This window comes from Mus musculus, chromosome Y, assembly GCF_000001635.26.
Source record: "Mus musculus strain C57BL/6J chromosome Y, GRCm38.p6 C57BL/6J".
Classification (NCBI taxonomy): domain Eukaryota; kingdom Metazoa; phylum Chordata; class Mammalia; order Rodentia; family Muridae; genus Mus; species Mus musculus.
The window spans coordinates 31,822,270-31,894,358 of NC_000087.7; positions in this window are offsets into that span (position 1 = coordinate 31,822,270).

Here is a 72,089-nt window from a genome sequence, read left to right on the forward strand (position 1 = left end):
GGGAATTGGAGATCCTAAAAGTATTCTTGGGGCCTGGGGATGTGAGTTGTGAGTAAACTGGGGGTCAGTTAGTGGTGGAAACAGACTAGATACTTTTATGTACTGCTGCTGCCCACCAGGAATTCAAAAAACAAACTGAAGACCAGTCTTCATTTTCCTTTACCTGGTTTTGAAAGGCCAGATTTCCAAAATTTGCATATATAGGCGCCAAAGTGCTTCCAAATCCAGAGGCTCCTCTCAACCTCAGAAGAGCTGGTACTTCAGACATGATTCAGGGAAGGCTGTGTTTATGTATGTGTTGTTTTGGTATAGGTAGGTAAGCTCTAACTCTATATTTCAGTACTATCTCAAAGCACATGTGCAGTGTTGACTGTCCTTGAAAATGATGTACTCAGCCTTACAACTTTACTGGGGCCTAAGGAAACATGTCTTCTATATTTTTTATATATACATTTTATTTTTTATTTATTTATTTTTTCATTGTTGAAGATTGAATGCAGAGCTTCTTTGTGTAGCATTAAAATATAAGTCCAGTCAGGCGAAAAGTATTTCATTAATATTTGCAAAAAAAAAAAATTATATATCTTGTTGTATTAACAACCAAGAACAGAATCTCCAGTAACTAATGATAATTAGAATGCAAATTCTAAAAAAATAATTGGATATACACTGTAATATGTTCAAATTTATTATTTCCTATTTAGTGTATTTCAATGAAAGTATAATTGATTGTATAGCAAGTAAACTATATTAATATTTTGCATATGATGTATATTCCAAACAATAATTCTGTATGATTAATCTTTAATTTTAATGGTTTTCTTGGAGGGTATAGTGGTGTGGGTCAAACTCTCATTGTCATGCCTGTAGGTCAAATGCTGAGCCATCAAACTCTAACATCTGCATTCTTACTTTTTAAAACTTTAATTTCTTTATAGATTTCCAGTACAAAATCTTCTGGGAAAATATGAAGGTACATTTTTGGTTATATAATTTTTTAAAACTATATAGAATTAGCATAATTTCTATATTAGGAAATATAAGTTAATATACTGTATGACATCATAGTGATTTATTCTTTTTTATGTAGTGTTTTGTAACTATTTTTATTTTATTTGTTTATTTATTTATTTTTTTTATTTTTACTAGATATTATCTTTCTTTACATTTCAAATATTAGTCCTTTCTTTGTTTCACCCCAGATAATCCCTATTCCATTTACCCTCTCTGTGTTTCTACGAGGGTCTTCCTCCATCCACCCATTTTACCCTCCTCACACTGGTACATGCTTTCACTGGGGAATCAAGCCTTCACAGGACCAAGAACCTCTCCTCCCACTGATGTCTGACAAGGTCATACTCTGCTATATATGCAGCTGGAACCATGGGTTGGTGCTTAGTCCCTGGGTGCTCTGGACAGTCTGGTTGGTTCATGTTGTTGTTATTCCTATAAGGTTGCAAACCCTTTCAGCTCCTTCAGTTCTTCCTGTAACCCGTCTACTGGGGACGCCATGATCAGCCTGATAGTTGTCTTTGAGCATCAGCCTCTTTTCTTGCCAAGAAATTCCTGAGCTTCTCAGGAGATAGACATATTTGGCTCCTGTCAGCAAGCACGTGTTGGTATCCACAACTGTGACTGGGTTTGGTGTCTGTATATGGGATGGATCCTCAGGTTGGGCAGACAATGGATAGTTATTTCTTCAGTCTCTGCTCTGCACTTTGTCTCCATATTTTTTCCAAGGAGTATTGTGTTCCCCATTCTAAGAGGGATTGAAACACCCACACTCTCATCTTCTTTCTGCTTGACCTTCATGTGGTCTATGAATTACATTTTGGATATTCTGAATTTTTAGAATAATATCCCTTTATCAGTGAGTGTGTGCCATGTTTGTAATTTTGGGAATGGGTTACCTCACACAGGATGATATATTTTATATCCTTCCATTTGCCTGTGTATTTAATGAAGTCATTGTCTTTTTGTCATTAGCATATATTTTTATCTCTATTGCTCTATTCTACAGCTTGAGGTCGAGGATGATTCCCCCTGAAGTTCTTTTATTGTTGAGAATAATTTTTCCATATCCTGGATTTTTTTATTCCAGATGATTTTGTAAATTGTTCTTTCTATCTTTATGAATAATGGAGTTTGAATTTTGATTGAGATTTCACTGAATGTATAGATTGCTTTTGGCAAGATGACCATTTTTACTGAATTAATCGTGCCAATCTATGAGCATGGGAGGTCTTTCCATCTTCTGAGATTTTCAATTTCTTTCTTCAGAGACTTGAAGTTCTTGTCACACAGATCTTTCACTTGCTTGGTGCGAGTAACAGAAAAGTATTTTCTACTTTAAGAAAATGTTATTAAGATTTTAAATTTTGATTTACATTTGTTGTGGAAATTCAGAAGTTTTCCACAAAGATTTAGAAATGTACTTTATGGTTTATTATGTTTAACAGTATGGAAAAGAATCAGTTACATATACAGGCAATTTGTATATTTTAATTGAATTGTTTTACACTAAGTTTTAACTGAGACATTATAGGAAAAAAAATTAGACCTTCTATTTGGTAGAACAGAATAAAACCCTACTTTGAAATACAATTAATTTTCTAGAAAAGATTATCTATGTATCTATCTATCTATCTATCTATCTATCTATCTATCTATCTATCTATCATCTATCTATCTATCTATCTATTTATCTGTCTGTAAACTTTAATTTTGAAAATCTAAAACATGAAATAAAACTTCTCTGATAATCTCTTAGGAAAAAAAATCTGTAATTACTTCCCATTTGATGATTTTTTACTGCTATTTTTCTTTTTATTGTATGAAAAGAACAATTTAATTTTTTTGAGCGTTCTTTTCCTATTTGTATAAATTTGACTGCTTTCATTACTTTACTTTACAGGGACATGATCAACAACAAATTATATGAGCAGTATAAAAATATGTTTCAGAAGTTGTATGTGGGTGTACAGAAATTCAATAAAGGGGGACTAATATCCAACATATATAAAGAACTCAAGGAGGTGGACTTCAGAAAATCAAATAACCCCATTAAAAAATGGGGCTCAGAACTGAACAAAGAATTCTCACCTGAGGAATACCGAATGGCAGAGAAACACCTGAAAAAAATGTTCAACATCCTTAATCATCAGGGAAATGCAAATCAAAACAACCCTGAGATTCCACCTCACACCAGTCAGAATGGCTAAGATCAAAAATTCAGGTGACAGCAGATGCTGGCGTGGATGTGGAGAAAGAGGAACACTCCTCCATTGTTGGTGGGAGTGCAGGCTTGTACAACCACTCTGGAAATCAGTCTGGCGGTTCCTCAGAAAATTGGACATAGTACTACCGGAGGATCCAGCAATACCTCTCCTGGGCATATATCCAGAAGATGCCCCAACTGGTAAGAAGGACACATGCTCCACTATGTTCATAGCAGCCTTATTTATAATAGCCAGAAGCTGGAAAGAACCTAATGCCCCTCAACAGAGGAATGGATACAGAAAATGTGGTACATTTACACAATGGAGTACTACTCAGCTATTAAAAAGAATGAATTTATGAAATTCCTAGCCAAATGGATGGACCTGGAGGGCATCATCCTGAGTGAGGTAACACATTCACAAAGAAACTCACACAATATGTACTCACTGATAAGTGGATATTAGCCCCAAACCTAGGATACCCAAGATATAAGATACAATTTGCTAAACACATGAAACTCAAGAAAAATGAAGACTGAAGTGTGGACACTATGCCCCTCCTTAGATTTGGGAACAAAACACCCATGGAAGGAGTTACAGAGAGAAAGTTTGGAGCTGAGATGAAAGGATGGACCATGTAGAGACTGCCATATCCAGGGATCCACCCCATAACCAGCATCCAAATGCTGACACCATTGCATACACTAGCAAGATATTATTGAAAGGACCCAGATGTAGCTGTCTCTTGTGAGACTATGCCGGGGCCTAGCAAACACAGAAGTGGATGCTCACAGTCAGCTAATGGATAGATCATAGGGCTCCCAATGGAGGAGCAATGAAAGTAGCCAAGGAGCTAAAGGGATCTGCAACCCTATAGGTGGAACAACATTATGAACTAACCAGTACCCCGGAGCTCTTGACTCTAGCTGCATATGTATCAAAAGATGGCCTAGTTGGCCATCACTGGAAAGAGAGGCCCATTGGACTTGCCAACTTTATATGCCCCAGTAAAGGGGAACACCAGGGCCAAAAAGGGAGAGTGGGTGGGCAGGGGAGTGGAGGGGGGGGGGATATGGGGGACTTTTGGTATAGCATTGGAAATGTAAATGAGCTAAATACCTAATAAAAAATGGAAAAAAAATAATAATAATAAAAATTTTTAAAGGTAAAAAAAAAGAAATTCAATAAAGAACAAGAAAAAACAGTGGTTGGTATAATAAATAACTTCATAATTAACCTCGTATACCTATGTATCAATTAGGAAGGGAGAAACCAGCCTTGTGTTTGACACATGAAACTAAATTAATTCTCATTATCTAACTATTTTTGGTTCTGTTTTAGTCCTACTGAATTGTAAATCAGAGAGGTATGATCATATACTATACCAATGAAAACCACTAAGAATTTTAATGGAGACGAGATCATAAATTTCCAAGAGGCCGACATTTGCTGAGAGATGAAGAGAGGATTACCAGCTTTTACAATATGTCAGCCTCAGGTATACTTGAAAGATAGAGAAAGATTACTTACTGTTGTCATCTGGACTCTGTCGTTTATTTTAGAAAACCAACTCAAAGTAGCAAATTAGTTTTTACAATCCTAAACTTAGTCCCTATTTATTAAAAAAAAAAAAAAGTGTATGGAAAAAACTTTCCTAACAACCATGGCAAAATACTCCTGTGGAAGAATATCACCAAACTATTTTAGATCATTTCCCCATTAATATAACAATCACTGTAGTCATCAAATGGTTTCCAAGTAAGATCTGAGGCAATTACCATATTAACAATTTTTTTTTAATTTGGTTGGTTAATTGTTTGGGGGGTATTCAATTTGAAATGAACAGGAGATCATTTTCTGCCTGCGAAATACATGGAGGGTCCTGCCATTATGAGTCAGTTCAGGAAAGAGATAGGGACTACAGATAAAAATTAAATAAATACTCCAAATGAAGGCAATTTTTAAACCTTTCATAGCATGGCAAAAAACATTGTAGTCATTTACAGACCAAAAGCTAGAACCTCTTTGTAGTGTGGGCATTGGGCTTACCAGCCTAGTCTCAGTATACTAACTTACTTGGAAATTATCATAAAAAAATACACTGAATATTTTGTCTTTAGATCTCTAAAAACCTCAGAAATACTTATCAAAATAACAGACTACAATAAATTCAACAGAACAAGTTTCATTTTATTTCAAGAAAAATTTAGGCTTTTTATAATATTAAATATTTGTTATGAGTAATTCTAGCTCATTTGGTCAAAAATATATATGTTTTGAGGAAAATAATTCTAAAAACTTAAAATTTATGTTTTGTAGTATTATGTATAACATTGGCAAATTAGATAAGACATGCTCATTCATGTTAAACTCATAAATCTACTCCTATTTACTGAATCTTTTAAACATAAGAAACCACCCTAGGCAAGATATTAAACTACTGTTCTCCTGTATGCCATGACATTTTTAGCAGATATTTAAATGTATTAACTAACCTACTAATGAGTAGAAATCTGAAAGACCAGAATCTCTGTTACCTTTCACCTAATGACTATTCAATATAAACTATGACTACAATTAGAAAAATACCGAAATCCTAAAGTCAAATCCTCACCTCTTTTATCAGTCATTGAAAATCTTTTAATAGCTATGGTCCTGTAATCTGTAATCCCAGCACTTGGCAGTTGAATGCAGGAGGATCAAGTCCTTTGACTGTCCATAGCTACATAGTGAGTATGAGTTCAGCATGAGTAATGTAGGACTGTCTCAAATAAACATGTCCCCTACAAATTAAACAGAAATATAATGTTAGTATAAAGATATAAAAATAGTAAATATTTCTGTCACTTCAGTAGGAAATTGTTGACCAGAAATACGAAAATAAATGTACATTTGGAATTTTTTAACTATATTTTTTGAAGTGAAAACTATTGAAATCTGGATATCCATAGAATTCCCTGTTTAGAACATTATCCTGACAGCATATAGCCTAGAACTGGTAAGAAGTAAGGCTTGGAGAATCACAGGAGTTGCCTTGCCTTGACTTTAGAGATGACAGCAAATAACTGTAAGTATCACCTCGTATTTTAGACTGAGGCAGTGCAATTGATGATGGCATGTTCCAATATAATAATAGAAAAACAAACAAACAAAAAAACAAACAAAAAAAACTATTTTTTCTGCTTCAGATCTTGGCAGGGCCATTAGAGCCCCATCGTTTGACAAAAGCACAACACAACTCAGAAAATTGTTTTGATGACATCAACAATTGTCAGACTTAAAATTTATCAATGTGCTTCAAACTTCTCTCATCGTCTGGGGTTATACATGGTGGTATTTATGAGACCTCTAAATGATCCCTAGGATTAGGAGCATAGTGTGTAGAGTTGGGAGTGGATATATAGACTGGAGAGATAAAATGGGAAGCATGGTGATCCTTGGATTGCCTGTGCCACATACCTTTGCAGTTGTGGTAATAGATTCAGTGTAGATTGCAAATACCTTCTAGGAGCACTACCCTAGCACACAGTACAGTGCTTTCTATTCTTTTTCAGGGATTTTGCCTGTGTCAGGGAATGTAGCTTGGATACTACTGGTTGGTGTGTGGAAGATATCAATCATTGGATCATTTCAAAGCTATGGGAGCTGCCAGTTAATAGGCTAAGCTTCAGACCACATCCTTCCAATGGATAACTAGGGTCCAGTCTAGATGAATTTCTGGATCCCCAGGATACATGAATAGCATGCAGTATTCTAGAGTAGTATCCAGCTTAATGATACTTCTGTTGCTCTTGTGTCTTTCCCTCTTTTGTATCCCCCAAGTTCATTCTGATTTCTTGGCATGACTCTCAAATGAGCCTTTGTGTATTAACCTGTGGTATATGAGAGGAGTTGTCTGAATAGAGATGAAATATTGAGTCATGGCAAACACAACTGTGGAAATGGAAACCATCCAGGGGCAAATGTTGTAAAATTAACATAGTCTGTGAAAGAAAAATGCTTTTGCTTTCAGACGGAGAGTGAATGGAGTTTTTCACTAAGCTGGAAGGGGGGCTAATAAAGGCCTTTTTTACTGGAGAATTTAATAAGAATTTACCAAAACACAGGTGCAATTATTCTTACAGGATTGAACTGATTAGATGGGTAGAGTTTGGCTAGTATAAGATACTTGATTTAATGACTTTTGAGGTCCTTTTTTGAAATCATGATCAATAAATTTGCCCTCTGTGACATTTCTACTATATTTGTTTGAAAGATGAATAAACTAGGATACATAGATATAGCTTTATAGTATAGTTCTTGAACTTTCATGATGTGACAATTAAATCTGTATGATCAGGTCATATTCTAGAGCTCTGCATTAGGCACACATAATCGATAGCTCCTGGGGACATACACACAAATTAACAAACTTGACTTTATAGTGTTTCTTGTTTTCAGAATGGAATACATTTTATGAATAATCTAAAACAATAGATTCAGTTTCTATGTCCATAGAGACAGAACCTTAAAGACCCTAACAACTCTAAAAAAGAAAAATGAAAAAAGGAGAGAAAATAAAATAAAATAAACTTGAAGCTTTAAATAAACAACAAAAACCCAAAAACAAAACAAAACAAAACGAACAAACAAACAAAAAAACATAATTTTTTTGAAAAAAGAAAACTAAAAGAACCTAAAACCCTAAAGAAAAACAAACAAACAAAAAAATCAACAAAAAAATTCTAGATCTCTACAAAGACCCAGAAAACATAAAATCATTACCACAAACAAACAAACAAACAAGCGAAGAACTACAACAACCACACTATGTCTTCAAAAAAGAAAATCTCGCCAAATACACTGAGAACAATCCTAAAATCATTTAAAAACTGTAAAAAAAAAGAAAAAAACCAAACCAAAACAAAACAAAAAAAATCCTAAAATAATAAAAGCAAAACCTAAAACCCTAAAAAAAACTAAAATTACTAAAGAAACTCTAAATGACCCAAATAAGCTATTTTTTAAATTCTTAATAAACATTTTTAAAACCCTAAAATTCTATAAATAAGAAAACACAAGACCTCTTAAAAGACACTAAAAAAATTATAAAACCCTAAAAAAAATCCAAAAACTCTACAAGTCTAGATCCCTAATGAGACAATAAAAAAACAATTAAAAAAAAGAAAAAGAAAATGAAAAGGTACAAAACCACCACCCCAACAACTACAAATTCTACTGCCTTAAAAAAATCGCCAAAAACACTGGAAAAGAAAATCATTTTACAAACCAAATTAAAAACAAAACAAAACAAAAAAAACTTAAAACAATCTTTAAAAATTCCTTAATTCAATTAAAAAAAAACAAAACTAAAAAATAAAGAAAAACCCTACAATTCTAAAACAATCTCAACAACTTTAAAAAGACCCAAAAGAACTCTAAAACCCTAAAAAAAGTTCCTTTAAAAAGTTCTAAAAACACATCAAATCTCACACATCAAATCTCTGAAACTCAAAAAAAACTTGAAAACCTGCTTTAAAAAAGCAAAACAAAAACAAACAAACAAACAAACAACAACAACAACAAAACTACAATGCCCTGAAACCCTAACTAAAATCCTGAGATATTAAAAACAATCCTAACCCCACCCCCCCAAAAAATACCTACAAAACCCAAAAACATTAACTAAAATCCTAACACATAAAAATAACCCTAAACTCATTAAACACACACACACACACACACACACACAAGAACACAAAAAAATATTACAAAATCCTAAAACCCTATAAAACACTAAAAGTGTAAAAAGAAACAAAAACAAAACAAAACAGAACAACAAGAACAAAAACACACAAAAAACTTCAATTATCCTAAAATTATTTATAAAACCTAAAAAGCCCTAAAACCCTAAAATACCTTAAATTTCTAAAAGAAATCAAGGTCCAAAATAAATAAATAAATAAATAAATAAATAAATAAATAAATAAATAAATAAATAAACAATCAAACAAACAAATAAATAAATGAATAAATAAATAAATAAATAAAATCAACCCTACCCCCCCCCAAAAAAAACCTGTAAGGACAAAACAACCTCCCAAATTTAAAACCATTAAAACCCTAAAACTCTAAATAACCCAAAGGGCTTTACCCTCCTGCACCGCCCCCCACAAAAAAAAAAAAAACCTGAAAATTGTAAAATAATTAAAAGCCCGAAAAAAAGCCTAAAATATTAGAAAAATTAAATCAGAAAAAAAAAACTAGAATCTTTAAACAAATGCTGAAATAGTCCTAAACCCCCCCCCCCAAAAAAAGAAAAGAATAATAAAATTCTGAAAACACACCTATCAGTTAGGCAGGCATTCAACTTACACAGTTTAGCCTGCTTCTGAGTGCTGGTATTAAAGGGGAATAAAACTATACTTGACTCCTTTTTGTTTGTATAATTGTTTTCTAAAAGTTTTTTTTCTCTTGGGTGAGTGTATGTGTGTGATGTGTGTGTGTGTGTGTTTATGGGTGAGTGTATGTGTGTGATATGTCTGTGTGTGTGCGTGTTCTCCAAAGAGGTCATCAGATCGTCTAGAACTAGAATTGCAGGTGGTTGTGAACATCCATGTGGATGTTAGAAATTGAACCCTGGTCCTGTGCAAAAGCAATCAGTGGGCCTAAGCAGTGAGCTCTCTCCTCAGTCCCTTCTGCTTGCTCTAATCTCTACTTCACTATTCATCTTGCCCAAATATGTCTTTAATTCCTACTTCTTCTGTCTGTTTTTATGTGATGAATTCTCCTTTGCTTTTCTCTTGTTTCTCCAATTACTTCAGCAAGATTCTGCGTTGCCTTTTGTTTTGGAAGATTCTCGAGGAATCCTAAATCCAGACTTTAGGGCAGTTATTAAAAATTCTTACTGGTCGTTCTGACAATGGTTTCCTCTTCTTTTTTTTTTTTAATTAGATATTTTTTCATTTACATTTCCAATCCTATCCCAAAAGTCCTCCCATACCCACCTCAACCCCACCACCACCACCCCCATATCTTGTCGCTGGCATACCCCTGAACTAAGGCATATAAAGTTTGCAAGACTGATGAGCCTCTCTTTCCAATGATGTTCAACTAGTCCGTCTTCTGATACAAATGCAGCCAGAATACGAGCACTGATAAGTTGCTAGAAAAATGAGCTCTGCGGGGTTTCTTTAGTTCATATTGTTGTTCCACTTATGGGATTGCAGACCCCTTTAGCTCCTTGGGAACCTTCTCTACCTCCTCCATTTCGGTCCCTGTGATTCATCCAATAGCTGACTGTGAGCATCCACTTCTGTGTTTGCTAGGCCATGGCATAGCCTCACAAGAGACAGCTAAATCTGGGTCCTTCCAGCAAAATCTTGCCAGTGTATGCAATGGTGTCAGTGTTTGGAGGCTGATTATGGGATGGATCCCTAGGAATGGCAGTCTCTACATGGTCCATCCTTTTGTCTCAGCTCCAAAGGTTGTCTCTGTAACTCCTTCCATGGGTGTTTTGTTCCCAATTCTAAGAAGGGGCACAGTGTCAGCATTTTGGTCTTCAATACCCTTAAGTTTCATATGTTTGGAAGATTGTATCTTGTATCTTGGGTATTCTAAGTGTCTGGGCTAATACCCACTTATGTCACCACTAGGGTACTGGTTATTCTCCTCTGCTTCTCATTTGGTCACAGAGATTTTCATTTGATCTCATTTGTCTAAGATGCCAGCATGCCCTCCTTATAGACTGTGGTACAATAGATGTTTAACTTTCATAACTATTGGGTAATGCTTTGATTTTTCTGCGTTTGCCTAATTGAATAAAGGGGATTATTCCTCCAGCCCATAGTGACAGGCATACTTTAGAGAAGTCAGGACTAGTGGTCCTCAATCTTCAAAATGTTGTGAATTTTTAATTTACAGCTCTACAACAATAATGTTATTTCATTGCAACTTCATAAATATAATTTTGCTATAGTCATGAATTTTAAAGTATATATCTTATAAACAAGATATATGATATGTGACACTTGTGAAAGGGTTGTTTGAACACTCAAAGGAGTCTAATTCCATGGTGTGAAAAGCACTAATTTGAACACAATGGGGCTACTGCTGCCAATGTAGACTGTTCATCCAGTGTTGCTGGACAGAAGTCTCCGTACTTTGAAGGCAATGGGTTTTCCCAGAAAAGGCTTCTTCTGAGTCCCCAAACTTCTGTCAATACCTGTTCACCTTGGTGATGATCACTGATGTATCAAATGACCATACTTAGTAAATTAGAGTAATACAGTTTTCTTTTCCACCCTAGAAAGTGGGGATTCTAAAAATATGTCTACTAGCTAAAAGCAGTGATGGTGCTCTTCCTAGGGTTCCTTACATTGTGTCCTCCTTGGATGTTCCTCTCTGATCTATACTCACCATCTATGCTGCTTCCTCTCATCAACAGCACACATGATAACACTCAACCCATCTGATCTTCAGTCAGCAGAAATACACTAATTATATTTCACATATGGCCAAGTTGCTCATGATTCTGAGGCATAATCATGCATGTTGTATTGCCAAACAGAATGACACTAATTGTCTAGTATATAATGAAGCATATTTTGTATGACTCTTTTCAGGAGTCTGTATATTCAATGATGAACACACCATCAGCAAATGAATGAATTCTTGTGAGATGATGTCATCACAGTGGGATCCAATGTGCTAGAAAGAGAAAAGAGGAAACCAAACTCCCTTTCATAATTAAACCTTTTCTATAACAGCATTATTAAATTATTTTTATATGTAGGTCATATCCCTCCTGACCCATTCAATTTCTTCCAAATATATTCACACCTGGGGATTAATTTTCAGAAAGTTATTTTGGGGAAACACATGTGATTATTTCAACATCTATAGTAGTGTGGGGGCGTTATTCTCCCTACGTCAAGTACACTTAAGATCTTTAGATACCTCCTTCCCGGTGATAGCCTTGCAGCTCACTGAGTGACATGTGCATTTGATGATAAATGATACACAAACATTGAAGCACATTACCATATCCTGTCACCTATATCAAGTTTAAAATAGCAAGAACCACACGTGAGTAGAAAAATACAAATACATTTTATAGTGTCTTGAAGCTAAAATCCGCAAATTAATCAAAATATTATTTGGACTCTGTTACTTTATACCAGTGTTTTTTAAGTGTACAAGTCGCAGGCCTTTTCTTTGACCCTTTGCACAGGTTTATAGTGTCCTTTTACCATCTTCATCCTCCCCACTATCCTCCATTGCTATTAAATCTCCCCCCTGCTGCTGCACTTACTCTTCCAAAATACCTCCTATTTTTAATGTCCCTTATTAAATTTATATTTTCACAATTGTCATTTTGAATTTTACTTGTCTAACCTAATATATTGTATTTTACCGTTCCATCCATTTTTTTAAAACAAAGCCCTGCACTAATACACATAGATGAGAAATATATAAATCTCCCCCCCTTCTCTCTCTCTCTCATTTCTAAGCCATTCATCCAGTAGTTGACATCTAAAATCACTCCATAGCATGTATGTTTCACACAGTGAGGCAATCAATATTAATGATATGGATATGTAGTGGTCCTTCTTAGATTTTTTTTTAACTTAAATCAACATGGGAAGATAGAATCTCAGATAAGGAACTTCCTCCATCACATTGGCCTGTGGCCACAACTTAAGGAATGTTTTTTTGTTTGTTTTTTGTTTTTGTTTTGTTTTGTTTTGTTTTGTTTTTTTTGATGACTGTTTTTGAAGGATCTAGCTTTCTATGGATAGTGTTATACCCTATGCAGAAGATGTACAGGGTGTGGTGGGACCATGGAAGGTACTGAAAAGGATTTTTTTGAAGAACTGAAGATCTATGTGCCATGAACAATTAAAGTGTCCTCTAATTTGTAAGAAAATTTTATACGTACCTGTGTCCAATATTCTGTCTACACATATTTCAAAAGTAAAATTACCTCATCTATTTCATCCTGTTTTACTGGATTTAATCTATGAAATTCCTTATAATCAGAAGTGCTGGTAAATTTTAAAAACCTTTAAAATATGACTGGGAGATATCAGGTTTGTTTTAAGTTTATCACAACTTTGTAAGCATGCCCAAGATCTATGTTGTCCTCTTACTTTCCAAAGAATCTATAATTCATGATTGCCATTGGTTTCAACACATGTCATTTAACCCTGTCAAATTCCAGCTTTGTTTGCATAAAAATAGTCCTCCTCTAACTGTGGGTTTTCATAAAGTGAAAATTGGTGTGCTATCCAGTGTGCTTCCTCAAAGAGTCTGGCAATATTTATGATAAGAAGCACAGCTTAAAGATAACCAAGGGAAAGGTTGGAACATGAAAAATAACCACCATGGATGATGTCAAGTCAGAAACCGAAGACTTTCTCAGAACGAAAATAAAAACAAAAATGAAACAAAACAAAACACACACCAAACAAATAAATAAAAATCCAACAACCAAACAATAAAAACAATGCAAGGGTGAAATTCTTTGGCAGAATATTACTCAGATCATCAGGCCTTTCAGTTGGGATTTCATTTTTAATTTCTAGCAAGCCATATGAAAAGGTAAAGTCGAGATGCTGAACGTTTCTTTTCTGGTCAAGTCTATTTGGAGTTCTGTAGGCTTCTTTTATGTTCATGGGCATCTCTTTCTTTAGGTTTGGGACGTTTTCTTCTATAATTATGTTGAAGATATTTGCTGCCCCTTTAATTTGAAAATCTTCATTCTCATCCACTCCTATTATCCTTGGTTTGGTCTTCTCATTGTGTCCTGGATATCCTGGATGTTTTGAGTTAGGATCCTTTTGCATTTTGCATTTTCTTTGATTGTTGTGTCCATGTTCTCTATGGAATCTTCTACACCTGACATTCTCTCTTCCATCACTTGTATTCTGTTGCTGATGCTTGCATCTATGGTTCCAGATATCTTTCCTAGGGTTTCTATCTCCAGCGTTGCCTCACTTTGGGTTTCTTTATTGTGTCTATTTCCCTTTTTAGGTCTAGTATGGTTTTGTTCATTTCCATCACCTGTTCAGATGTGTTTTCCTGTTTTTCTTTAAGGACTTCTACCTGTTTGGTTGTGTTTTCCTGTTTTTATTTAAGGACTTGTAACTCTTTAGCAGTGTTCTCCTGTATTTCTTTAAGTGAATTATTAAAGTCCTTCTTGATGTCCTCTACCATCATCATGAGATATGCTTTTAAATCCGGTTCTAGCTTTTCGGTTGTGTTGGGGTTCCCAGGACTAGGTGGGGTGGGAGTGCTGTGTTCTGATGATGGTGAGTGGTCTTGATTTCTGTTAGTACAATTCTTACATTTGACTTTCACCATCTAGAAATCTCTGGAGCTAGTTGTGATAGTTGTCTCTGGTTAGAGCTTGTTCTTCAGGTGATTCTGTTAGCCTCTATCAGCAGACATGGGAGACTTGCTCTCTCCTCTGAGTTTCAGTGGTCAGAGCACTCTCTGCAGTCAAGTTCTCCTCTCACGGGAAAGGTGCACAGATATATGGCCTTAAGACCTCCCTCCTGGCCGAAGACGAAGGCCCAAAACAGGACCTGTCCTGAAGCTGAGTTGCTTTGGCCTTTCCCAGAAGGTGTTAGCTTCTGTATTCTATACTCTCACATGTCCAGAATACTCTCGGAGGAGTCCTGGAACCAAGATGTCTGCAGCTGATGCTCAGGCAAAGCACTCCTGCACTGGGCACACCCCTTTCCTCTGGCTGGGAAAGTGGCCAGATATCTGGGATCTGTGCAGAATAATCTCGGCTGGGTCCCGGAACCAAGATATCTGATATTGATGCTCAGTCAAAGCGCTCCCGTACCGGGTGGACCCCTTTTTTCTGGCTGGGACAGTGGCCAGGTGTCTGGGGCCCGAAAAGGGGGCTGTCTTAGAAGCTCTGTGGCTCTCGCCTCTCCAAGAAGCTTTTGGCTTCTGTAGTCCATACTCTCACCTGTGCAGAATACACCTGGCGGGGTCCCAGAACCAAGATGTCTGTTGCCGATGCTCAGGCAAAGCACTTCTGCACCGGGCGGACCCCCTTTCCTCTGGCCGGGAAAGTGGCTGGATGTCTGGGGCCTTTGCAGAATACACTCGGCAGGGACCTGGACCAGTCTGGTGGTTCTTCAGAAAATTGACATAGTACTACCAGAAGATCCAGCAACACCTCTCCTGGGCAAATACTCAGAAGATGTTCCGATGTGTAATAAGGATTCATTCTCTATAATGTTCATACCAGCCTTATTTATTTATTTTGTTAATATTTTATTATTACGTATTTTCCTCAATTACATTTAGAATGTACATTTAGAAAGTCCCCCATACCCTCCCCCCCCCACTTCCCTACCCACGCATTCCCATTTTTTTGTCCCTGGCATTCCCCTGTACTGTGGCATATAAAGTTTGCATGTACAATGGGCCTCTCTTTCCAGTGATGGCCTATTAGGCCATCTTTTGATACATATGCAGCTAGAGTCAAGAGCTCCGGGGTACTGGTTAGTTCATAATGTTATTGGACCAACAGGGTTGCAGATCTCTTTAGCTCCTTGGATACTTTCTCTAGCTCTTCCATTGGGGGCCCTATGATCCATCCAATAGCTGACTGTGAGCATCTACTTATGTATTTGCTAGGCCCCAGCCTTGTCTCACAAGAGACAGCTATATCCAGGTATTTTCAGCAAAATCTTGCTAGTGTATGCAATGGTGTCATCGTTTGGAGTCTAATTATGGGATGGATCTCTGGACATGGCAGTCTCTAAATGGTCCATCTTTTGTCTCAGCTACAAACTTTGTCTCTATAACAGTCTGGCGGTTCCTCAGAAAATTGGACATGGTACTACTAGAGGATCCCACAATACCTCTCATGGGCATATATCCAAAAGATGTCTCAACCGGTAAGTAGGACACATGCTCCACTATGTTCATAGCAGCCTTATTTATAATAGCCAGAGGCTGGAAAGAACTCAGATGCCCCTCAACATTTGAATGGATACAAAAAAATGTGGTACATTTACACAATGGAGTACTACTCAGCTATTAAAAAAATGAATTTATGAAATTCCTAGGCAAATGGATGAACCTGGAGGGCATCATCCTGAGTGAGGTAACACAATCACAAAGGAACTCAAATGATATTTACACACTGATAAGTGGATATTAGCCCAGAAACTTAGTATACCCGAGATATAAGATTCAATTTGCAAAACACATGAAACTGAAGAATGAAGACCAAATTGTGGACACTTTGCCCCTTCTTAGAGACAGCAAACACACAGAGCCCTACTGTGCATAACTTGAACATGTGTGAGACCACCCACCTCCTCCAGTGACACCCTTTCTCCAACAAGGAAACATCTAGTCCAACAAGGTTATTCATCCTAATACAGCGTATGGGCCAATGGGAACCAATTACATTAAAACTACCACACCTACCTAGCTACATGCATGCATATATTCATGCATAAGAGATAAACAGAGAAAGAGGGTGAGAGAAAAATGAAAGAGCGAGAGTGATAGGTAGATGATAGAGAAATAGTTGCATACATATCTATATAAATACATTCAATCATTACTTCATACATACATACATACATACATACATACATACATACATACATACATTGATGACGGATAGACAGATAATTATATGCGAAATTAATCTAAACACTAAAGACATGGTGCCCTTTAATTCACACACACACCCTGAGCATTGTTTACAATCCTCAATTAGGACATAAAGGTTGAACATTTGAACTACAAAGACATATACAAACAAACCCACAAAACCCACAATGTTAATTTGGTGTGCATAGATTATATTAATATCTAGGATTTCCTTTTTTCTGTATATTATGAGAGATTACACCCAAAAATCTTTCTCAAACTAGTCCATTATTTCAGTGACTACTGTGTACAACCTGATACTTATAATCCACTAGATAGTAATGTTACAGAAGGTGTTTATTGTGCTGAAGATATTCAGCCATACCCCTCAGCTCCAAAATATATCTTTTAAAGACACATAGTAAGGAACGATCTTCCAAATGACCTCAAATGAAACTGTCACCTGGTGAAAAATAACACAGCACAGGAAGAAGTTTACACATAAAATTTATATTCATGTGAATATTGGTCAAAATGATTACAATTGTAAAGTTGAATTACATAGTGGTATGTCTTTGAAACAATAGGAAAAATGATGCGCATACATTGTGTTTTCCAAAAAGAGTAGGAAATGTAAAACATTTAAACAGTGGGATGTTGGTTTCTAATGCCAGGAGATGACTAACATAGCAACAGACTAATAAAGTATCCTCTTCAAAAGTTAAAAGAAAAGAGCAACAACAAGAAGAGAACAACAATCACAAGGAACCATGTCATCCGTGGCATCTTCAGGAGGATGTGCAGCAATCTGAACATGGTTCCAAGGACGTTAGTAGATGTCTAGTTCTTTATCAGCCTGACAGGTTTGTGTTCAACCATCCATGTCTGTATACTAAGGTTGGAAACAATCAATCGATGATGAGTGACCTAAAGATGATGAGTTCTACTCCCCACTCTCTTTGCTGCTCTGGAGACTTCAAACCTGAGGGGAGGAATGTTATATTGATGAGTATGAGAATGCTCAATGCCTCTTTGTCTACATTGTGTAAATTTGGCATCTCTTTAAGTGAAGTATAAGACCTGCTTGGCCAGAAGGTACAACTAGAGGCCTGATGAATAAAGATGCTACTATAGAGACCCCATGTAATGAGAAAAGTCTTTCAGAAGTACACTTGGACAGAGGTGGAATTTAAGATCCAATTATTCAGAAATGGCATGTAGGCACTATTGTTGGCCATAGTGTCAAACCGAGAACACCCCCAACACTAATCAGAGATGTATTGCTAGTGGTCAGAAGTGAGCAGGTAATGGATATTGGGAAGAAATGAGACCCTATGAGCCATGAAAAATAGATAAAACCTCAATGGTCAGAGGGGAAATACACGAGGGCATCTTTGTGAGAAATTGGAAATCTAAAACCCCTTTGTACAGGTAAACTAGTATGTTTGGTTGGGTAGAGTTCAAATTTGCATGTTCTTTCCTTGACGTGAGATCAAAGGCACAGCATACCTCATGCAGTGGAGCCCATTTCAGGTTCTTCCTAACAGCTAGCAACTCCTCATCAGAGACTAGAGCATCTGTCCACTGTAGTAAATGTGGTTGCTGGATCAGGAAGCAGTCTGAGCACTCATCAAAAACCTGGCTGACAGTTCCACACTAGTTCTTCTTCTCAGGCATATGTTCATCTCCTGGGTCTAGGTATGAATGGTGAGGAGTACATCATTTTAGTTTCTGCCTTGAGGAAATGAGCTTTTGTTCTGGGCTGTACTTCTTAATGTTCGGCTCAGGTACTTTAAGCTTGGGTGGTCTGGAGGTCCATTTGGGAGTTAAAATTGGAGTGGGGGGTGTCTAAGTGTCTGCATCAGAGGAGAACATTGCAAGGTCATTATTGGTCAGAAAGGCATATTTGATTACCACTTGGGGAAAATGAGATCTGAGGCCCCTGGTAACTCAGAGTCAGTAGATTGAAATCCTTTTGGTCAAAGCAGAAGGATCTGAGGCCCAATTAAATAGACTTAGTAAGTTTACTCCCACAGGGGCATATTTGGAATGTCTGAGAACCCTTTGGATATTGGTGGACTGTAGCTCTCTATTAGAACAGGGAGGGCTGGTAGATCCTTTGGTGAAAAGTGAAATATTTCAGGTATAGTCTAAAAGCCAATTCAGTAAAAGACAGTAAGTGGAATACTTTGGGTAAGGGGAGACATATGCAGTATCCCTATGTGCAGGAGAAGAATTGTTTCTGCCCATCTCGGGATTAGTGATAGATCTAAGATTCTCTAAAATAGGAGGATGGTGATAGAAACTTCATAGGATTGTATAGAATAGTTTTATCCTGTTATTCCTATGTCTGCAGCACTATTGAGCAGAAATTGAACACTGATTGATACCTTGAGAATTATAGGAAATTCCAGGTACTTACTCCTTCACCAGGTCCAAACATGAAATCACAATCAACAATACACATCATCTGAATGTCAGTGGTAGGCATGACAACAATCTTAGAAGTCTTTTAAGAGGGTGTAATGTAGTATTTTCTGGTTTAGTGTCTTCCTTAAATATATGTCCATCCACACATTCCTCTGCATGGAGGCCAGGATGTCTCTGTCCAAGGAAACAAAACAAAGATAGTAATCTGATTTACCCTTACCTTGATACTCTTCTGTTTGAGATTTCAGTACAGAGTGTTCTGAAATCTCTTAGGTCAGAACAGTGCTTCCCAGACCATGGAAATTAGAAGTTATAGGTAGGACATACACTGGGAAGATGGTGAATCTGGGGGATTTCCTCAAACACACTGTGCTCCACACAGGTTGGAGCACTCTCTGTTGTGAATGTCTAAATCTTCTAAGTAAGATAGGGGAGGAGCTTGGGCAGTTTTGCACAGAAGTAGGATGATTGTGCCCTTCATCAAAGAGGTAATGTGGCAAACTTCATGAGAATAAGGAAGTTTAAGCACTCTGGTCATAAGCAGCATTTCTGTGACACTTTGCAAATGTGAAATTCTAAACCTACTTGTAAGAGGGGTAAAATCTCTGGCTATTTTCAATAAATAAGAAAGACCATTTCACATTGGTGAAAATGCAAATACCTTCTGGAGAAGAGGGAGTTCCAGTATTGATTGATCAGCTTCCAAACCTTTTTTGCAGAATTTAGGAAATCCACATAAGGTTGGGGACGTGCACCACCAGGATTGGTTGCCCACCATTAGCCTGATGACGCCATGGGAGAGGCAGGCCTCAGGTAATGGAAAGATATTCTGACGCCCGCGTGCACTCACCATGAGAAATGTTGACAATGGTGTTGTCAGCACCATCTTGTAATGGCGACAATGAGGGCGGCTTTTCACAGTGGTAGAAGTAATTACAGGGTTCATCTGATCCTTATTTGAATTTGGTACATGATATCTGTCTATATAAGTGTGCATTTTATCCAGATTTTCCAGTTTTGTTGAGTAGAGCCTTGTATAGTAGGATCTGATGATATTTCAAATTTACTAAATTTCTGTTGTTATTTCTCCCTTTTCATTTCTGGTTTTGCTAAATTAGATACTGTTCTTGTGTTCTGTATTTTGTCTGTCTAGTGGTTTATCTATCTTGTTGCTTTTTTCAAAGAACAAGCTCCCAGTTTGTTTGATTATTTTTGTATTGTTCCTTTGTTTCCACTTGGTTGATTTTAGCACTGAGCTTGATTATTTCCTGACTTCAACTCCTTTTGGGTGAATTTGCTTCCTTTTCTTCTATAACGTTAAGGTGTGATGTCAACCTACTCTTATATCCTCTCTCCAGTTTCTTTTTAGAGGCATTCAGAGAGAGCTATGAGTGTCCCTCTTAGGGCTATTTTCATTGTGCCCCATAACTTGCAGTATGTTGTAGCTACATTTTCCTTAAACTCTAAAAAGTCTTTAATTTAGTTCTAGATTTCTTCCTTGACTGTTTTGTCACTGACTAGATTGTTGTACACATTCCACGTGTATGTGGGTTTTCAATTATTTATATTATTGTTGAAGATCAGCCTTAGACTGTGGTGATCTGATAGGAAGCATGAAATTATTTCAATAATTTTATATCTGTTGAGGCATGTTTTGTGACTGAGTGTATGGTCAATTTTGGAGAAGGCATCGTGAGGTGCTGAGAAGTGATATTCATTTGTTTTAGAAGAAAATGTTCTATAGATATGAACTAAATGTATTTGTTTTAAAAATTCTACAAGTTTCACCTTTATCTTTTTAGTTTTATTTTCCAGGATCTGTCCATTAATGAGGGAGGGGTGTTGAAGTCTTCCAATATTATTGTGTGTGGTACAATGTGTGTTTTGAGCTTTACTAAAGTTTCTTTTATGAATGTGGGTGTCATTGCATTTGGAGTATAAATGTTTAGATTTGGGAGTCCATCTTGGTAAATATTAACTTTAATGAATATGAAGTTTCCCTCCTTGCCTTTTTTAATAACTTTGGGTTGAAAGTCAATTTTATTTGATATTAGAATGGCTGCTCCAGCTTATTTCTTCGGATCATTTGCTTGGAAAGTTCTTTTCCAGCCTTTTAGTCTGAGGTAATGTCTGACTTTGTCCTTGGTGTTTGTTTCTGGTGTGCTGAATATTGCTTACACATCCATTTTGTTATTCTATGCCTTTTTACTGGTGAACTGAGTCCACTGATATTAAGAGATACTAAGGAAAAGTTCTTGTTGCTTCCTGTTATTTTTGTTATTAGAGTTGGAATTTTGTTCATGTATCTATCTTCTTTTAGGTTTCCTTCAAGTTTAATTTCTTGCTTTTTCTCGAGTGTAATTTCCCTCTTTATATTGAAATTGTCCTTTTATTATCGTTTGAAGTGCTGGATGCATTGGTTGATATTGTGTAAATATGGTTTTGTCACATTATACCTTGTTTTTTCAAGCTATGTTAAAAGAGTTTTGCTTCATATAGTAGTCTTGGCTGGCATTTCTGCTCTCTTACATTCTGTATGACACCTGCCCTAGATTTTCTGGCTTTCATAGTCTCAGGGGAGAAGTTATGTGTTATCTTGATAGATCTTTCTTTATATATTAATTGACCATTTTCCCTTACTGCTTTTAATATTCTCTCTTGTTTTGTGCATTTGGTGTTTTGACTATTATATGATGGCAGGATTTTTTTTTTTCTGGTCCAAATAATTTGGTGTTCTTTAGGCTTCTTGTATATTCAGGAACATATCTTTCTTTAAGTTAGGGAAGGTTATTTCTACAATATTGGTAAAGATATTCAATAGCCCTATAATTTGGAAACCTTACTTCTCATCTATACCTCTACTAGATTTCATGTATGTAATTATGTCATTTCTAAAAGCTGTTTCAAAAATACACATGGGAAGTATTTCCTGAGAAATACAAATCATTAATACTTTATTCCCTTTTACTAATATAGCATATTATGTTTCCATTTTCTTTTCCTATATAGTACAGAGACCAGCATTTGACCAAGATGAGAATATATCACCTCAGGTAGAAACAGATGAAGATACAGTGTAATATTTTCATTTTTTCCCATTTCGATAGAGTACTTCAAAAGTGGTGTTTGTGATCCTTTAACTGGAGAAGTAGATTCAGGAAAAAGAACAATTCAGGGTCAGATGCTCTTATAAGTGTATTTCAAGACCAGATTGTGGTCATTTAGACCTTGTGATCACAGAAACATAGCAACTATTACAATACTACTACCTGCATGAGATGTTCCCAGATATACATACAAAGAAAAGGAGAACCCTTATAAAAATAAGAGAGGGACCATTTGGGAAGAAGAAGGATCTCAGCAAGGGTAGTACAGTTATGAAGAATTGCTGTGGGGTGTAAATGTATGAATTGTTTAAAGTATATATTACAAGTTTTTTTTGGAAATCTACCATGTATTTTATATGGATATGATATTTGGTTCAAACCAAATATTATATATTTACTATAAATAATTGAAATAATTTTCTGTGTAAAGTTTTCTGTGTGGTAGAAAAAATGTCCTACAGTGAGACTCCAACTTAAAGTATATCTCCCAGTAAGGTAAAGCCCCTAGATGTTCCCCAAGCTTGATTTCCTTGATCTCTGAAAATACAGCTAGGAAGAAGCTCTTTGTTCTCTAAAGCCAGCAAAAAGCTTTTTGTTTCTATACTTTACAACCAGAGATGCCTGCCTTCCTTTGCCAAGGACAAGGAGATAAAAATTCAGAAAGAACTCACTCCCCACTCCTGCCTTGTAAATTTCACCAAGAACACCAGGAAGAGAAGAACTCTCCTGCCAACATTTCTCAACTCCTCCCATCTCTCATCCAACTCCTCCCAATTTCTCAGCTAGCTGTTAAAAGCCCCTTACTGTCACAGCTCAGTGTCAAACTCCCTTGCCCTGCTAGGCAGAGTGACTTTGTAGCTAGTAATAAAACCTCTTGCATTTTGCATCAGTTGTGGTTTTCTCTTGGGTCAAAGGGGTGCTGGCCAGTTCATCCCGGGACTTGAGAGGAGGCCCAGCTTCTGAGGTCTTACATTTGGGGGCTTCGCCATCAGGATTCGTGGCCTACCCCAATTCTCAGAGACCCTGCTAGGAGGTAGGATTCTATCTTTGTCTGTATCTTTGTCTCTATCTTTTTCTATAAATTTCCTCTATCTTGTCTCTATCTTCGTGTGTCAGCTCTGTTTGAATTCACTATTCTCGGTTTGCAGTTGTAAATGCTCGTGAGAGCAACGAACTCCCTCTCCCAGATGGAAGAGTGTTACTGACAGACATGTGAGGAGAAACCAGCTGACACCCTGTGGGACATCCCAGGAGATCTTAGGGAGTTCCAGGGATACCTGGAGATCTCCATCAGGGTGCCAAGTGAGAGTGTGCTCACTCGGCTGATTGTTTATGTTACTGGGTACCAAGTGAGTGTCTGCTCTCTCGGCCATCTTATTGGGGCCTGGTCTTGGTTATTGTTATCTTTTTGTGTGTAAATATTGTTTTTTTCACTGTATGTAACTCTGATGATGGGATCAACTATTAGCATGCCCCTTGGACTGACCCTTGTGCACAGGACTGAAATTAAGACTAAGACTCACATTCTCTCTGTGGATGTCTGAAATAGATTTTAGAGAACTTTCTACTCTACGGAATGGCCAGCTTTGATTTTAGTTGGCCACGAGAGGGCACCCTTGGTTTGGTCCTGTTTTCAGCTCTTAAAGTTGTTTTACAGAGGGGACCAGGGTCTCAGCCAGATTGAGTGCCCGGCATTCTCATCTAGAAAAAAATAGCACAGGATCACCTTCTCTCATCCTGTTTAAAACCTTGGGTTCAAAAGAATAATCCAGTCTCCCCATTGCTGGCCCTCTGCCACCCAGAGGGGGAAAAAAAAAAGTTAAAACTGGCACCAGTTGAACTGCAGCCCTTGGTTTCTCCCAAGATCTATCCAGAGTTAGAAGAACCTCCAAAATGGCACAGCACCCCACCCACATATTTCCAACTTGTCCCCTCCAAGAACACTCAACAGGGTGCCACTAGATATTTGTGGAGGGACCAGTTTATAAAGCCCAAGACCAGCGAGCTCGAAGCCCAAAGGGACAAGACTCAACCATCACACTGCCTTTATGTACTTATGACCCTCCTTCAGCAGACCCCAGACAACTGCAGCCCCTTCTGTAATGGCCTTTTTCCTCTTCTGATCTCAATAACTGGAAGGCAAATCACACTCCCCTTCCTTGAAAACCCCTCTAGCCTTGCTAACCTAATGGAATATCTCATATTCTCTCTTCAGCCTACTTGGGGTGACTGTCAGCAGCTTTTACAGGTTATTTTACCACAGAGGAGAAGGAGAGGATTCTGAGAAGGAAGAAAGAGCATGCTGGGGGCCAATTGACTACCAATAAAACTTCTGAATGAAATAGATTCAGCCTTCCCTCTGACATGTCCTGACAGGACTGACCATATGGAGCAATTGACAATTTTCTCCTGGGTTCTGATAATATGACTGAAAGGAGCTGGCAGGTGCCCCACCAATTTGGCCAAGGTAAGAGAGATCCTACAAGAGAAAAAGGAGCCCCCAGCAGTGTTTTAGAGTACCTCTTAAAGGTATAGAGGTGTTCGACTACCTTTGACCCTACTTCAGTGTGCCAGCAGGTGACAGTTGTCATGGCTTCCATTGGGCAATCTTCTTCTGACATTAGGAAAAGTTTAAAGTGTCTAGAGAGTGTGAAAACATTATCTTTACAGCATCTGTTTAAGGAGGCAGAGAAAGTGTACTATAAGAGAGAGACTGACAAGCCAGCACCATAGCACATTGGGCTCAGAGTCTGCAGACACCCCTAAGGTCCCCAAAAGACCCTTATTGGGATCATAAGACCTCTGGTGAATGGAACACAACCTCTGCTCCTATCCAATCTCACAGGATCTGAGACTGCATTAATTAGGGAAGCAGAAAAACTGGCCTGACAATGGTCACGAGTCCCTCTGGTCTGTGCCAGCACCTGGGCAACATTTTGGGTGGTGTCTGAGGACAGCCCCAAGGTCCTCACAGAAACATCCACGAGATCTTAAGACCTTTGGTGAGTGTAACACAACTTCTGCTCCAATCCTATCATGTAGGACCTGAGACTGCATTATTTAGGGAAGCAGAGAAACAGGCCTGACCAGGGTCACAAGTCCCTTCCAGTCCATGACAGCACCGGGCACCTTGGGGGCAGAGTCTGTGGACACCCCAAAGGTCCCCACAGGAATCTCCACAGGATGTTAGTACCTCTAGTGAGTGGATCACAACATATGCTAGCAGGAAGGTTCAAACACCAGATATCTGTGCCCCTTCTCTGCAAGAGGTGATCTTGCCTTCAGAGATTACTCTGAACACTGAAACTTAGGAGAAAACTAGTCTCCCAGGTCTGCTGATAGAGGCTAACATAATCACCTGAGGAACAAGATATAACCAGAGACAATTATGACAACTAACTCCAGAATATTACTAACAGAAACCAATACCACTCACCATCATCAGTATGCAGCACTCCCACCTCACCCAGTCCTGGAAACACCAAAACACCCAAAAAAGATAGTCCCAGATTTAAAAGAAGATCTCAGGTTGATGGTAGAGGACGTCAAGAAGGACTTTAATAACTCACTTAAAGAAATACAGGAGAACACTGCTAAATAGGTAGAAGACCTTAAGAGGAAGCACAAAAAAAACTTAAAGAATTGAAGGAAAACACGACCAAACAGGTGATGGAATTAAATAAAACTATCCAAGACCTAAAAGGTGAAGTAGACACAATAAAGAAAACCCAAAGTGAGGCAATGCTGGAGATAGAATACCTAGGCAAGAAATCTGGAACCATAGATGCAAGCATCAGCACCTGAATACAAGAGATGGAAGAGAGAATGTCAGGTGCAGAAGATTCCATAGAGAACATTGGAACAACAATCAAATAAAAAACAAAATGCAAAAGATCTTATCTCAAACATCCAGGAAATCTAGGACACAATGTGAAGTCCAAACCTACTGGTAGTAGGAGTAGATGAGAATGAAGATTTTCAACTTAAAGGGCCAGCAAGTATCTTCAAAAAAATTATAGAAGAAAACTTGCCAAACCTAAAGAAAGACATGCCCATGAACATAAAAGAAGCCTACAGAATTCCATATAGACTGGACCAGAAAAGACATTCCTCCTGACACATAATAATCAGAAGAAGAAATGCGCTAAATAGAGATATACTGTTAAAAGTAGTAAGGGAACAATGTCAGGTAACATATAAAGGCAGGCCTATCAGAATTACACCAGACTTTTCACCAGAGACTATGAAAAACAGAAGATCCTGGACAGATGCTATACAGACACTAAGAGAACACAAATGCCAGCCAAGGCTACTATACCCAGCCAAACTCTCAATTACGATAGATGGAGAAACCAAAGTATTTCACGATAAAAAAACAAATTCACACATTAACTTTCCATGAATCCAGCCCTTCAAAGGATAATAACAGAAAAAAAAAACAGTACAAGGACAGAAACCATGCTCTAGAAAAATCAATAAAGTAATCCCTCAACAAACCAAAAAGAAGACAGCCACAAGAACAGAATGTAAACTCTAACAACAAAAATAATAGGAAGCAACAATTACTTTTCCTTAATATCTCTTAATACCAATGGATTAAGTTCCCCAATAAAAGACATAGACTGGCATACTGGCTACAAAAACAGGACCCAATAGTCTGCTGTTTACAGGAAACCCATATCAGGGAAAAAGACAGACACTATCCCAGAGGGAAAGGCTGGAAAATAATTTTCCAAGCAAATCGTCTGAAGAAATCAGCTGGAGTAACCATTCAAATATCGATAAAAATTGATTTCCAACCTAAAGTTATAAAAAAAGACAAAGAAGGACACTTCATACTCATCAAAGTTAAAATCTTCCAAGAGGAAGTCTCAATTCTGAATATCTATGCTCCAAATGCAAGGGCAGTCCCATTCATTAAAGAAAGCTCAAAGCACACATTGCAGCTCACACAAAAATAGTGGGAGGCTTCAACAAACCACTTTTATCAATGGGCATATCGTGGAAACAGAAACTAAACAGGGACACAGTGAAACTAACAAAAGTTATTAAACAAATGGTCTTAATAGATATCTACAGAACGTTTTATCCTGAAACAAAAGGATATAACTTCTTCTCAGCACATCATGGTACCTTTTCCAAAATTGACCATATAATTGGTCACAAAACAGGCCTCAACTGATAAAAAATATTGCAATTGTCCAAAACATCCTATCAGACAACCAAGGACTAAGGATGATTGATCTTCAATAAAAACATAAGTAATGGAAAGCCAACATTCACGTTGAAAATGAACAACAGACTTTTCAGTGATACCTTGGTCAAGGAAGGAATAAAGAAAGAAATTAAAGACATTTTAGAGTTTAATGAAAATAAAGCCACAATATACCCTAACTTATGAGACTCAATGAAATCATTACTAAAGGGAAACTCATAGATTTGAGTGCCTCAAAAAAGAAACCAGAGAGAGTACATACAAGCAGCTTGAAAACACATAAAAAATCTCCAGAATAAAGGAAACAAATTCACTCAAGAGGAGTAGATGGAAGGAAATAATCAAACTCAGGGGTGAAATTAACCAAGTGGAAACAAGAACAACTTAAATAATCAACCAAAGAGGATTTGGTTCTTTGAGAAAATCAACAAGATAGATAAACCCTTAGCTAGCATCCCTTAAGGCACAGAGACAGCATCCTAATTAACAAAATCAGAATTGAAAAGGGAGACATAAAAACAGATCCTGAAGAAATCCAAAACACCATCAGATCCTTCTACAACAGGCTATACTCAACAGAACAGGATAACATGGAAAAAATGGACAAATTTCTAGACTGATAACAGGTACCAAAATTAAAACAGGATCAAGTTAATGATCTAAACAGTCCCATATACCCTAAAGAAATAGAAGCAGGCATTAATAGTCTCCCAACCAAAAAAAAAAAAAAAAGCCCAGGAACTGATGGGTTAAATGAAGAGTTCTATCAGACCTTCAAAGTATATTTAACTCCAGTTCTGCACAAACAATTCCACAAAATAGCAGTAGAAGGTACTCTACCCAACTCATTCTATGAAGCCACAATTACTCTGATACCTAAACCACAGAAAGATCCAACAAAGATAAATACTTCAGAACAATGGCCCTTATGAATATCGAAACAAAAATACTCAGTAAAATTATTCCTAATCATATCCAAGAACACATTAAAAATTTCATTTATCCTTACCAAGTAGGTATTATACCAGGGATACAAGGATGGTTTCATATGTGGCAAACCATCAACATAATCTATTATATAAACAACCTCAAAGACAAAACCACATGATCATCTCATTAGATGCAAAAAAATCATTTAAGTATATCCAAAACCCATTCATGATAAAAGTCTTGGAAGGATCAGGAATTCAAGGCCAATACATGAACAGGTAAAAGCAATTTACAGTAAACCAAGACCCAACATCAAATGAAATGGTATGAAGCTGGATGCAATCCCAATAACATCAATGACTAGACAAGGCTGCCCATTTTCTCCCTACCTATCCAACATTGTTCTTGAAGTCCTAGACAGAGCAATTTTACAATGAAAGGAGACCAAGCGGATACAAATTGGAAAAGAAAAATTCAAAATATCACTTTTTGCAGATGATATGATAGCATATATAAGTGAACCTAAAAATTCAACCAGAGAAAACCTAAACTTGAAAAACAACGTCGGTGATTTAACTGGGTATAAAATTAACCAAACATGTTAATGGCCTTTCTCTTCACAAAAAATAAACAGGCTGAGAATGAAATTAGAGAAACATCACCCTTCTCAATAGTCACAAATAAAATAAAATACTTTGGCTTGACTCTAACAAAGAAAGTGAAAGATCTGTATGATAACAACTTCAAGTCTCTGAAGAAAGAAATTAAAGAAGATCTCAGAAGATGGAAATATCGTCCATTATCATGGATTGGCAGTATCAACATTGTAAAAATGGCCATCTTGCCAAAAGAAATCTACAGATTCAATGCAATCCCCATCAAAATTCCAACTCAATTCTTCAATGAATTAGAAATGGCAATCTGCAAATACATTGGGAATAAAGAAAACCTCGGATAAAAAAACTCTTCTCATGGACAAAAGAACCTCTGGTGCAATCACCATGCCTGACCCAAAGGTGTACTACAGAGCAATTGTGATAAAAACTGCATGGTACTGATATAGTGACAGAGAAGTAGAAAAATGAAATAGAATTGAAGACCCAGAAATGAACCAACACACCTATTGTCAATTCATCATCTACAAGGGAGCTAAGACCATCCAGTGGAAAAAAGACTGCATTTTCAACAAATGGTGCTGGCACAATTGGTGGTTATCATGTAGAAGAATGTGAATCAATCCATTCCTATCTCCTTGTACTAAGGTCAAATAGAAGTGGATCAAGGAGCTCCACATAAAATCAGAGACACTGAAACTTGTAGAGGAGAAAGTGGGGAAAAGCCTCAAAGTTATGGGAACAGGGGGAAAATTCCTGAATAGAAGACAAATGGCTTGCATTGTAAGATTTAGAATTGTGAAATGGGACCTCATAAAGCTGCAAATCTTTTGTAAGGCAAAAGACACCTTCAATAAGACAAAAAGGCCACCAACAGATTGTGAAAGGATCTTTCACCATCCTAAATGAGATAGGGGACTAATATCAAATATATATAATGAACTCAAGAAGGTGGACTCCAGAAAATCAAATAACCCCACTAAAAAACAGTGCTCAGAGCTAAAGAAGGAATTCTCACCTGAGGAATACCGAATGGCTAAGAAGCACCTGAAACAATGTTCACCATCATTAATCAGCAGTGAAATGTAAATCAAAACAACCCTGAAATTCCATCTCACACCAGTCAGAATGCCTAGAATCAAATTTTCAGATGACAGCAGATGCTGGCAAGGATGTGGAGAAAGCAGAAAACTCCTCCATTGTTGGTGGAATTGCAAGTTTTTAAATTAACTCTGGAAATCAGTCTGGCGGTTCTTCAGAAAATTGGACATTGTACTACCAGAGGATCCCACAATACAATTCTGGGCATATATCCAGAAGCTGTTCCAACAGGAAATGGTTACAAATTTGTGGTACATTTACACAATGGAGTTCTACTACTAATAGTACAGCTATTAAAAAGAATGAGTTTATGAAATTTATAGGCAAATGGTTGGACCTGGAGAGCATCATCCTGTGTGAGGTAACTCAATCACAAAAGAATGCTTATGATATGTCCTCATTAATAAGTGGATATTAGCCCTGAAACCTAGAATACCTCCAAGATATAAGATACAATTTGCTAAACACATGAAACTCAAGAAGAACGAAGACCAAAATATGGACACTTAGCCCCTTCTTAGAATTGGAAACAAAACACCCATGAAAGGATTTACAGAGACAAAGTTTGGAGCTTAGACAAAAGGATTGACCATCTAGAGATTGCCATATGCAGGGATCCATCCCCTAATCAGTCTCTAAACACTAACACCACTCCATACACTTGCAAGGTTTTGCTGAATGGACCCTGATATAGCTGTCTCTTGTGAGATTATGCCAGGGCCTAGCAAACAAATATGTGGATGCTCACAGTAAGCTATTTGATGGATCACAGGGCCCTCAATGGAGGAGCTAGAGAAAATGTCCAAGTAGCTAAAGGGATATTCAATGCTATTGGTGGAACAACATTATGAACTAACCAGTACCCCAAAGCTCTTGACTGTAGCTGCATATGTATCAAAAGATTGCCTAGTAGGACATCACTGGAAAGAGAGCCCGATTGGGCATGCACACTAATTATGCCCCAGTACAGGGGAACGCCAGTGTCAAAAAGTGGTAGTGAGTGGGTAGGGGAGTGGGGGAGGGGGAGGGTATGGGGGACTTTTGGGTTAGTGTTGGAAATGTAAATGAGGAAAATACCTAATAAAATATATTAAAAAGAGATTGATACTGAAGAAGAAAAAAGACAAAGAAAAAAGAGAGAGGCTGAGTAAAGAGAAAATATACAAGATAGAAGCCTTGTTAAAATGTAACTAGGTTTGTGGCTGTATTCACAGGTGATAAAGAAGTTTATAGAAAAGGTAGACAAAGTAGGCAGAAAGAGTACCTGGGTAACACAGGGCCGAGAAGACCTCAGAACTCCAGAGGACCTCCACGACCTCTAGATAAGGACCGATGTGCATACTATAAAGAAAAGGAACACTGGGCAAGAGACTGCCCCAAAAAAGAAACAAATACCAGACAGCTCAAGGTTTTTCCCCTAAAAGATGATGACTAGTAGTCTCAGGGAAAGGAAATGGTGGCTGACAAAAACTTGGAAAAAGACTGTAACTCAAATCCCCATCCCAACATCCTTAAAGCAGGTGAGAGAATTTGTGGGAATAGCAGGGTTTTGTAGACTCTAGATTCCAAGCTTTGCCACTCTGGCAGCCACACTCTACCCCTTTACTAAAGAGACTGGGAATTTCTCATAAACCCCCATACAACAGCAGGCCTTTAAAGAGATTAAAAAGGCCTTGCTTAGTGCACCAGCCCTAGCCCTGCAAGACCTGACTAAGCCTGTCACTCTATATAGAGGAATGAGCAGGAATAGAAAGTGGGGTTCTGATCTAAGCTCTGGGGCCATAAAAACAACCTGTGGAATACTCTTCAAAAAAAAAAAAAACCAAAACACAAAAACGAAAACAAAAACAAAAACAAAAACAAAAACAAACAAAACAAACAAACAAAAACCTAGACACAGTGTCCAGTGGATGGCCATTTTGCTTAAAAGCTATCGATGCTTTGGCCCTACTTCTCAAAGATGCTGATAAACAGACTCTAGGTCAAGGAACGATAGTGGTAGACCCATGCCTTAGAAAACATCATTAGACCACCGCCTGATATCTGGATGACTAATGCTCACATGACCCATTATCAGAAACTCTTACTGACTAAGAGAGTGCAGTTTGTATCTCCTGCTATCCTGAAATCTGCCACCTTGCTGTCAGAAGCTGACAAAACCCTACCAGAGCACCCGTGTATGGGCATCCTGGCAGAAGAAACTGGAACTAAGAAAGAACTCACTGATCAGCCATGGCCAGACTGCCCCAACTGGTGCACGGATGATAGCAGGTTTTTGGTTAAAGGTAAGCAAAAGGCAGGGGCAGCACTGGGCAATGGAAATCAAACCATCTGCAACAGCACGTTGCCTGAAGGGACAATAACCCAGAGAGCAGAGCTAATTGAACTCACACAAGCTTTGCATCTGGCCAAAGAGAAAAACAACAATATCTACACAGACAGCAGGTAAGTTTTCACCACCACTCACACATATGGGACAATCTATAGGCAACGGGGGCTACTCACTTCTGCTGGGAAAGATATTAATAATAATAAAAAAAAAATCTTGAGCCTATTAGAAGCCAAAATTTGAAAATGAATTAAAAAAAAAGAAATAAAACACAAACAAAACATAACAAAACAAAACAAAATAAAACATAACAACAATTACAACAAAACAAAAACAAAACAAAACAAAACAAAACAAAACAAACAAAATAAAACAACAACAAAAACCAAAACAAAACAACAAAACAAAACAAACAAAACAAACAAACAAACAAAAAAACAAACAAAAAAACTAGCCACCATACATTGTCCTGGTCACCAGAAAGGCCTTGATGCCAGAGGGAAAGGAAATCAGATGGCTTACCTGGCTGAAAAACAGGCGGCTCTGAGAGAAAAATAAATAACTTAAAGACCATTATAAACTCAAAGACACAGGCTTTGAATAAACTCAGAAGATCAGGAACTAATTGGCAAAATACCTGACATATGTGGGTACACTCCCCAGGAAGTGGCTAAGACCCAAGATGGTTGCTATTACCTGCCCACCAGAAAAGGGCAACAATATGTAGCCAGTCTGCACAGGCTCACACATTTGGGAAATAAGAAGCTCAAAGAAACTGTTAAGAGCTCAAACTACTATGTTATAAAAATATCTGACATTGCTCAAGATAGTGCTAATAAATGCCAAGCTTGTGATCTCATCAATGTCAGAAACAACAAGAAGTCCCCTGGAAGGTGGCTAAGCTGTAACTGTCCAGAGGCATACTGAAAATTAGATTTTACTGAAGTTAAACCAGCCAAGTACAGTAATAAATATCTATCAGTTTTTATAGACACATTTTCAGGTTGAGTAAAGCCTTCCCCACTAAGAAAGAGACCTCCAATATCATGGCAAAGAAGATATTAGAGGAAATTTTCCCAATATTCAGCATCCCTAAGGTATTTTCCTCAGACAATGGCCCCTCCTTCTTGCCCAAGTAAGTCAAGAGTTAGCCAGACAATTGTGGATCAATCAGAAGTTACATTGTGTTTATAGACCCAGAGTTCAGGACAGGTAGAGCAGATGAATAGAACATTAAAAGAAACCATGAAAAAATTGACTTTAGAAACTGTAGAAAAGATTAGACAACTCTCATTCCCTTCACTTTTTTCCAAGTACATAACACCCCAGGAAAATTTAAACTTACACCCTTTGAAATTCACCTTGGGGGACTGCCCCCCTTAATGTGTGACCCTGATGTTCCTTTTTTTCCAACCCCTTCTAGTTCGATTGAAGGCCTTAAAACTGGTTGGAAAGGACACCTGGAAATTGCTGGAAAAAAAAAAGTAAGAACCAGGCACTGACCACGGTGCCACATAAAGGTCAAATAGGGGATCCTGTCCTGGTCTGGCATCATTGTTCCAGGAACCTTGAACCTAGATAAAAGTCCAGCTGCTCCTCCAGCATGTGCCTGGTTACCCATCCTGACCATACAGAGGTCCACTAGCCTGGCCCTGCTCACACTCTGAAGACACTGCAGAGGAACCTCCTCGCTCTCTGCTACCACTGACGAGAGACTCTCTAGTCTCATTTGAGGTGCTTCTGAGGCTCTCAATGCTACAAATTCTAAAGATGCAAACTCATGTTGGCCTTATTTGACAACTGGGCCAGAGATTTAATTTTCCCATTTCTAAGATAAGAACTATATACTTAAAGGAGTTGGGAATTTGTGACCCCAACTTAAAGTGTTTCTCCCAGGAAGGTAAAGCCTCTAGATGTTCCCCAAGCTTGTTTTCCCTGATCTCTGAAAATACATTCAGAAAGAAGCTCTTTTTCTCTATATCAGGCAAAAAGCCTTTTTTTTTTATACTTTACAACTAGAGATGCCTGCCTTCCTGTGACAAGGACAAGGAGATAAAAATTCAGAAATATCTCACTCCCCACTCCTGCCCTGTAAATTTCAGCAAGGACACCCAGAAGAAAAGAACTCTCCTCCTAACACCTCCCAACTCTTCCCAACTTCTCCCAACTCTCCTCCCAACTCCTCCCAATTCCTCAGCTAGCTGTTAAAAGCCCTCTACTGTCACTGCTCAGGGTCAAACTCCCCTGCCCTGCATGGTGAAGGGACTTCATCCTCAGCTTGCTGATAATAAAACCTCTTGCAGTCTGCATCAGGTGTGATTTTTCTCTGGAGTCACTGGGGTGCTGGCCAGCTCATCCTGGGACTTGAGCATAGGCACAGCTTTGGGGTGACTTACACTAGCTTTCTACTATATTTCTTGCTTTAATCTTTTATTGTTCTTTCTTCTAAAAGATGAATGAGACAGTATGTTGGATAAATCTGGAATTATGTGTTTTTGGAGATATTTGCCTGTTTTTTGAAGAGGCCAGAAGAGGGCATTACATCTCTATAGACCCCATAGCATAGGCAAATAATTTTAGGTTTCACAGAAATCATAGTTTTCCTTAAAACACATACAGATGACTTTTCACCCAACATTTAGAACTAATGTTTACCTGAAGATGTAGCTCAGTGTCAAAGCACCAAGTAACAGTTATGAGTTTCATCTTCAGTTGTGGAAAAAACAAAACAAAATGAAAAATAAAACAAAAAAACAAAACAAAATTAAAAAAACAAAAAGCAACCAAATAATCAGGCAAATAAAAAATTCAACCAACCCACCATATAAAAACAAAACAAAACAAAACAAAACAAAACAAAAACCTAACAAGAAAACAAAACATAGCAACATGTCTCACAAATGAAATATGAGTCTGACAAGTTTACCCAATTAACTGCATAATGTAAATTGAGCAAGAAACCCAATTTGCTATTGTAAGGACACAAGCAAAACCAGCATTAAACACTTTATTAGCCTAAACTTAGGCATGATTAGAGCAATAGAGAAAAAATGGTAGTGACTACAGCAACAGAACAAATCTCACAAAGAGTCTAGAGAGATGGTTGTTTTGGTAAATTGCTTTCCTTGAAATTATATGGAATTAAGATGGGGGTCTAGAATCCACGTTAAAAAATACATTCTGCAGGCCAGTGCTGAGTAGGTGGAGACAGATGGCTGGCTAGCCAGGCTAGTGGCATTTGTGAGCTGCAGATTCAGAGATATCCTGTCTCAACTTTTAAGTTGTGTCAGACAGTGGTGGCACATGCCTTTTAATACCTGCAGTTTTGAAGAAAAAGCAGGGAAATTTCTGAGTTTGTGGCCACCCTGGTATAAAGGGTGAGTTCCAGGACAAACAGATCTATACTGAGAAACCCTGTCTCATAAAAAAAAAAAAAAAGTTAGAATATAATTTAGAAGAAAACAATTGTCTATTTCTGACCTCCGTATGCACACATATACTGAAATGTATACACATCATTTTTTGCTGAAACTCTTTTTCTGATTTACACAATCTATTCAAATTATGGTGCTTTTATTTCTTTTCTGGAAATACAAAATTTTAAGAAAGTGTCATATTTTTATTATCTCCACTGTATAGTAAAATTAAACATCTATCGAGAGAAATGATCCAACATACTTTAAAACACACACACAGGGCAGGAAATGAAAGATGGCTTAGACATTAAGAGCACTTGTTGCTCTTGGACAGAACCAAGGTTTAGTTCCTAGGACCCACATAATGGCTCACAACAATTTTTAATTCAAGATCCAAGGGATTTTACCATCCTAGTCTAGTTTCTAAGAGCACCAGACATGCATGTTGTAAAAATACAAATGTGCAAAACCATGTTAGGTAAATAAATAAAACAATTTAGAATTACACATAACAGACCCTTCAACTAAAACAAAGTAGGAGAGACTTCTTTGGTGTTTTTTTTTTCTTACTTTCAAGTTAGTATTGCAAACTTGAAAAATGGAAAAAACTCTTAGTAGTAGTGGAAGCTATAATACTTTTTGCTACTGTGATGACAGATGACTGATAAATCCTCTGTCACCCTTTGTAGAAATGTGTAAACAGGGCCAATCAGCAATGGGTTGGGCTAAGATTGTTTTCCTGCTGTCCAAACCCTGTTACTCAGTATGCTTTGTGGTGGCCAGGAAGCTGAGTTCCTGAGGAAGTAAAGTTCTTGAGGAAGCATGGTAGGGAGAAGTCTCTGTGGAGTTAGTCAGTGAACTGTTGAAAGATGGTTAATCCTGGTTCAGCTGGGGGTCCCAGTGGGATGATGGTGGAGGGATGGAGGTGTTGCTAAAGGAGAAAGGAGAGCAGGTGACCCTCATTGGACTCCTGCTGTTAATGCTTCTGGGTTCACAATCCACTTTACCCAAGAAAAACAGAGAACTTTTTCGCTATGGGCAGGAGATTGAACAGGTTATCACCTAGCAGAAACCAGGAAGGCTAGGGAATTAGAGAATCTAAAAGTAATCTTGGGGCCTGGGGATGTGAGTTGTGAGTAAACTGGGGGTCAGTTAGTGGTGGAAACAGACTAGATACTTTTCTGTACTGCTGCTGCCCACCAGGAATTCATTAAAAACAAACTGAAGACCAGTCTTCATTTTCCTTTACCTGGTTTTGAAAGGCCAGATTTCCAAAATTTGCATATATAGGCGCCAAATTGCTTCCAAATCCAGAGGCTCCTCTCAACCTCAGAAGAGCTGGTACTTCAGACATAATTCAGGGAAGGCTGTGTTTATGTATGTGTTGTTTTGGTATAGGAAGGTAAGCTCTAACTCTATATTTCAGTACTATCTCAAAGCACATGTGCAGTGTGGATTGTCCTTGAAAATGATGTACTCAGCCTTACAACTTTACTGGGGCCTAAGGAAACATGTCTTCTATATATTTTATACTTAAATTTTATTTTTTATTTATTTTTTTTTCATTGTTGAAGATTGAATGCAGAGCTTCTTTGTGTAGCATTAAAATATAAGTCCAGTCAGGCGAAAAGTATTTCATTAATATTTGCAAAAAAATAATAATAATTGTTTATATATCTTGTTGTATTACCAACCAAGAACAGAATCTCCAGTAACTAATGATAATTAGAATGCAAATTCTGAAGAAGTAATTGGAGATACACTGTAATATGTTCAAACTTATTATTTACTTCATAGTGTAAGTATTTCAATGAAAGTATAATTGATTGTATAACAAGTAATCTACATTAATATTTTGCATATGATGTATATTCCAAACAATAATTCTGTATGATTAATTTTTAATTTTAATGGTTTTCTTGGAGGGTATAGTGGTGTGGGTTAAAATCTCATTGTCATGCCTGTAGGTCAAAAGCTGAGCCATCAAACTCTAACATCTGCATTCTTACTTTTTAAAACTTTAATTTCTTTATAGATTTCCAGTACAAAATCTTCTGGGAAAATTTGAAATTACATTTTTTGATATATATTTTTTTTAAACCATATAGTAGCATAATTTCTATATTAGGAAATATTAGTTAATATACTGTATGACATCATAGTGAATTATTCTTTTTATATGTAGTGTTTCTTAACTATTTTTATTTATTTATTTATTTATTTATTTATTTATTTATTTATTTATTTTTACTAGATATTATCTTTCTTTACATTTCAAATATTAGTCCTTTCTTTGTTTCGCCACAGATAATCCCTATTCCATTTTCCCTCTCGGTGTTTCTACGAGGGTCTTCCTCCATCCACCCATTTTACCCTCCCCACCCTGGTACATGCCTACACTGGGGAATCAAGCCTTCACAGGACCAAGAACCTCACCTCCCACTGATGTCTGACAAGGTCATACTCTGCTATATATGCAGCTGGAACCATGGGTTGGTGCTTAGTCCCTGGGTGCTCTGGACAGTCTGGTTGGTTCATATTGTTATTCTTCCTATAAGGTCGCAAACCCATTCAGCTCCTTCAGTTCTTCCTGTAACTCGTCTACTGGGGACGCCATGATCAGCCTGATAGTTGTCTTTGAGCATCAGCCTCTTTTCTTGCCAAGAAATGGCTGAGCTTCTCAGGGGATAGCCATATTTGGCTCCTGTCAGCAAGCACATGTTGGTATCCACAATAGTGACTGGGTTTGGTGTCTGTATATGGGATGGATCCACAGGTTTGGCAGACAATGGATAGTTATTCCTTCAGTCTCGGCTCTGCACTTTTTCTCCATATTTTTTCCAAGGAGTATTGTGTTCCCCATTCTAAGAGGGATTGAAACTCCCACACTCTCATCTTCTTTCTGCTTGACTTCATGTGGTCTGTGAATTACATTTTGGATATTCTGAAATTTTGGAATAATATCCCTTTATCAGTGAGTGTGTACCATGTTTGTAATTTTGGTATTGGGTTACCTCACACAGGATGATATATTTTATATCCTTCCATTTGCCTGTGTATTTAATGAAGTCATTGTCTTTGTATCATTAGCATATAATTTTATCTCTATTGCTCTATTCTACAGCTTGAGGTCGAGGATGATTCCCCTGAAGTTCTTTTATTGTTGAGAATAGTTTTTCCATATCCTGGATTTTTTTTTTTATTCTAGATGATTTTGTAAAGTGTTCTTTATATCTTTATGAATAATTGAGTTTTAATTTTGATTGTGATTTCACTGAATCTATAGATTGCTTTCGGCAAGATGACCATTTTTACTGAATTAATCGTGCCAATCTATGAGCATGGGAGGTCTTTCGATCTTCTGAGATTTTCAATTTCTTTCTTCAGAGGCTTGATGTTCTTGTCACACAGATCAATCACTTGCTTTATGCCAGCAACAGAAATGTATTTTCTACTTTAAGTAAATGTTAATGAGATTTTAAAATTTGATTTGCATTCGTTGTGGAAATACAGAAATTTTGCACAAAGTTTTAGAAATGTACTTTATGGATTATTATGTTTAACAATATGAACAATAATCAGTTACATATGCAGGCAATTTGTATATTTTAATTGAATTATCTTTTACACTATGTCTTAACTGAGTAAATATAGGGAAAAAAATTGACCTTCTATTTGGTAGAACAGAATAAAACCCTACTTTGAAATACAATTAATTTTCTAAAAAAGATTATCTATCTATCTATCTATCTATCTATCTATCTATCTATCTATCTATCTATCTATCTATCTGTACGTATGAAAACTATAAATTTGAAAATCTAAAACATAAAATAAAACTTCTCTGATAATCTCTTAGGGAAAAAAATTGTAATTACTTCCCATTAGATAATTTTATACTGCTATTTTTCTTGTTATAGTATGAAAAGAATAATTTAATTTTTTGAGCGTTCTTTTCATATTTGTATAAATTTGACTGCTTTCATTACTTTGCTTTACAGGAACATGATCAACAACAAATTATATGAGCAGTATAAAATATTTTTCAGAAGTTGTATGTGGGTGTACAGAAATTCAATAAAGAACAAGAAAAATCAGTGGTTGATATCATAAATAACTTTATAATTAACCTTGTATACCTATGTATCAAGTAGGAATGGAGAAACTAGCCTTGTGTTCACCACATGAAACTAAATTAAGTCTCATTATCTAACTATCCTTGGTTCTGTTCTAGTCCTACTGAATTGTAAATCAGAGAGGTATGGTCACATACTATACAAATGAAAACCACTAAGGATTTTGTTGGAGACCAGATCATAAATTTCCAAGAGGCAGACATTTGCTGAGAGATGAAGAGAGGATTACCAGTTTTAAAATATGTCAGCCTCAGGTATAGTTGAAAGATAGAGAAAGATTACTTACTGTTGTCATCTGGACTCTGTCGTTAATTTTAGAAAACCAACTCAAACTAGCAAATCAGTTTTTACAATCCTAAACTTAGTCCCTATTTCGTAAAAAAAAAAAAAAAAAAAAAAAAAAAAAAAAAAAAAGTGTATGGAAAAAACTTTCCTAACAACCATGGCAGAATACTCCTGTGGAAGAATATCACCAAACTAATTTAGATCATCTCCCCCTTAATCTAACAATCACTGTAGTCATCACATGGTTTCCAAGTAAGATCTGAGGCAATTACCATATTAACCATTTTTTTTTAATTTGGTTGATTAATTGTTTGGGGGGTATTCAATTAGAAATGAACAGGAGATCATTTCATGCCTGTGAACATCATGAAGAGAGCTGGCATTATGAGTCAGTTCAGGAAAGAGATAGGGACTAAAGATAAAAATAAATAAATAAATAAATAAATAAATAAATAAATAAATAAATAAATAAATACTCCAAATGAAGGCAATTTTTAAACCTTTCATAGCATGGCAAAAAACATTGTAGTCATTTACAGACCAAAAGCTAGAACCTCTTTGTAGTGAGGGCATTGGACTTACCAGCCTAGTCTCAGGATACTAACTTACTTGAAAATTATCATAAAAAATACACTGAATATTTTGTCTTTAGATCTCTAAAAACCTCAGAAATACTTATCAAAATAACAGACTACAATAAATTCAACAGAATAAGTTTCATTTTCTTTCAACAAAAATTTAGGCTTTTTATAATATTAAATATTTATTATGAGTAATTCTAGCTCATTTGGTCATAAGTATATATGTCTTAAGGAAAATAATTCTAAAAACTTAAAATGCATGTTTTGTACTATTATGTATAAGATTGGCAAATTATATAAGACATGCTTATTCATGTTAAACTCATAAATCTACTCCTATTTACAGAATCTTTTAAAAATCAGAAAACTCCCTAGGGAAGATCTTAAAGCACTGTTCTCCTGTATGCCATGACATTTTTAGCAGATATTTAAATGTATTAACTGATATACTAATGAGTAGAAATCTGAAAGACCAGAATCTCTGTTACCTTTCACCTAATGACTCTATTCAATGTAATCTATGACTACAATTAGAAAAATACCCAAATCCTAAAGTCATATCCTCACCTCTTTTATCAGTCATAGAAAATATTTTAATAGCTATGATACTGTAATCTGTAATCCCAACATTTGGCAGTTGAATGCAGGAGGATCAAGGCCTTTGTCTGTCCATAGCTACATAGCGAGTTTGAGGTCAGCATGAGTAATGTAGGACTGTCTCAAATAAACCTGTCCCCTACAAATTAAACATAAATATAATGTTAGTATAAAGATATAAAAATAGTAAATATTTCTGTCACTTCAGTAGGAAAATGTTGACCAGAAATACTAAAATAAATGTACAATTGGAGTTTTTTTTACTATATTTTTGAAGGGAAAACTATTGAAATCTGGATATCCATAGAATTCCCTGTTTAGAACATTATCCTGACAGCATTTAGCCCAGAACTGGTAAGAAGCAAGGCTTGGAGAATCACAGAAGTTGCCTTGCCCTGACTTTAGAGATGGCAGCAAATAAATGTAAGTCTCACCTGTTATTTTAGACTGAAGAAGTGCAATTGATGATGACAGGTCCAATATAATAATAGAAAAACAAACAAACAAACAAACAAACAAACAAACAATAAACTATAATTTCTGCTTTAGATTTGGCAGGGCCATTCTAGCCCCATCGTTTGACAAAAGCACAGCACACCTCAGAAAATTGTTTTGATGACATCAACAATTGTCAGACTTAAAATCTATCGATGTGCTTCAAACTTCTCTCATCTTCTGGGGTTATACATGGTGGTATTTATGAGACCTCTAAATGATCCCTAGGATTAGGAGCATAGTGTGTAGAGTTGGGAGTGGATATATAGACTGGAGAGATAAAATGGGCAGCATGGTGATCCTTGGATTGCCTGTGCCACATACCTTTGCAGTTGTGCTAATAGATTCAGTGCAGATTGCCAATACCGTCTATGAGTACTACCCGAGCACACAGTACAGTGCTTTCTTTTCTTTTTCCGGGCTTTTGCCTGTGACAGGGAATGTAGCTTGGATACTACTGGTTGGTGTGTGGAAGATATCAATCATTGGATCAGTTCAAAGCTATGGGAGCTGCCAGTTAATAGGGTAAGCTTCAGACTACATCCTTCCAGTGGATAACTAGGGTCCAGTCTAGATGAATTTCTGGATCCCCAGGATACATGAATAGCATGCAGTATTCTAGAGTAGTATCCAGCTTAATGATACTTCTGTTGCTCTTGTGTCTTTCCCTCTTCTGTATCCCCCAAGTTCATTCCGCTTTCTTGGCATGACTCACAAATGAGCCTTTGTGTATTATCCTGTGATATATGAGAGGAGTTGTCTGAATAGAGATGAAATATTGAGTCATGGCAAACACAACTGTGGAAATGGAAACAATCCAGTTGCAAATGTTGTAAAATTAACATAGTCTGTGAAAGAAAAATGCTTTTGCTTTCAGAAGGAGAGTGAATGGAGTTTTTCACTAAGCTGGAAGGGGGCTAATAAAGGTCTTTTTTTTTTAACTGGAGAATTTAATAAGAATTAACCAAAACACAATTATTCTTACAGGAGTGAACTGGATAGACGGGTAGATTTTGGCTAGTATAAGATACTTGATTTAATGACTTTTGAGGTCCTTTTTTCAAAATCATGATCAATAAATTCTGCCCTCTGTGACATTTCTACTATAGTTGTTTGAAAGATGAATAAACTAGGATACATAAATATAGCTTTATAGTATAGTTTTGAAATTTTATGATGTGACATTTAAATCTGTATGATCAGGACATATTCTAGAGCTCTGCATTAGGCACACATAATCTATAGCTCCTGGGGACATACACACAAATTAGCAAACATGACTTTATAGTGTTTCTTGTTTTCAGAATGGAATACATTTTATGAATAATCTAAAAGCAATAGGTTCAGTTTCTATGTTTTTAGAGACTGAACCTTAAAGACCCTAAAAACTCTAAAAAAGAAAAAAAAGAAAAACGAAGAGAAAAGAAAAGAAAATAAACTTGAAGCTTTAAATAAACAACAAAAACCGTAAAAAACCAAAAAAAAACAACAACAACAAAAAAAACAAAGACACAAACAAACAAAAAAAAATAACATAAAATTTTTGAAAAAAAGAAAACTAAAAGAACTTAAAACCCTAAAGAAAACAAACAAACAAACAAATCAACAAAAAAATTCTAGATTTCTACAAAGACCCAAAAAAACATAAAATCATTACCACAAACAAACAAACAAACAAGCAAAGAGCAACAATAACCACACTAAGGCTTAAAAAAAAAAAAAACCCTGGCCAAATACACTTAGAACAACCCTAAAATCATTTAAAATCTTAAAAAAAACTAAAACAATAAAGCAAAACCTAAAACCCTAAAAAACCCTAAAATTATTAAACAAACACTAAATGACCCAAAAAGCTAGTTTTTAATTCTTAATAAATATTTTTAAAACCCTAAAATTCTATAAATAAGAAAACAATAGAACTCTAAAATGACCTTAAAAATTATAAAACTGTGTCTTTCTGCACAAAATCAGGCCATTCTGTCTTCCATCACTGAATGGGGAGGGGTCACTCTCCATCATCACTATCTAATAAGGTATAGGCAGTTGATGAGGGATGAACAGTCAGTTTTCATCAAAGCTATTGCCTTTGAAGGTGATAGATTGGCCATGCTCTAGTGGAAGCCAGATGTCCAAGAGTTTATGGGAAACACAAATGATTTGTATGGGTTGTAACAAAAGAGAGAAGATGAGATATGAAGTTGGCAGGAGGAGTTAGGTGGGGATGGGCCGTGTTTTGTTCTGGGAAGAGTTACTAAAAGAATTGGAAAGTAAATCCTTTCAAAATATTTGTATGCAATTCTCAAGGTATTAAGGAAAGTAGTTCTTAATATACCATGTCTGTACTGAACACATATAGACCACTTATATTGCCATCTTCTAAATAACAACTTCTTATACAGCAGTTTCATTACATTGAGGGCAAAAGTAATCCAGAGGTTATTTAAAATAAAGAAGAATCTGGGGAGATGGCCCAGGGGTAAAGCCAAGTGTTTGGTCAAACTTTCACCTGCAACACTGGTGCTTAGGAATGGGAGTGGAAGAAACAGAAGGATGACTGTGGCTTCCTGAATGTCAGCCTCACTCCTAGTTCAGCAAGAAACCCTGTCACGAGGGGAAAATTAGGGACTGAAGTAACAGAAAACAGTATACCCTTCCCAATCCTCTGCACTTACATGTATATTTCTGTATGCATACACACATCAATATGATTACTGTATAAAAGAGGTTACTTTGCATAAATTATAGTCAAAAGCAATGTTGTTTTAGCCTAGAGACCTGAAGACTTTTATATCATTAGGGTCCTAGAGAAACTCTCCAGATATAGAGGATGGGTATATCTTCTTCCTGTGCAAAGTAAACCTCAGTTAAGTGTATGTGTCAGTGACTCTAAACATCTTTTCTCCTCTAGATTCCTATTTATAACACAGAATGGTCTGTAAATAATGAAAATATGAAAATAAGACTTTTGATTTGCATTTCCCTGATGATTAAAGATGTTGAACGTTTTTTCATGTGCTTCTCTGCCATTCGGTATTCCTCGGGTGAGAAATCTTTTTTCAGTTCTGAGGCTCATATTTTAATGGGGTTATTTGATTTTATGGAGTCTACCTTCTTGAGTTCTTTATATATATTGGATATTAGTCCCCTGTCTGATTTGGGATAGGTAAAGGTCCTTTCCCAATCTGTTGGTGGTCTTTTTGTCTTATTGACTCAGAGCCACTAGTCAAATAAATTACACCCTATATAATCAAATTTGCTTGGAAAACATTTTTTCCAAGCAAATGGTCTGAAGAAACAAGCTGGAGTAGCAATTCTAATTTCAGATAAAATCGACTTCCAACCCAAAGTTATCAAAGAATACAAAGAGGGACACTTCATACTCATCAAATGTAAAATCCTCCAAGAGGAACTCTCAATTCTGAATATATACGCTCCAAATTCAAGGGCAGACACATTCATTAAAGACACTCTAGTAAAGCTCAAAGCACACATTGCACCTCACACAATGATAGTGGGAGACTTCAACACACCACTTTCATCAATGGACAGATCGTGGAAACAGAAACTAAACAGGGACACAGTGAAACTAACAGAAGTTATGGAACAAGTAGACCTGACTGATATCTACAGAACATTTTATCCTAAAACAAAAGGATATACGTTCTTCTCAGCACCTCACTGGACCTTCTCCAAAATTGACCATATAATTGGTCACAAAACAGGCCTCAACAGATACAAAAATATTGAAATTGTCCCATGTATCCTATCAGACCACCATGGCCTAAGACTGATCTTCAATAAAAACATAAATAATGGAAAGCCAACATTCACGTGGAAACGGAACAACACTCTTCTATATGATACCTTGGTCAAGGAAGGAATAAAGAAAGAAATGAAAGACTTTTTAGAGTACAATGAAAATGAAGCCACAACGTACCCAAACCTATGGGCCACAATGAAAGCATTTCTAAGAGGGAAACTCATAGCTCTGAGTGCCTCCAAGAAGAACCGGAAGAGAGCACATACTAGCAGCTTGACAACAAATCTAAAAGCTCTAGAAAAAAAGGAAGCAAATTCACCCAAGAGGAGTAGATGGCAGGAAATAATCAAACTCAGGGGTGAAATCAACCAGTTGGAAACAAGAAGAACTATTCAAAGAATTAACCAAAGGAGGAGTTGGTTCTTTGAGAAAATCAACAAGATAGATAACCCCTTATCTAGACTCACTAGAGGGCACAGGAACAAAATCCTAATTAACAAAATCAGAAATGAAAAGGGAGACATAGCAACAGATCCTGAAGAAATCCATAACAATTCGAAAACAAAAGGAGATCAAGGGGATACAAATTGGAAAAGAGGAAGTCAAAATTTCACTTTTTGCAGATGATATTATAGTATATATAAGTGACCCTAAAAATTCCACCAGAGAACTCCTAAACCTGATAAACAGCTTCAGTGAAGTAGCTGGATATAAAATTAACTCAATCCAGTCAATGGCCTTTCTCTACACAAAGAATAAATAGGCTGAGAAAAAGTTAGGGAAACAACACCCTTCTCAACAGTCACAAATAATATAAAATATCTCGGCGTGACTCTAACTAAGGAAGTGAAAGATCTGTATGATAAAAACTTCAAGTCTCTGAAGAAAGAAATTAAAGAAGATCTCAGAAAATGGAAAGATCTCCCATGCTCATGGATTGGCAGGTCAACATTGTAAAAATGGCTATCTTGCCAAAAGCAATCTACAGATTCAATGCAATCCCCATCAAAATTCCAACTCAATTCTTCAACGGATTAGAAGGAGAAATTTGCAAATTCATCTGGAATAACAAAAAACCTAGGATTGCAAAAACTCTTCCTAAGGATAAAAGAACCTCTGGTGGAATCACCATGCATGACCTAAAGCTGTACTACAGAGCAATTGTGATAAAAACTGCATGGTACTGGTATAGAGACAGACAAGTAGACCAATGGAATAGAATTGAAGACCCAGAAATGAACCCACACACCTATGGTCACTTGATCTTCAACAAGGGAGCTAAAACCATCCAGTGGAAGAAAGACAGCATTTTCAACAATTGGTGCTGGCACAACTAGTTGTTATCATGTAGAAGAATGCGAATTGATCCATGCTTATCTCCTTGTACTAAGGTCAAATCTAATTGGATCAAGGAACTTCACATAAAGCCAGAGACACTGAAATTTATAGAGGAGAAAGTGGGAAAAACCTTGAAGATATGGGCACAGGGGAAAAATTCCTGAACGAAACAGCAATGGCTTGTGCTGTAAGATCGAGAATTGACAAATGGGACCTAATGAAACTCCAAAGTTTCTGCAAGGCAAAAGACACCGTCAATAAGACAAAAAGATCACCAACAGATTGGGAAAGGATCTTTACCTATCCTAAATCAGATAGGGGACTAATATCCAACATATATAAAGAACTCAAGAAGGTGAACTCCAGAAAATCTAATAACCCCCATACAAAAATGGGGCTCAGAACTGAACAAAGAATTCTCACTTGAGGAATACCGAATGACAGAGAAGCACCTGAAAAAAATGTTTAACATCCTTAATCATCAGGGAAATGCAAATCAAAACAACCCTGAGATTCAACCTCACACCAGTCAGAAAGGCTAAGATCAAAAATTCAGGTGACAGCAGATGCTGGCAGGGATGTGGAGAAAAAGGAACACTCCTCCATTGTTGGTGGGATTGCAGGCTTATACAACCACTCTGGAAATCAGTCTGCTGGTTCATCAGAAAACTGTACATAGTACTACCAGAGAATCATGCAATAGATCTCCTGGGCATATATCCAGAAGATTCCCCAACTGGTAAGAAGGACACATGCTCCACTATGTTCATAGCAGCATTATTTTTAATAGCAAGGGCTGGAAAGAGCCCAGATGCCCCTCAACAGAGGAATGGATACAGAAAATGTGGTACATCTACACAATGGAGTACTACTCAGCTATTAAAAAGAATGAATTTATGAAATTCCTAGCCAAATGGATGGATCTTGAGGGCATCATCCTGAGTGAGGTAACACATTCACCAAGTAACTCACAGAATATGTACTCACTGATAAGTGGATATTAGCCAAAAACCTAGGATAGCCAAGATATAAGATACAATTTTCTAAACACATGAAACTCAAGAAAAATGAAGACTGAAGTGTGGCCACTATGCCCCTCCTTAGATTTGGGAACAAAACACCCTGGGAAGGTGTTACAGAGACAAAGTTTAGAGCTGAGATAAAAGGATGGACCATATAGAGACTGCCATATCCACGGATCCAACCCATAATCAGCATCCAAACGCTGACACCATTGCGTACACTAGCAAGATTTTATCGAAAGGACCCAGATGTAGCTGTGTCTTGTGAGACTATGCCGGGGCCTAGCAAACACAGAAGAGGACGCTCACAGTCAGCTAATGGATGGATCACAGGGCTCCCAATGGAGGAGCTAGAAAATGTATCCAAGGAGCTAAACAGATCTGCAACCCTATAGGTGGAAAAACATTATGAACTAACCAGTTCCCCGGAGCTCTTGACTCTATCTGCATATGTATCAAAAGATGGCCTAGTCGGCCATCACTGGAAAGAGAGGCCCATTGGACATGCAAACTTTATATGCCCCAGTACATGGGAACGCCAGGGCCAAAAAGGGGGAGTGGGTGGATAGGGGAGTGGGGGTGGGTGGGTATGGGGGAATTTTGGTATAGCACTGGAAATGTAAATGATCTAAATACCTAATAAAAAATGGAAAAGAAAAAAAAAAAGAAGAAGAGATGTATATGGCAAACACTTACCGGGGACAGAATGTCATGATAAGGCCAGCATAGGAGGAAACAAGAAGTTGATCTGAGGCATTGAGAGCCTGAATGGGCCCTTCTCACATTTGGTTGGATTTAGAAGCCAAGATTTAGTTCAGAACCACCCAGCTCCCTCCTTCTTGTCCCAGTGATCTACTTCTGCTAGGGCACAGTCACAAATGTTCCACAACATTTCTAGACAGTTTTCCCAGTTTGAGACAACTGAGACTGTGGGAGAAATAACCCCCCCAACCTTAATTAAACTAAGCCACGCAAGTGCAAAATATTTTTGAAAACAGTTTAATTTCAATTTTGGAAAGAGAACAGAGAGCTCTACTTTGAAATGGACTGAAATAGTCTTTAGGTTCCATTGTGCACCCTAAATTAAATATAGTGTAAAAGATTCTGTTTTCTATGTAGCAAGTGAGGGCTGAAAACAACACACTAATGGAGATGAAATGCAAAAAAAAAAACTGGGATATATAGTAACAATTCAAACTGACAGTTTGAAAAACAAAGTATTTATACATGTTAACTGTCCTTTTGACCACAGTGTCATTTATCATTGTGTTAGGGGATCCAATCTAGTGATTAATCATCAGGGTTTGACAGTAAAATCTTTAGGCTCAATATACCAGACATTAGCTGGAAAATCATTTACAAGAAAGTAATGCCCTTTGGTGTCTTCTCTATGAATCTGTTGTATGGATGCCCTGTCGTTGGTTGTTTTAGTTGTTGGTGTTGTTTTAAAATAGAAATATTGAATACAAAAGCAAGTGGCAGGAGCCCAAAAGGTATTTGCATCCTCTCTTTCTCCTTCCCAAAACTTTCTAATTTTCCCAATCCCCACATTCATTCAAAAATTCAGAAGTTCAAAAAATACAGAAACTCATTCATCATCTTTACTTTGTGCTTGCATTCTGGTTGCAATTATCTTGTAAGCATTAAAAATCAGGTTAGCATACTGCCTATGTTCAATAGGGTTTCATTGATGTGAAGAGACATCATGACTCAGGAAACTCTTATAGGGAAAATTTAATTGAGGTTGTCTTACAGATTCAGAGGGTCAGTACATTATTATCTTGGTAGGAAGCATGGCAGCATCCAGGGAGAGGAGGTACTGGGGAAGGAAATAATTGGTCTATATCTTAGTCTGAAGGCAACCAGGAGGAAGCTTGTAGCCACAGGTAGCAAGGAAGAGGATCGATTTTCGTCACTGGGCAGACATTGTGCACTACATAAAAGCAAGCCTAAACATTGATACACTTCCTCAAACAAGTCAACACCTTGTAATAGTGCCACATCCCATGGGCAAAAGATATTCTAATCAACACACTGCATCATAGGAAAATGGCAGAGAGACATAAAGAACGATACTGCATGATTGCATTCCTCTGGTCACAAGTGCTACATACCTACATGCTTATATGCAAACACAGACACACACACACACACACACACACACACATACAAACACACACATACACACACAAACACACACAGACACACACACACACACACACACACACACACAAATGCCTATCGGATGTGCATAATAATAATGTGCAGTCTAGGGTCCTGCGCGATTGGATTGAACCAGGTGCTGTGTTCCACTCACCAGAGGTCTTAGGATCCCATGGAGGATCCTGTATGGGTCCTTGCAGGTGTCCCGAAGAATCCCCCGGGCCAGGGACCATGGTGTCCCTTGATCTACTTCTGTTGTCCAATTGCTCTGGCTGGGATTTCAAGTGCTATATTGAATAGATAGGAAGAAAGTGGGCAGCCTTGTCTAGTCCCTGATTTTAGCAGGATTGGTTTTAGTTTCTCTCCATTTAGTTTGATGTTGACTATTGTTTTGCTGTATACTGCTTTTATTATGTTTAAATATGGGCTTTGAATTCCTGATCTTTCCATGACTTTTATCATGAATGGGTGCTGGATTTCGTTAAATGATTTCTCAGCATCTAAGGAGATGATCATGCGGTTTTTGTTTTTGAGTTTGCTTATATATTGGATTACGTTGATGTGTTTCCTTTTATTAAACCATCCCTGCATCACTGGGATGAAGCCTACTTGATCATTATTGATGATCTTTGTGATATGTTCTTAGATTCAGTTTGCATGGACTTTATTGAATATTTTTGCATCAATATTCATAAGGGAAATTGATCTGAAGTCCTCTATTTTGTTGGGACTTTATATGGTTTAGTTATCAGAGAAATTTTGGCTTCTATAGAATGAATTGAATAGAGTATGTTCTGTTCCTGTTTTGTGAAATAGTTTGAGAACAGTTGGAATTAGTTCTTTTTTGAAGGTCTGATAGAACTCTGTACTAAACCCATGTGGGTGGTCCTGGGCATTATTTGGATAGGAGACTATTAGTGACTGCTCTATTTCTTTAGGGGATATGGGGTTGTTTAGATCTTTATTCTGATCTGGATTGAACTTTGGTACCTGATTTCTGTCTAGAAAATTGTCCGTTTAGTCCAAGTTTTCCAGTTTTGTTTATTATAGCCTTTTGTAGTAGGATGTTATGATGCCTAGGATTTTCTCAGGTTCTGGTCTTATGTCTCCCTTTTCATTTATGATTTTGTTAATTAGGATACTATCCCTGTGCCCTCTAGTTCTTCTTGCTAAGGGTGTATCTATCTTGATACTATTTTCAAAGAACAGGCTCCTGGTTTGGTTGATACTTTGAATAGTTCTTTTTGTGCCCACTTGGTTGATTCCAGCAATGAGTTTGATTATTTTCTGCTCTCTACAACCCCTTGTAAATTTGCCTCCTTTTGTTCTAGAGCTTTTAGGTGTGCTGTCAAGCTCTTAGTGTGTGCTCTCTCTGGTTTCTTTTTGGTGGCACTCAGAACTGTTGGTTTTCTTTGTGGGAATAAATTCATTGTGTCTTATAAGTTTGGGTATATTTTCCCTTCATTTTCATTAAACTCTAAAAAGTGTTTAATTTCTTCTTTATTTCTTCCTTGACCAAGTTATCATTGAGTAGAGTGTTATGCAGCTTTCACATGAATGTTGGTTTCCTATTATTTATATTGTTATTGAAGATCAGCCTTCCTCCATGGTGAAGTGATAGGGTGTATGGGATACTTTCAATATTTTTGTTGAGTCCTGTTTTGTGACTGATTATATGGTCTATTGTGGAGAAGGTACCATGAGGTACTGAGAAGAAGTTATATCCTTTTGTTTTAGGGTAAAATGTTCTGTATATATCTATTAAATCCATTTGTTTCATAAATTCTGTTATCTTCAATGTGTCTCTGTTTAGTTTCTATTTCCCGGATCTTTCTATAGATAAGAGTGGGTTGTGAAGTCTCCCACTATTATGGTGTGCATTGCAATGAGTGATTTGAGCTTTACTAAAGTTTCTTTAAAGAATGTGGATGCAATTGCATTTGGAGCATAGATATTCAGAATTGAGGTTTCATCTTGGAAGATTTTGCCTTTCATGATCATTAACTGTCCCTTCTTGTCTTTTTTGATATCTTTAGTTTGGAAATTGATTTTATTCTATATTAGAATGGCTACTCCAGCTTATTTCTTCAGACCGTTTGCTAGGAAAATTGTTTTCCAGCCTTTTACTCTGAGGTAGTATCTGGTTTTGTCCCTGAGGTGGGTTTCTTTTATGAAGCAAAATGTTGTATATTGTTTATATAGCCAGTCTGTTAGTCTATTTGTTTTTATTGGTGAATTGATTCCAGATTAAGGCAACTTCAGACCAACTTCTCTTATGTATATCAATGCAAAAATGCTCAATAAAATTCTCCCCAAACTAAAAGGGCTATTAGGTTCTTTACTGAGAGTCAAAACTGCAATGAGAACTGCAAGTTTTCCTAGTGTCACTGGCTAATTGTTCTTAGATATTAACTCGGCTTTCTCCTACTCAGAGCACATTCCAAGAGGTTGTATAACAATTAACCAAAGGTCATTATAAGTGAACTAATGATTTATTATAGGTTCTAGGGTAAAAGATAAAATATTGATTGGGTTTACCTATACAAAACTTCACTAATATCATAGTTATGGTTTGATACCTTCAGTGAACCTGTTGATCTGAGACAGTTGATGAACTTTGTAACATGTGGTCATGTATTCTGAAATATGTATAAGTGCTGACGACAAAGAGACGAGGAAAATCGAGAGCGAATTTTTTTTTTGCCTTTCTCCACTTAGCCTTTTTTTTTTTTTTCCTTTTACCCACTTATAAGAATTTTTCCCTTTATGCTCTTAGGATCTTTCTGCTTTTGCCCTTATATAACTTTCATAAAAATATTTTTATAACTTAGTAATAACTTCTATAATCACTTCTCTAAATTCCTTCTCTTCCAGTGACATCTGGCTTGTTGGCTCAAAGTTAGAGCCCAGCAATTCTTGCTGAGCTAGAAAAAAAGGCTGCATTGCTTAATCCTCCTCTGTTTGGCTACAGGTGTTAATCACCTAAGCCAGCCTACCCTCAGAAAGACCAAGTACTTTTTCGAAGTTATCATCAGCATTTCAGTACAATTTGAGAGCTAGAAATCCCTGAGACACTTTGATTTTAAAGCCATTGCCAGGGTCCTACTCTGTGACTCCACTGCTATCCTGGCTCAGAGCAATCCTGGACCTCAAACTCTACTATAGAGCAGTAGTGATTTAAAAAAAAAACCTACATGTTATTGATACAGAGACTGACAGATGGATCAGTGGATTAGAACTGAAGAACCAGAAAGAAAACCATACATTTATGGACACTTGATATTTGGAAATATATATATATATATATGATGGAAAAAAGAAAGGATTTTCAATAAATGATGCTGTTCTAATTTGCAGTCTGTATGTTGAAAAATAAAAATAAATACATACTTATCACCTTGCACAAAGCTCAGTTTCAAATTGAACAAGATTATCAACATAAAATAAGATCCACTGAATCTAATAGAAGATAAACTCATTGACGCAGAGAGGGAAATGTTCTAAAAACTACTCCCATGGCTCATGCTCTAAGATCATCAATTCATAAAAGTGACCTCATGAAACTGGAAAGCTTCTGTAAGCAAACCATACAGGCAATGGGACTAATCATCAACCTACAGACTGGAGAAAAAAATCTTAACTAACCTCACATCTGATAAAGGGCTAATATCCAAAATATATAAAGAACTCAAGAAACGAAATAAACCAATCAAATATGGGGTATATATCTAAATAGAGATGTCAAGACAGAAGAGTCTAAAATGGCTAAGGAACACTTAAAGATATGTTTAAAGTCCTTAGTGCTCAGGTTAATTCAAATCAAAACAACCCTGAGATTGTACTTTACACCAATCAAATTGGCTAAGATCAATACCTCAGATGACAGCACATGTTCGTGAAAATGTGGAGAAAAAGGAACACTCCTCCACTGCTGGTGGGACGGAAGCAGGTACAACTTCTCTGGAATTTAGTGTGGAAATTGCTCAGAACATTGGAAATAGGTCTACTTGAAGACCCAGATGTACCACTCTTGGGCATATACCAAAAAGATGTCCCACCATGCCCCAAGGCACAAGTTTTTCTATGTTCATAGCAGCCTTGTTTATAATAGCTAGAAGCTGGAAATAACCCAGATGTCCCAAAACAGAAGAATGGATACAGAAAATGTGGTTCATTTACACAATGAAATACTACTCAGCTATTAAGAAACAAAGACATCCTGAGTTTTTCAGGCAAATGGATGTAACTTGGAAATATCATTCTGAGTAAGGTAACTCAGAACCAAAAGGACATGCATGGTATATACTCATTAATAATTGGATATTAGCCAAAAAAGCGCAGAACTCCCTGTATTCATTCCGCAGAACTTAAAAAAGTTATCAAGCCACAAGTCCCAAGTAAGGAAACCTCAATCCCACTTGGAAGGGAGAAGAAAGAAATCACAGAGTGGGTGTGGGTGGTGGGAGGGTCTCAAGTGGGATGGGGACCAGGAGTACTAGAGAAGAACATGATCAGGTATTGGTTAGAAAAAAAAAACTGAAGCCCTGAGGTACAGCAGAAAGAATGAAAACAGGCAACCTATGGAGGTATGGCCTCCCAGAATGTACCAGAGCCATGGGAGGTGAGAGACTCTCAGGACTCAAATGGAGGTATCTTAGATGAAATGCCCTACAGTGGGGAGTAGGAACTTGTAGATGGGGAGTAGGAACTTGTAGAATCCACATCCAGTAGAAAGATAAGGAAGGCATGAAGTGAGTGATGGGGTTGCCATCCCACGTCAAAAGCTCTGACCCAGAACTATTCCTGTCAAAAAGAACTTCAAGAACAAAAACAGAGAAGAGCCTGATGGAAATGAGGTCCAGTGAATGGATCAAGGTGGGGCCCAGCTTGGGGAAAGGCCCCAAGGCCTTACACTACTACTGAGGCTATGTAGTAAGTGCTCAAAAAAGGGGGCCTATTATGACTATACCCGAATGACCCAAAAAGCAACTGGAAGAGTCAGGTGCAGATATTTACACCCAAACAATGGACAGAAGCTGCTGACCCCTCTGGTTTAATGAGGGAAAAGCTGGAAGAAGCTGAGGAAAAGGGCAACCCTGTATGAGGACCAGCAGTCTCATTTAACCTGGATCTCCAAGACCTCTCTGACACTGAGCCACCAATCAGGCAGAATATAAAAGCTGACATGATGCCCCAAACACACATACAGCAGTGGACTGCCAGGTCTGGGTTTAGTCAGAGAAGATGCACCAAACCCTCAAGAGACTGGAGGCCACAGACAGTCTCTTGGGTAGTTCTGGTGAGGTGGGGGTTGAAGACAATTTTGTGGAAATGGTGGGCGGTGGTATGGGATGTGGAACAATCGGAGTGGGGACCTAGAGGGGTATAACACCTGGAGTGTGAAGAAAAGATTAAATAAATCAAAAAAGATAAATAAATAAATACATAAATAAATAAATAAATAAATAAATAAATTCTTAATGAACACTGGCTTTTAAAGGTTTATTTCTTTTGAGTACATTCTCTCTCTCTCTCTCTCTTTCTCTCTCTCTCTCTCTCTCTCTCTCTCTCTCTCTCCTTTCTCCTCTTCCTTCTCTTCCTATTTCTCACTTCCTGCTTTGCTCCAGAATATTTACCAACAGTCACCTATTATTCTACCTATGTTTAGAAGGGGTGAGTCTCTGCCTCTTTAAGGTATCTAAGGGAGTTTTTTTTTTCCTACAAAATTAAAATGAGAGTATTGGCCTGGAAATTACCCAATGCTTGTTTTATAGTGTGTAGCACTTTCCTGATACTTCCAGAGGAGTTCCTATTGATTGAAAATTTTGTGTCTGTGTATCAGAGGGAGAACAATAAATGGAGAAAGAGAACATAAGGTGGGAGTACTCATTGTTTTTTTTAATTGCTGAGAAATAATCTATGCACTAGACACACCAGTGATTTGGTCATTTCCCAGATAAAACACCTGCTTTTAGCTAACAACGATTACAAACAAATATAGTAAAAATATGTAAGTATATTTTTGTGAGAATATGTTTTCCTTTGATTTAATTATCAGAAATAATATTTTTCAGTTCTGTATTTAATTTGTGTAGCCCCTAGATATGAAACCCTGAAATATGTGTACTTGGGCTTTTGAAATATATTGAGATAGCTATCCAGGCGTTATTCTAATCTATCAGAACAATGTATGTCAGTTATAATAAGTATATAATATCCCTAACATAATTATTGAATAATATATAGATAAAGCAAGATTTCAAACTTTAGCCCTTAGAGATGCCCAGACAAAGATAGCTGATAATAAATAGCTCTGAAAAGATAGTTAATAAAATTTATATTTGTCCACTTTGGTGAAGTAAAACCCCTCTGCACAGATATTTCTTTCATGATATAGAATAGAGGTCCTAACTGTCACAGGAACAGATTTATATAGTTTGTCAAAGAATTCTTTACATGATTACAAAAGAGGTCGAATATACATGACATAGTCTTTAGTTGAATTGAACTTTTATAAAGAGAAATTTGACAAAAAATAATATTTACTCTATGGGTGCTTTCAAAAAATAGAATGGTTTGCATGGAACAAGTTAGTATTGGAAGGATTAGAAGTTCCAAGCTATCCTTGGTTACATACTAAGTTGGGGCCAGCCTAGGCTTTATGACATCCTGTCTGAAAATATGTAATTACTGGAACTAGTAGTTTATCTTTATGAATCCTGTACTTTGGAGACTGAATCATGAGCAATATCAGAAGTACAAGGTCTATAAGTACCAGAAAGTATAAAAAGAATTTCCCCAAACAAAAATAATTTAAGAGTTATACTTAGGGGCATGATTATGTTGCCAGGGAATAAAAGCACTTTGAGTTTAGAGTGGTCAGTAATGAGGAGTGAGTATTGCTCTTGCACAGGACTCACATTGGTTAGCTCACAGTCACCTTTAGCTTGAGCTTCAGGAGGCCTCTGGCACCTGTGGGCATGTGCATTTCCTTACATACATATGTACGTACCAACACATACACACACACACACACACACACACACACACACACACACACACACACACACACACACACACACATTTAAATAATAGGGAAAAGTACTTTGCTTTATCTATCAGTTTAAAGGAAGTTTGAGTTGAATGTACTTAAAAGAGGTGCCTCATAACCAAAGTATGAAATCTGCCAGTCTTCCACAAATTAGGTGACTCAGAGACACTACTCAAATAAATTACACCCTATAAAATCAAATAACCCCATTTAAAAATGGGGCTCAGAACTGAACAATGATTTCTCACCCGAGGAATACCGAATGGCAGAGAAGCACCTGAAAAAATGATTAACATCCTTAGTCATCAGGGAAATGCAAATCAAAACAACCCTGAGATTCCACCTCACACAAGTCAGAATGGCTAAGATCAAAAATTCAGGTGACAGCAGATGCTCGCGCAGATGTTGAGAAAGAGGAACACTCCTCCGTTGTTGGTGGGATTGTAAGCTTGTACAAGCAGTCTGGAAATCAGTCTGGCGGTTCCTTAGAAAATTGGACATAGTACTACCAGAAGATTCAGCAATACTTCTTCTGGGCATATATCCAGAAGATGCCCCAACCGGTAATAAGGACACATGCTCCACTATGTTCATAGCAGCCTTATTTATAATAGCCAGAAGCTGGAAATAACCCATTTGCCCCTCAACAGAGGAATGGATACAGGAAATGTGGTACATTTACACAATGGAGTACTACTCAGCTATTAAAAAGCATGAATTTATGAAATTCCTAACCAAATGGATGGACCTTGAGGGCATCATCCTGAGTGAGGTAATCCAAACACAAAGGATCTCTCACAATATGTACTCAGTGATAATTGGATATTAGCCCAGAACCTTAGGATACCCGATACAAGATAAAATTTGCTAAAAACATTAAACTCAAGAGAACGAAGACCAAAGTGTGGACACTTTGCCCCTTCTTAGAATAGGAAATGAAACACCCATGGAAGGAGTTACAGAGACAAAATTTGGAAGTGTGACGAAAAGATGGACCATCTAGTGATTGCCATATCCAGAGATCCATCCCATGATCAGCTTCCAAATGCTGACACCATTGCATATACTAGCAAGATTTTGCTGAAAGGACCCAGATATAGCTGTCTCTTGTGAGACTATGCCAGCGCCTAGCAAACACAGAAGTGGATGCTCACAGTCAGCTATTGAATGGATCACAGGGCCCCCAATGGAGGAACTAGAGAAAGCACCCCAAGAACTAAGGGAACTGGAACCCTATAGGTGTAACAACAATATGAACTAAGCAGTACCCCGGAGCTCTTGTCTCAAGCTGCATATGTATCAAAAGATGGTCTAGTCGGCCATCACTGCAAAGAGAGGCCCATTGGACTTGTACACTTTATATGCCCTAGTACAGGGGAACGCCAGGGCCAAAAAGGGGGAGTAGGTGGGTAGGGGAGTGGGGGTGGGTGGGTATGGGGGAATTTGGTATAACATTGGAAATGCAAATGAGCTAAATACCTAATAAATATTTGAAAAAAATAAATTACACCCTAGACATGTGCAGCCATGAGGTCCACTGGTAAACTGTGGATAGAGATCGATGGTAGAGCTATTGGATTATGTAAGGGGAGGCTTAAATAAAACTGAGAGAGTCACAGTCTCATGTGATATAAGCTGGCTTTTGTTTGTGTATTGGTATTATATAGTATTATAATCCTTACGTGCTTTGGAGATATATTCCATATAGTTCAGACTGTCCTTTATCTCACTTAATAGCTCAATATGACTATGAACCACTGATCCTCCTGCTTTCATTTTCCAGAACAGCTAGTACTAAAGAGAGGTACCAGCATGCCCTACTTGATGCAGTTTTAGAGATAAAACCCAAGGCTTCATGCATGAGAATAAAGTACTCTACCAAATCTACTTAGGCAGCTGCAAGCCTTCGTGTTAAGGATAAGCCCAAGACAACATTTCTTCCCCTTACTTAACACATCATGCCTATGGCTGTAATCATTAAAGTCCTCTGCTGTCTAAATAAATATCAACTTCACACAAGCCAGAACCATTTGAGAATATTGACTTTCAATTGAGAAAATAACCCCACCAAACTTTTGCCTGGAAAAGGCTTTGTTGAATTTTATTAATGAATGATTTCTATGGAAAGATATCCCAGTTGGCAGTATCAGCTCTGGACTGATGGTACTGGATGCTATAAAAAAAAAGTAGGATGATCAAAACATGGGGAATATGCCAGTATGCAATTTTTCTACATGTCCTCTACTTCAGGTCTTAACTGCTCCAAATTCCAGTCTAGGGTTTCTGGTGTGACTTTCATGTATGATGAATTACAAACTGAACTATGAACCAAAACATATTCTCTCCCAGTTGATGTTGTTCATGATGTCTTATCACCTAAATACAATCCCTAACTAAGGCAAGTTAGTATGCCAATGTAGCTCATATGGAATACCAAGTACTGAATGTTCACGGTGGGCCAGATAGAGCATAGAAATAATGAACTTCACTGGTCATGATAATGCATACCTACTATCTATGTACGTGAAAGACAGGAGGATGAGTGTAAGTTCAATGCAATGCTGAGCTACATAGGGAGGTTCTGAGTCCAAAACAAAACAAAACAAAAACAAAAACAATATCAAAAACAAAGAAACACAAAACAGGAGGTTGATGAGATGCTAAACAAATAAAGCACTTGCTAAGCAATTGTGATGGCCTTCATTCCATTCTCAGAACATACATGAATGTTAAGAGGGAACTGCATTTAGCAAAGTGATGCTCTGACTTCCACATGTGCTCTAGATCACATATGCTGCCACATAATAATAATAGTATTAGTAATAATAATAATAATAATAATAATAATAATAATAATAATAATAATAATAAATGTGTTTTAAAAATGAAAAGAAAATTTATTTAGTCATATTATATTAGGCTTATAAAAAAAACTAGCACTGAGGAAGAGAAAATGGAGTAGTATTGAAAGTTTGAGGCAAGCATGAACTGCATTAAGAAGGTTAGCACCTTATAACTTTCTGTAGGTATCCTGGCCAAAACAAGGTACATGAAAGTTTATTTTACACACAAATTCAGACTATAGTCCATCACTGTTGGGGCATCAGTGCAACAGGAAGTAGCAGAAACTTGACACAAGTCAAGAGTAGAGATCAAGGAATTGATGTTTGTATGGTTACTAGAGCTTAATTTGCTTTCTTTATTCTCATACACTCCAGAATCCCCATCGTAAATAATGGTGCCACAACAAGGGAAGTTCTTCCCGTATAAATTAAAAGTAATCAAGATGCAGGCCCACAACCATGCTCACAGACTAAGTAGTATAGACAATCCTTCATTCAGATTTCCCTCCCAGGCAATTCTATATTGTTTTAAGTATATAAAATTAACCATCACAGCTTCATTCATTGTTAACCTATCACATACACACATCACATTATGTTTTAGACATAACCTACCAACCCTTATTTCCAAAGTTCTCTGTGTGTTTAATAATGCAAAATACAGTTCAACTTTTAAAGTCCTCATAGTCATAGTTTTGGCCAGGATACCTACAGAAAGTTATAAGGTGCTAACCTTCTTAATGCAGTTCATGCTTGCCTCAAACTTTCAATACTACTCCATTTTCTCTTCCTCAGTGCTAGTTTTTTTTATAAGCCTAATATAATATGACTAAATAAATTTTCTTTTCATTTTTAAAACACATTTACCACATCAAAAAATGTATTGTGATATCTTGTAGAAAATTATGTTATTGGTATGCATAATAGAATAATGTAAAAATTCTTATCACAAAATAAAAATACGTATTAGGAATAGCTAGTGATGATTATACAAAAAGCCAAAATCAAGCAGAGAAATGAAATCCTCCATTTCTTGGGCTTTTCATGGAGAAATCAGCTTTGGTGTCCCAATTCCTCTACATATGCTATCTTCAGCACACACAGATTTCCTCAGCATTTAAACTGATTCCATTTCTCACCTCCGGATGTCCTTGTCCAGATATTAGATCATGTCCCATCATGCTGGCCTTTCTAATACTCTGGAATCTCTACAGTAGCTTAAATTTTACCTTCATAACTTCATGCAACAGCCTCTTGGGGTTTCTTTGCCAGGATTCAAACTCTGTCACACAGTTCTGGCCTCAGCTGTTCTTAAAGAATGTCTTAGTATTGCATCTTTCATATGTTAAATTTAGGAAAATGTAGACATTGCCACCAAATTTCATGATTGGCCCAAGAGGTAACGTAGTTTCACTGGACCATAGCTGTAACATCATATCTACAGTTAATGTATCTGAAACGTTTGACCATGTTTCATCAACACTAGTATCATTGGCGAATGTAAAACATACAGAGTTCCCAAAGCTTTTTAATCATTCCCAATTCTAAGGTATGTTAATTTTAGTTTTAAACAAATTCAACATATATATTTTTGGTATGAACTCCATTGTACAAAGTTCCATTTCAAGGACTTGTGACTTTGTTGTTTAAAATATGAACATAAGATGTTAAAAAAAACATAAAATGTATACACAATGAAATGTTTTGTCCACAGACATCCAAATTCTGTCAACATGTCTTACATTTTCTAGCCTCCATTCTCCATTTAATGTTGCCTTAACTCAAGGGGATTAATGATAAACACCTTCTTTCTGAAAATATATTTTTTCAAATTCAATAAAATAAAATAAAATAAAAGCCAATTCAGTTTAAAAGAATGCATTTCTGTTTGATGGAAAACTCAAGTGGATAGTGCTGTGCTTTAAACTATTTCGAGTATTTGATATGTTCTCTACTTTATAGAGTTTGACTCACATCTTAAGGGTACCCTGAGAAGTTCTGGTAAATAATTTTATAATATTCAGTCAAGTTCCTACAAATCCAAAGTAACCAAAATATCTTTAGAAATCTGCAACCCTTGAAAAAACATATTGTCTTGCAGATTTTATAGTATATACACCTGTACTGGCTAGTTTTATGTCAACTTCACACAGCTGGGGTTATCACAGAGAAAGGAGCTTCAGTTGAGGAAATGCCTCCATGAGATCCAACTCTAAGACATGTTCTCAAATAATGAACAAGTTGGGAAGGCCCTTTGTGGGTGGGACCACCTCTGGGCTGGTAGTCTTGGGTTCTATAAGAGAGCAGGCTGAGCAAGCCAGGGGAAGCAAGACAGTAAAGAACATCCCTCCATGGCCTCTGCATCAGCTACTGCTTCCTGACCTGTTTGAGTTCCAGACCTGACCTCCTTAGTGATGTAAGCCAATAAATCCCTCCTTCCTCCCCAAATTGCTTCGTGGTCATGATGTTCTTTCCAGGAATAAAAACCCTGACTAAGACAACACCCTATCCTGTTACATATATTATGCTATTTTTGTCTAAGCCCAGTATATAGAGATAATTATGTCTGAAAGAAAATAAAGCTCATTAATTTGAACAAAGAGTTTCAATAACATAATTTACTGTAGTTTTGGAGGGTTAACATGGTGAGTCAAAAAATAAGATGAACTGCCTTGTTGCTACTCTAAGAACTTAAGAGGTTTTTTTGCAATGATTTTTTTGTGGGAATTTAAAAGGTATACATAACTACATGTGTATTGTGTGTGTGTGTGAGAGAGAGATTGGGATAAAGTAATTTGTATTATTATTATTATTAACAATTTTTCATACAATATATTTTGAGCATGTGTCCCATCCCTGAATACCTCCCATATTTTTCCAACCATCATACCCAATTTAATGTTCTTTCTCTTTCTTTCTCTCTCTTTTTCTTTCTCTCTCTAAATGAAAAAAGTAAAAAAGCCTGAATCAACAACAACAAAAAAATCATGAAATCAAAAAGCCTCAGAAAATCACACACACACAAAACACACACATATACAGAGAGAGAGAGAGAGAGAGAGAGAGAGAGAGAGAGAGAGAGAGAGAGAGAGAGAGAGAGAGAGAGAGAGAGAGAAAGCCAAAACAAACAACATCAAAGAAGTCCACAAAAATAACATGTGTTGGTCAACTCTCTGTAGGTATTAGTCAACTCCGGAATGTGGTTGACATGCACAGAAATATTCCATCAGAAAAAAAAATGTTCTTTCATATGCCTGAGGGTCTCAATTTAGAACAGAGTCTATGTCCATTTCCCCATCTAAGTGTTGGGATCTCATCTATCTTGAACTTGCACAGGTTTCATTTGTGCTACCACAGTCTTGTGAATTCTTATGTTCAACACCATTTTGTCTGGAAGAGAATGAAGAGGAAACCATATTTTTATGAAACTTAATAAATATGTTTTCTCCACTTAAGAATAAGAACAAATTTGTTGTTAGAGTTATTATATCTCTCTTTTCTAAGAGACCATCTCATTACAGATATGTGTTCATTCCAACTATGAAATAACTAATATAATAATGTAAACATTTACTTATCTTCCAATATTGGTAAATATTTACAATTCAACTGATTTGGTAAATCAATTCAAAACTGACATTACCAATTTGAAAATTAAATAACTGTTTATTAAAATTACTAAAGTATAAAAATAAGTATGATTGCTATCAGAAAATATTGCCTTAATAAAATTAAGCATAAGTGAAGTAACAATTTTACTTAATATAGATTGTATCTCATATTCATCAATACTATTTTAACATATTATAGTCTTTATTTTATGCATCTGGGATTAGATGACATGCTGAATTTCAGTGCCTGAAATAATAATTAGAGATGTTAGATGACTGGGAGGAAACTGGATTTGATTTTTATACTGATTGTGTTTTTATAATACTAATATTTAAATCCATTGGTTACTACACTAAAGCTTTTTGAATTACTTTTTTTCAAATTTTAAAATCTTATGCTACCTCTTACACTACATAGCAAGGCATTATTCAACAGATTCTTAATTTGTTAAATTGTTCTTTGTGAATGACAATGATGTGTAAGAATATTAAAATTATCAATATACTCACAAAATAACTACAATGTTTTTAGTATGTTGAAGGAATTTTTATATTCTGCATCTGTTAGAAAAATATCTTAATGTTCATTAGACACATCCCTGGAAGGAATTAGGGTAATTTTTTTCTTTGAGCTTATAGATGGGTGAGTCCTTCAGTAACATTTAGAATTTTTTTTACCATGAGCATTCTTGAATCTCGACTGTCCTGACCCATGAAAGAATCGAACAGGGTCTGAGAAACCACCTAAGGAGAGAATGGGGAACAAGAAACACAAAGAATGGATAGCAAAACATAAAAAAAATAAATAAAAAAAAATAAAAACCTGATCAACCTGACAAATTTTGTTTTTCCCAGGTAGGTTTTATACCCATAGAAACAGGAAATGGGGAGTGAAAATGATGCGAAATCACTTTGTTTCTGGGGGAATGCACCTGTTCCCCAAAGCAGGATATTGACTAGGTAAAAAAAGTTCAGCAGGAGGAACAGAACAGAGTGGGTTGCTAAGTACCTGTCCACAAGATCTATAGCTATTTGTTCTTAACTGGGACTAGTACTTTCCTACAGAGGCCTCAACTTTTGCCACAGAAATCTCAACTAAGATAGGACTTTTCCACTAAGGTCAAAACTTTGTTAGTAAGGACTTCTGGCTGACAAGGCAGTTAACTTCACCCAGTCAGTCCCAACACTTGACTATAAATACTGCACCTGGAAATTAAAAATAATATTTGTTTGCATGAGATGCAAGCATGAACATGTCTTGATTGGATTAACAACTTTTGGATTAGAATGGCTAGAAGATAAATACAAAAAGACAAATTAAAATTAAGTTAACTATTTGGTAAGTAAACCTATGTAATATGCTTTATTGGCAAAACCAGAAACTAATATAGAGAAAACCATCAAAGTTTCAACATTAAGTTCAAAAGAGCTATGAAACAAAAACCTTTTTAAAACTAGAGATGTGAAAATTTTAATTTCTCATTTGTTTAGTGTTGCATGAGACTGTAGAAAAAATAGTAATAATGGGATAGAAGTCAACATAAGATTCAAAGTCACACAAAACATTAAAATAGACAGCATTTGCTAAATAAAAGTATAATTTCAAAACTTAGTGAAATATTTATTAATAAAATACTATTTGAAAGCATTTGGCAATGAGCAGTGTAAAGCCCAAACTAAAACGTTAGCTTATCTTTAGAGTTATTAATAGAATGCCAAAATTGGAATGTCTTCCTTTGAGACACGGATGCATTTGATGAAATCATATTCTCTCTAAAATTTTCATAACATCAACAATGCTGACAAGTATGAAGAATGCAATGACTTGACTAGCTATTGATGTTGCAGTAAGTTTGTATTTTATTTTAATTTATTTACATTCTAAATATCCCACCTCCTGATCCCACTTCCTACAGTTCTTCAACCCATTCATCTTCCCCATTTCCTCTGAGAGGGTGTTCCACAAGCCACCCACCCCATCTCACCTCAACATATCCCACAGCAGCATCCCTGATGCATCAAGTCTCTTCAGAATTCAGTCTATCGTTTCCCACTGGGCTGGAAAAAGCAGTACTCTGCCACATATGTGCCAGGGGCCATGGAATAGCCCAAGTATGCTCTTTGTCTGGTGGCTTAGTCTCTCAGATCTTCCTGGGAGTTTGGGTTAATTGACACTCCTGGTAATCCTATGGGGTTGTCATCTTCTTCAGTTCTTTCAAACTTTTCTCTAACTCTTCTGTATGCGTCCAATGATTACCTCTAATTATCTGCATGTGTCTCAGTCAGTAGTTGTTAGAGACACTAGGGGCCCTGTCTATTAACTGGAGGTGGTCTTTCCAGGTTCCATCTCCCCACTGTTGGGCAGTTCGGCTAAGATCACCACCGAGTTCCAGGCGCCTCTCACATCCCAGCTCTCTGGGACTTTCTAGAATTCCTAAGAGCTCCCCACCACCAGATTACACGTCTGGTACCTGGATCAGACCCCCTGAAACTGGAATCATGGATGATTTCAACTTACAAAGAATGTGTAGAGAAACAAATGTTTTCTCTGGAAGAGTACTGGCTATCACTCCTAACCACTGAGCAATCTCTGCAATTCAAGAATAGTATTTCTTTAAGACAAGATGTCTTTTCTAGAAGTTCTTATATTGGAAATTATAGACAAAATCTTTTGTAACATGATGTTAATTGTCTGAGAATATGTTTCCCATCTGTATCTTAAATACTAGATTAATTTAAAATGTTAACTGTTACGAAACAACATTAATAACGATTTTTTCATTTCATTTTACATGCAGGTTATTGAAGACTAAATAAATAGTCTGATGTTATGCTGGGCATGGTTGTGTACGCCTTTATTCCCAGCACATGGGAGGCAGAGGCAGGTAGATTTCTGAGTTCGAGGCCAGCCTGGTCTACAAAATGAGTTCCAGGACAACCAAGTCTATAGAGTGAAACTCTGTCTCACAAAACCAAAATAAATAAATAAATAAATAAATTAATTAATTAATTAATTAATTAAAAAAATTAAAAAGTCTGATTTTATTGTGTGAATTGAAGAATTTAAAATTAATGCAAAATATAACATGATTATTCCCACAATGAAGATATCCATAAGATATCTTATGTGATAAAATGTTTTAGCTGTGAACTATATTTTAACATAGAGATCATTGAGAAGCCCTTAACTTGTGTCCTTTATTATCCGAAATAGGGTGTATTATGTTTATGTATGTATATATGTATGTATGCATTTTATGTGTGTGTCTTTCTGTTAGTGTATTTGAACTTTGTGAGGGTGCAAAGAGAAAGCGTTATGAACCAAGCAGTCCAGGAAGGTTGGGGTGGGGTGTCTCCTCTGGATTTATACATCCCAGGATTTGGCTATATTTGAAGCCAGCAAACTCTAACAATAGTCTTGCTAATATCCCCTTCTAAATTTGAATCATATCTCTACACCCATTGCCCAAATTGTTGCTGTATGAACTATATGGATGCTGTAAATTCAAACTCTGTCCTTGTGATTCAATAACAATCTCAGTTAACTACTAAGACATCTCTTTAGATACTCTTTTGTGAACACAGACAAATAATAAAATTCTTCTAGTTTTAGAGCTTTATGATAGCTATGAATTTCAACAAGATATCATAAGGATCTATTAATGATTAGAGGTTTAGCAAAGGTAAGTGCTTGATCATGGACCATTTTCCACTTTGGTTATTGCTTCACATGTTGAATTATACCATATCAGAATATACATGAATATTAGTCTTAAGCATTACACAGAATAAGAAAATAAACAGAATAGGAAAGTGAATGGAAGATAGTTTTGACATTACTAATGAATTTACAAAATTATTTTTAAGATGGAATTTAAAATGAGAGATAGTAATGGTTAGTGAAGTTGTTAAACAAAATAGAAATTTTTGTGGAGAAAATAATTTTCTACACTAGATCTTTAGGCTACTCTGTTCCAATAGGGGAAATTAACGGGTATTGGTAAGACATAATTTTTATTTGCAGTATTCAGTAGGCTAATGCAGAAAAATCATACTTTCCAAGGAAATTTGAGCTATGTAGTGAGATCCTATGGCTTAATAAGTGTTCTATTAATACAAGATACCATCACCAGGAAAATATTGTAAAGTGAAACCATTTAATCATGACTTGCTTACAGTTTCAGAGATTTAGTTCTTTCTTACTGTGGTGGGAGTGCAGTAACATGTAGACAGACATGTTAATTGAGCAGTAGCGAGAGAATCTTCAGGTAGAAAGAAGAGAGAAACTCTGGTCTTGTAATGGACATTTTGAAATATCAAAATAGTACCCAGTGTCAATACTTCCAAAAATGTTATACGCATTTCAACAAGGTCATACTTATTCCAACAAAGCCATACCTGCTTACTCTTTCAATAATGTTACTCAGTACTTATTCAAATATATTAACCTTATGGGGGCCATCTTTATTCACATTGTTTCTAAATACTTTTTTTTTAAATTGGACACTTTACATATTTTCATTTCAAATGTTATCTCCATTCCATGTTTTCCATCTACAACCCCTATACCCCATCTCCCTTCACCCTGATTCTATGAGGGTGATCCCCCCACCACCTACCCACTCCTGCCTCACCGCTCTAGCATTAGGCATAGAGTGTGGAATAACCACGATACAACTCAGGAACTACATGAACTTCAGGAGGAAGTAAGACCAAAGTGTGGATGCTTCCATCTTAATTAAAACGGGGAACAAAATAATCAAGGGACGTAGATGATAGGAGGGAATTGTGAAGAAGAGAAGAGGGGGAGCAGAAAAAGAGGAGAAGAATCAGGTATGGGAGAAGACAGGAGAGTTGTTCAGAGGGTCAGGGTATTGAAAAGGGGTGTATAGCAACTGGGGGATGAGGAACTGGTGGTAAAAAACAGAAAGTCCCAGATGCTAAGAAAGCAAGAGCTTCCCAGGACTCTAGAATGATGGCATTAGCAAAAATACTCCCACAAAGGGGACAGGAAAACCTTTCGAGACTAAATATATTTTTTAAAGAGAGATAATAAAGTATTCTCTGCCTTCCTCTTTCTCTGTTTCTGTCTGTCTGTTTCTGTCTCTGTCTCTGTATCTCCCTCTCCTTTCCTTCATAACTACCTCCATCCCTCTCCCTCAGTTGTGTGGCTTGGTATGGTGGTTGTGGTGGTTGTGGTGGTGGTGGAGATGGTGTGTGTGTGTGTGTGTGTGTGTGTGTGTGTGTGTGTGTGTGTGTGTGTGTATGTGAACACACACATGCCTGTGAAGAAATGCCATGGTGTGCATGTATAGGTCAGATGACATCAGAAGTCACTTTTATTTCTCTACAATATAGGACATAAGAGTCAAACTCAGGCTGTCAGGGTTGGCAGGAAACACTTCACCAGTTGAACCATCTCTACTGCCCATAACATAAAGGTCTATATCTAGTTTTGTTTAGTCTATATATACTTTAGCTGACTATGAATTTACTTTCTTGGTGTATCCTGGCATAAAGACATTCTTCATATTTCTTTATACTTTTTACTTTAGCAAGTAGTATAGTAGTGATGTTACTTTCAAAAATGTACTATGGTTATTTAAAGTATTAGTATTAAAGACAAAATAGATAAATGGTATATGAGAACTCTATCCTGACAATGTTTCTGCATATATAAAATTAATCTAAAACAAAAATTGAAGATTAAATAATTAAGCTTGAGATATTCCTTCCTTTTATGAATATTCAGTAGGGACGTATAATTTAGGAGAAATAACAGATGTTTCAAGCCTTTGTTTCATAAGGCTTCTGCTACTCTGAAAATGTTTATGCAAACTGAAACGCCCAAAATAAAAATCAGTAAAGAAAATTGTATTTGAACACTGACATTCTTATTATGAACCACACATATGTAAACAAATTAAAATAGTAACATAAATATTTATCTTGCTGACATTTAAAATATAAAGTAATGAAGTATTTGTGCATATTTTACTGTCTTGAAACAGAATCTCAACAATTACCTTAGGCTGTTTTTTTAACTCAAAGGCCTCATGTCTTAGTCTTCCAAGTATGGCTGTAGCTATGAGTATTAACTACCACACCAGCAAGAATTGTTTTAGATATTTACAAGAAAACTATTAGCTGGGATATAGGTATCTGCACCGTAGATTTTTTAAGAGAAGGAAGAATAAAATATTAATAAATTAGAATATGTTAAAAAATTCAGTTTTGTTGCTCATTTCCTGAACAGAAAAAAAAATCATGATTTATATACCATATATCCAGGATTATGTGTATAAGCTTGTGTGTATTTGTGTGTGTGTGTCTGCACACACATGCACATGCACACACGTGTGCACGTATCTAACTTATTTCTAAACATATAGCTTACTATAACTCTTCCAAATAAAATATCAGTTAACTCACAAAATGTCATGGTTACATGATATTAGTTCAATTTTTAGGGTAGAAACCTAGATGTCAGAAAACTTAGTATTTTTTTTTATATTATGAAGATAGTTATATACCCTTGAGTATGTTTGATTTTTTCCCTTTAACATAGAAATGAATAATGGTTTGAAAAGTTGGTACTCTTTTTCAAACTTTTTGTTTGATCTTCCTGAGTTTTAAGTCATGCACCCAGTCCCACTTACCTCCCCATCACCTTGTATACTGCTTCCACCATTGCAACCACCCCAACAGAATAAGAATCTCATTGTGGAATTTGTAATGTCACAGTGTATATCCCACAGTGTGCCCTTTTATCTACACTTCTTTGTTTCCAAGTTGTTAATTTTAATGAGTCTTAAGAGCTCTCTGCCTTCTACTATACTATCAGTACTAATGCATAACTGTAACTCCTCTCAGATATCCTGTGGTTTCCCTTTGTCATGGAGATCCTGTAGTATGGGATCTGTAGGGTGGCCATTTTAATCTACTTCAGCAGTTCACCAATGGGGGTCAATGTTGTGTTGGGGCAATTCAAAGCCCAGGATCTGGGCCTGAGAGGGATCTGGCTAATCAGACCACCAGCTCTGCCACACTACCACCATCTGGGAGAGCTTTCCTGCCCTTCCCAAGCTTCCCTTTCCAAAGTTGCAGCCAACAAGGGGCAGAAACAACTTTCATGCTACCATACCCTCAGTGCTCTCTCATTTGTGCCCCTGCCATCAAAGCCAGATTTACTGTGCTGCCCAGACAAGGTAGAGTGGTCATACTCTATAGTGATACAGCAGATAAGGGATGGAGTCAGGTTTCTAGTTCTCACTCCCTCTGAGCATGCTCACCAGTAACCCCCCAAGCCAGGGCCAACTCCTCCCTGCTGCTCAGATGAGGTGCATGGCCTAATCTCCCAAGTGCTGCAAGAGGTGATTGGGACATTATTCCTGGGCTCATGAGCACATCAGGGACAGCTCTCCTACCAATGGTGGTGAGGGCAAAAGAGAGGGAAGGGGTCTCTTCTTTATCCAAACCACTGCACAGCACACAAGAGGCAGGACCCGGTTTCCCATGCCCATGCCTACCAGGCAGCTGATCAGAAAGCCCCAAATCTAAGGCCAGCTCTACGCTGCTGCTCAATCAAGGAAGGCTGTCACTAGAGGCAGGTTTTGAGATCATATATGCTCATGTCTGGCCAGTGTGTAGACAGCCTCTTTTTGCTGCCTGTGGAGGAAGATTTAGAGCTCTTGGCTTCATCTCTGTCTCTAACAAATGATCTTCCTGAAAACTACCATGATTCTCGGCAAGACATTAATGAAATTAACCAGTGAAACTGTAAGTCAGCCCCAGCAAAGTTCTTTGCTTTATAGGAATTACTGTGGTCTCTTCATAACAACAAAACCCAAATTTCGACACCTTCCATCCTTACCCTCCAATTCGTTCTCTAAATTTCTTTCTCACATTCACATTTTATTTTATACTCTATGATAATGATTAAAACTTCCAGGTAATAGTAAATAAACAGTAAATTACTAAGATTTCTTTTTGTGAATCTATTCAACATTTTATCATTTAATCATAAATGTAACACTCTACTTGTTCGATTACAAATAAAATCTCAAAGTAAAATGAACTGTAATAAGAGGATATTAGCCAAAGAAGTACAGATTTCCTAGAATACAATCCACAGAACTCAAGAAACTTAACAACAAGAAGGGTCCAAGTGAGAATGATTCAATCACACTTGTAAGGGAGAAGAAAGAAATCACACGAGGCAGAGAGAGAGAAAGAG